Source organism: Mya arenaria, chromosome 9, assembly GCF_026914265.1.
Source record: "Mya arenaria isolate MELC-2E11 chromosome 9, ASM2691426v1".
Lineage (NCBI taxonomy): Eukaryota > Metazoa > Mollusca > Bivalvia > Myida > Myidae > Mya > Mya arenaria.
Genome location: NC_069130.1, coordinates 4,434,672 through 4,506,760, shown reverse-complemented (window position 1 = coordinate 4,506,760; position 72,089 = coordinate 4,434,672). Strand labels below are relative to the sequence as shown.

General features: G+C 38.4%; 3 protein-coding genes and 1 long non-coding RNA gene across 7 annotated transcripts; 3 read left to right on the top strand and 1 right to left on the bottom strand.

The window, feature by feature from the left end:
• Positions 1-7,988: 7,988 nt before the first annotated feature.
• Positions 7,989-14,779, bottom strand: LOC128202917 (interferon-induced protein 44-like). 4 transcript variants are annotated; one of them, XM_052904092.1, is made up of 8 exons: positions 14,743-14,779; positions 12,813-13,381; positions 11,596-11,672; positions 10,745-10,942; positions 10,296-10,439; positions 9,644-9,815; positions 9,131-9,256; positions 7,989-8,604 (listed from the first exon to the last, which is right to left on the bottom strand). In XM_052904092.1, exons 2-8 carry the CDS (start codon positions 13,339-13,341, stop codon positions 8,366-8,368), a joined length of 1,485 nt encoding a protein of 494 aa, XP_052760052.1. In that variant the 5' UTR covers positions 13,342-13,381; positions 14,743-14,779; the 3' UTR covers positions 7,989-8,365. The 4 variants fall into 4 exon arrangements, with proteins under 4 accessions (XP_052760052.1, XP_052760054.1, XP_052760053.1 ...); XM_052904094.1 differs by lacking the exon at positions 14,743-14,779 and adding an exon at positions 14,508-14,522 and having other exon boundaries at positions 12,813-13,361; XM_052904093.1 differs by lacking the exon at positions 14,743-14,779 and adding an exon at positions 14,376-14,487 and having other exon boundaries at positions 12,813-13,361.
• A 14,152-nt stretch (positions 14,780-28,931) lies between these two features.
• Positions 28,932-30,937, top strand: LOC128202844 (medium-chain fatty-acid--CoA ligase-like). Its single transcript, XM_052903999.1, has 3 exons — positions 28,932-29,077; positions 30,185-30,392; positions 30,612-30,937. The coding sequence occupies exons 1-3, from the start codon at positions 28,932-28,934 to the stop codon at positions 30,795-30,797; spliced, it is 540 nt and encodes a 179-aa protein (XP_052759959.1). The 3' UTR covers positions 30,798-30,937.
• A 10,089-nt stretch (positions 30,938-41,026) lies between these two features.
• LOC128202838 (coadhesin-like) lies at positions 41,027-66,565 on the top strand (the record flags this gene model as incomplete). Its single annotated transcript, XM_052903993.1, has 12 exons — positions 41,027-41,199; positions 42,034-42,099; positions 50,597-50,812; positions 51,155-51,248; positions 51,630-51,769; positions 53,743-53,898; positions 54,917-55,069; positions 64,424-64,594; positions 65,189-65,359; positions 65,489-65,659; positions 66,024-66,211; positions 66,503-66,565. Coding segments are annotated over exons 2-12 (1,581 nt in total), but the record flags the coding sequence as incomplete, so codon positions are not given.
• Position 66,566: 1 nt separating this feature from the next.
• On the top strand, positions 66,567-68,313 carry LOC128202916 (uncharacterized). The gene is made up of 2 exons (XR_008255820.1): positions 66,567-66,616; positions 68,160-68,313. It is a non-coding gene; the product is annotated as an uncharacterized LOC128202916 (long non-coding RNA).
• Positions 68,314-72,089: the final 3,776 nt, after the last annotated feature.

Genomic DNA, 72,089 nt, shown 5'->3' with positions numbered 1-72,089 from the left:
GCATAAAAATAAGGTTACATGGAAATAAGGTTACACTGAAATAAGGTTGCATGGAAAAAAGGTTACATTGAAATAGGGTTACACGGAAATAAGGTTGCATGGAAATAAGGTTGCACGAAAATAAGGTTACGTGGAAATAAGGTAACATGGAAATAAGGTTACATCTAAATTAGGTTGCATAAAAATAAGGTTACGTGGAAATAATGTAACATGGAAATAAGGTTACATCGAAATAAGGTAACATGGTAATAAGGTTGCATGACAATAAGGCGTTGAAGTGTTGACGATAGCCGAAAACCGACGAACAACGACCGATCGATCACCGAATCGAACGAGGAACACTTCAACAGCGCTTTATGATAAGCCAAGTCATGACAGTAATTTTATTTTTACTGCAGATCCTTATCAAATATCAATTTACATTGATTTTTAACTGTGAGCTACTAAAGGTTAAAACCACTTACCCTATACACATTTACGCTCAGAGAAGTTGTAATTTATCCCGGCCTTATAGTAAGTAGTCTATTCCCGGCTTCTCTGTCACGAATACGTAGTCTGCTCCGCCTAAGCTGCAACTATCTCCGTAAACCTGGATACAGGCATCTAAAAGGAAAGAATACAAAACCTCAAGTAATATACATACACATTAACTATAAAGGCTAATGAATACTGTATAGTCAATATGTTCTTGGTTGATCATGTTCAACTGTCGTGGGTTCGATTTTCGGATGGCCGACTTTGCACACAAGTCAATGGTGATCAAATATGGCTCAAAATGTAGAGGCATGCTCGAAACCGCATTCAACTTGTTTAGGAAAATTCAAGCATACAGTAACACGTTTAGTCTCCAGTACAGATGTTTACTGCTCAGATTTGTTCTTGAGAAATGTTTCCGCTTCCATAAAGTATTGTAACGGTATCTTACACATGCATTAGATGATATTACTAGTTTTGATAATTATGTTAGATATTTGCTGTAATAAGATGTCAATAATCACGCTTTTAAAATGACAAGGCGGGGGACGAGAAACAGTTGGAAACTAATGCAGTATTAGCCAAAGTTTTAACAACTACTTCATCGTTTAAGCCTTGTGTAATGAGCATATAAACGCTTCTTTTTATTGACATATACATTTTATTTTCTGCCAGAACGAAACTCTTAAAATGCAGCAATAGTCGTATTTACCAAAGTTGGATTAACTGATTTTTCGACTTATCCTTATAACCTCTACCACGCCAGCATAGTGATCTAGATCTGATAAGCGCTTGCGGAGGCAGCCCCGCTCATGAAAGTCACTCTAAGCCACCTAGGTCCCTGTCGCTACCTGCACATAGAGTTCTGGAGAATATTCGGCTCAGATTTCTAAAAGGCGTCGAGCGCGTGTACACCAAGGTTGAGCATCAGAGGTAATCCACTTACGAGAAAACCCGAACAAGCGCTACCAAATCTAGACAACCGTACCATCGTAATAGTTAACAATAAAATGACGCAATATATCACGTTATAGTGTTAAAAACGTTGCAATAACGTAAGTCTATCAATATCTCGTTAAGCTTCGAATTCGCGTGTTATCATTATGGTTTTAATCACAAGAGCCAGCAAATGCTTTGTGAAATGTTTTCAATAGAAATTCACAACTTTGGCAACTTTATTTCACTTATAAGCATATGGCTCCGAAAAGGGCATCATAAGTACTAGCACTTACAGAAAAACACAACAGTGTTGTAACAATGCATATTAGAAAGTATACAACTTAGCTGATTTCCACCATTTCTGCTTCAGCCAAGTAATATTCCAAAACTGCTGGTTCTGAACTTTTTATAAGTATGTGTAATGTAAATGAATAAATGGTAAAGGTCGACTAATCTTTAACTAACGGCTTAATACCCTCAGGTTATATTATACGCGTATACGAAACACCTACACTAATTTATTTCTAATATGAAAGGAAAATTGATTGATTCGCACCTTGGTCAATATCGCTCACTATTAGGTTATTGTGGTGATAATTGCTCAACAGTGTGTTACATTTGTCCTAACAGTAGGATTACACCTTTACGTTATCATCGGCAATTTTCATAACGTATTCCTTTACTTTCAATCAAAACTATAGCCTGGGTTACCTGCCCTTACCATTTCATTATCGGACTCTTGTTGTGCAGAGTACGCTGGGAACCAGATTATCAAAACCACTTCTCCTTTGTAGACCGTGGTAACAGAACAGAACAGAACATTTATTGTTAACTTGAACATTAACAGTTCATAACATAACGCATGGCATGGCAATAGTTGATAAATGCGAGACTGCATTAAATGAGAGAGGTTACAAACAGTATCATATCTGAGTTCAGACTCAAGTGGCCGAACTGCGGAACCTCATTTGACTGCAACGTTCTTTCTAGGTGAATATTGATGATAGTAGTTGCGATTTTTGTAACCGTTTCACATGATGCTATTGTATATATTACATTTGCCATGTTAAGCCTCAAACTGTAAAAAAAATGTTTCTTTTTTAAGTATTTTGAAGCCCGAAACGTCAATAAAGAGATTGATAAGGTATTTGACATTGTACAAGTTTAAACGTATATGTTTAACAGTGTCTCTTGCATAAAGATAAAATATTGCTCAAGATATAGACGAACGAAAATACGTAAGTTGAACCGTAATTTTCACACATACATATAACGAGTGCCACACAAATGTGAACATAAAATTATGTACCTCTCGCCCCCCCCCCCCCCCCCCCCGAAACCTCAAAGCAGAAACGTATTTTTCACATGTCAAAACAAGATATAAAATGTTAAAATAGTGGTCATACGAATACGTCTCTCGTTCCCGCAACAGTCTAGGCCACTGAGATAGATCTGGGTTGGTATTCAATATTGGTCTTTACTGGTTCTAAGAACGATGTAGCTAATCGGATTACTTGTTATTAATAACTGACCAATAGAGTGAATGCCGTCAATGAGGTATGACCATAAGATTTACTTTAGTTATATATTGAATACCACCCAGGGGTCATATTGTTTTTACTATGTCCAATATAGCTGTAATTATTTGAAGGATGCTAGAACAGGGGGTTAAACAGTCAAATTATGTAGTTCTCAAAAGTTTGATAAGCTTTCGACACTAATGCTTCATTTGTATAGTAGTAATACCATATTTCTATTAGAGGTCTCTTGGTCATAGGTCCAGGTCACGTGGGGTCATATAGCATTAAACATCTTGAAATCTTTTTGACGCATATCATCCCGATGATCTATGTATATACAATTATTTTTGGTTTAGTGACTATAGGATTGCTCGATTCCGTCCGTCTGTCCGTCGCAGTTAATATATGTCCGGTCATTTTCTTTATGATGCATGGACCGATTAAAACAACTTACTCATAGTTTCTAAGACGAAAAACGGATTTCGGTTACCTACTGGGTAAATGTTCATCTCATCCGGTTACACGCATATCACATTTTCGGCCTCGCCGACTGAAGATGAAGGTCACCGTTCAATGTAACATGATTTTGTATCTACACCAAACATGTCCTGGAACTACATTTTGCTGATGTTGAAAATAGTAGCCTGTTTACTTGTACCACACGTTTTATCTTTTTGATAAACTAGAACTACATGTAGCTGGTGCTGTAAGTTGTGGCATGTTTACTTGTACCACACGTTTATCTCTTTGATTAGTTGGACCTACTTGTAGCTGTTGATAGGAGTTGTTGCATGTTTACTTGTACCACTTGTACCACACGTTTATCTCTTTGATTAGTTGGACCTACTTGTAGCTGGTGCTGTAAGTTGTGGCATGTTTACTTGTACCACACGTTTATCGCTTTGATTAGTTGGACCTACTTGTAGCTGGTGCTAGGAGTTGTTGCATGTTTACTTGTACCACACGTTTATCGCTTTGATTAGTTGGACCTACTTGTAGCTGGTGCTGTAAGTTGTGGCATGTTTACTTGTACCACACGTTTATCGCTTTGATTAGTTGGACCTACTTGTAGCTGGTGCTGTAAGTTGTGGCATGTTTACTTGTACCACACGTTTATCTCTTGGATTAGTTGGACCTACTTGTAGCTGTTGCTAGGAGTTGTTGCATGTTTACTTGTACCACACGTTTATCTCTTTGATTAGTTGGACCTACTTGTAGCTGGTGCTAGGAGTTGTTGCATGTTTACTTGTACCACACGTTTATCTCTTTGATTAGTTGGACCTACTTGTAGCTGTTGCTAGGAGTTGTTGCATGTTTACTTGTACCACACGTTTATCTCTTTGATTAGTTGGACCTACTTGTAGCTGTTGCTAGGAGTTGTTGCATGTTTACTTGTACCACTCGTGTAACTCTTCGATTAGTTGGACCTACTTGTAGCTGTTGCTAGGAGTTGTTGCATGTTTACTTGTACCACACGTTTATCTCTTTGATTAGTTGGACCTACTTGTAACTGTTGCTAGGAGTTGTTGCATGTTTACTTGTACCACACGTTTATATCTTTGATTAGTTGGACCTACTTGTAGCTGTTGCTAGGAGTTGTTGCATGTTTACTTGTACCACACGTTTATCTCTTTGATTAGTTGGAACTACTTGTAGCTGTTGCTAGGAGTTGTTGCATGTTTACTTGTATCACTCGTGTAACTCTTCGATTAGTTGGACCTACTTGTAGCTGTTGCTAGGAGTTGTTGCATGTTTACTTGTACCACTCGTGTAACTCTTTGATTAGTTGGACCTACTTGTAGCTGTTGCTAGGAGTTGTTGCATGTTTACTTGTACCACACGTTTATCTCTTTGATTAGTTGGACCTACTTGTAGCTGTTGCTAGGAGTTGTTGCATGTTTACTTGTACCACTCGTGTAACTCTTCGATTAGTTGGACCTACTTGTAGCTGTTGCTAGGAGTTGTTGCATGTTTACTTGTACCACTCGTGTAACTCTTTGATTAGTTGGACCTACTTGTAGCTGTTGCTAGGAGTTGTTGCATGTTTACTTGTACCACTTGTACCACACGTTTATATCTTTGATTAGTTGGACCTACTTGTAGCTGGTGCTAGGAGTTGTTGCATGTTTACTTGTACCACACGTTTATCTCTTTGATAAGTTGGACCTACTTGTAGCTGGTGCTAGGAGTTGTTGCATGTTTACTTCTACCACACGTTTATTTCTTTGATTAGTTGGACCTACTTGTAGCTGGTGCTAGGAGTTGTTGCATGTTTACTTGTACCACTCGTGTAACTCTTTGATAAAGTGGAACTTTATGTACCTGATGCTAAAAGTTCGTGTCAGTGATTTGAAGCGCATAATAGATAAATCCGAAAATCATAAATAATTTCATATTGTTACCGCCCGGTTACCCTTCAACTTTAATTCAGCAATAATAGCGTTCGAGCTCTCCTCAAGTATATCACGGGAGACATTACATATCAGATTGTCTGAGATTGCAGACTTTATAACTGGCATTATTCATACAGGATGTATATGGACGGTGTACGATGTCAGAAATCTTTACATTTAACTTCGCAGGAGGTAGATCGAGCAGTAATTCATAATGCTAAAAACATCATACTACGCATATGAAATCTTTAATTATGAATATACATGTAATTTGTATTTCTACCAGATGCATTCAATATTTTGTTTTAATAACATCCAGAGCGTGACAACAATTGATTAGCAAACGATGAAGTGAAACATGCTTTAAAACGTATATTACCGTTCACAATAATGGAGAAGATTATAAATAATTGATATTGTGACGCCTCGTTACCCTTCGTCTGTTAACAATTAAAGAAGTCTTTTTATATCAGGGGTATGCTATATATGTCTGTGACGGATTTACATATCGGATTCGCTGATAAATAAGTCATAATGCAATAAATACCATCAAGCGAACACGAGACCATTAAATAAGAATTCAGTTTATTACTGCTACATTCATACCTCTAGATAGTGAAATGCATACGGGGTTTTGTTTGAACAATATCAAGTGCGTCGGGAACATTGATACGACAAATGATAGAATGAAATGTTATCATCTATTTATATTTAACGTTTGGAATTCGAATGTGAAAATCGGTACTCTGATATAATTCGATGTTTTTGGTTGAATAAATACAGTAATAATAAAAACTCCGTTATTTACTTACGTCATTAAAATCGCCTATCTGATTTCGCTTTGTTTACAAAAATAAATGCAGTGGGATTGAAATTATTCGATTTTGTGTTTTGTTTGTAAAAAGTATACTGCCTAAGGTTTGGATGGTACTGCCTAAGGTTGGGATGGTACTGCCTAAGGTTGGGATGTAACTGCCTAAGTTTGGGATGGTACTGCCTAAGGCTGGGATGGTACTGCCTAAGTTTGGGATGGTACTGCCTAAGGTTGGGATGGTACTGCCTAAGGTTTGGATGGTACTGCCTAAGGTTGGGATGGTACTGCCTAAGGTTGGGATGGTACTGCCTAAGGTTGGGATGGTACTGCCTAAGGTTGGGATGGTACTGCCTAAGGTTGGGATGGTACTGCCTAAGGTTGGGATGGTACTGCCTAAGGTTGGGATGGTACTGCCTAAGGTTGGGATGGTACTGCCTAAGGTTGGGATGGTACTGCCTAAGGTTGGGATGGTACTGCCTAAGGTTGGGATGGTACTGCCTAAGGTTGTGATGTAACTGCCTAAGGTTGGGATGGTACTGCCTAAGGTTGGGATGGTACTGCCTAAGGTTGGGATGGTACTGCCTAAGGTTGGGACGGGGAACTCACGATGCAGAATCAGGATCCGTCTCGTGTACCGGCTACGATAAATAAATAAAGGCCCGGGCTATAGATATAACGAATAATAGTAGTTCACTACAACTTCTTAAAGATTCATTTTGGTAATCGAATACTTAAATATTCGATCGAAAGAAGTACCGAATGTTTGAAAACTGATTTTGCCATTCGTTGGCACGCATACTATACAATCACACTGTTTTAACAATAATGTAACGACATTAAACGTGGTCATGTGATTCACGATCAAGTACGGGATGGACTCGTGGATGGATCATTGACGTGCCGCCTGCATTTAATGAATTTATAACTATTCTGCTCCGCGTGATTGTTCTAAAATAATTAAAATAGGTTTCACTCTTTTTCAAATGAATCTTCTGAATGTTTTTGACCACCTGTTGCTTACTGGCACCGGATTTTCGAACTAAATGTGTTTTTTTAAACTAAAAGGTAAAATGTGAAAAAAATATTGTATTTTATTTTTTGATAAATGTGCAATTTGTTTTGTAATTAAGTACTTAAGTATACAGTACAAAGTTTATATTTATAAAAACACATTTCACATGTTTGGTATTATAATTTTATGAAAATCCAGTGGCAGTGGCAGTGCTGTTGCTCTAGTTATTGTGTGTTTTACCATTTGCCTATTAACATCAATTTCTATAACCTGAAAAATCAGCAGATTTTACGTATCACGCAACTGTCGTTTTCCAATTTCCAACTCCGTATCAGCATAGTGCCTTGTATTGGGGGCTACCTTTTTCACACTAGTTTATGAAAGTAATAAACCAAATGTGTTGTTTACAGAAACAGGTGTATTTCATTTCACCAGTGGTTATAATGTTATTATAAATTGAGCTCATTCACTGAAATCAACACATTTTCTGTTTCATTTTTGAGGAAATTTGGAGATTGTAAGTATCTTCCATGGCCGAGAGTGTTAGATAAGTTTATCCCAAACCGAGCGTAGGGTGTTTTGCGGAAACGAGGTTTACCGAATTTCGGCATAAAAGCCTGAGCGTTGAGACGCTGCTTGACGGATGCATGTGTGTACACAGAACTCGACGTTATACAACACGTGATGCACATTGCATGATACAAGACGTGAAGAACGTGGCGCAATACTCGTGGTGTGAAACATAACGTAATGCACTTGGTGTGAAACAGGACGTAAAGCACTTTGTGTGATAAAGGACGTGTTGCACTTGGTGTAATACAGGACGTGATGTAGAAGCTGTTTAACATGTATGAGATAGTATTAGACATAAAACAGCTGGATATAATGGCTTAAAACATATAACAGCAGTATATATAATACACAGTAAGTAAATGTTGATAGCAAAACAGTATCAGAAAAAAATACATTTTATGTACATGTTCAAACAAAAAAAGAAGATTTCAGAGCCTATAAATGAACACCTCATACCAACCAATGTTTTAATAATAATAATATTAATAATAATAATGCGAACATATGTACGTATGTTTGGCGTTCTATATTTCCTCATGTTATATGCTATACCCTCCTCTCTAGTTGCGAGTCTCTCCCAACCCTTATACCCCTCCACAACTTCTTCACCGGTACTTCTCCCTGATCCCCATCCACCACCTTAAGCACTATCACTCCCTATCTCCACCCTCTCTCCCTTGCTTTCCCCACTACCCCCGCTTGTACCCCTTCCCCGAGCGGCCTTGGCGGAGGCCCTCTTTTCAACCACGTCCTCCAGAAAGTCCTCTGTGAAGTAGAGAGCCTGTCGAAGCGCCAACAGGGCCAGGGCGCTTGTGGCAGCCTCCAGCTGAACCTCGTTCTCGTAGTTCTTTACCGGAAGTACGTTGTTGCGTGGCAACCCTAGAATAAAGTGGGACATGACAAAATGGTATTTGGAGGCATTGCAGGTAATGCTATGAAATGAATAGATACTTGAGGTATATAAGTTGAAGGAATAATGACGAATTTCGATTTACAGTGTATTGAACATGTGAAAACATGTTAATAGCTCATTAAAACATATTTTGGAGAATTTTCTACCCAACGGAAATACATATAAGTAATGGTGACGTAAAACTTTAAAGGTTACAGGTTAGGGGAACTTAAGAATTGGTACAATAATTACTTGGTTTCGGCAATTCATCGGACAAAATGGTGCTTGGTCACTTGGAAGTGAGGCGATGACTTTAATTATATAAAAATGACAGCACTGAAGAAATAGGGCATTACGGACTGGTTGAATAATATGTGGTGTGACAAAATGACAGCACTGAAGAAATAGGACACGTTACGGACTGGTTGAATCATATGTGGTGTGACAAAATGACAGCACTGAAGAAATAGGGCATTACGGACTGGTTGAATCATATGTGATGTGACAACATACCTAGAAGCTTGGCAACTGTGTCCACGGCTTTTTCCATGTTTGTGTTCCGGAAGACACTGGACACGTTTTCCGCGACCTCTGTACACGCTACATCCACCTTTGTCAGCAAGACAGCCTGTGGGATACCTGTGGTTTTAACATAATGGAGTTTATTCCAATCAATGTGACGTATTGCGTATGCAGATACAGTATATAGATTGGCGCCAAAAATAGTGTTGTTTTTTTCTTGAAATACATTATCGCGATTAACTGATTTGACTTTAAATTGATCAAAACAAATATATATATACTTATATAAATTAAGTGCAGATATAAATTTTAGCGATATTGTTGTTCTTTCTTAACTCTGGAATTTATGGCCACGTAGCTATTAATTAAACTACAACATTCATAATAGCTGATATGTTATTATTTGTACCTAAATCATGTTGTTCTTTGTTCCTGGTTTCACTTTCTTTATTGTGTTTGGTTGTCGTGACAATACCTACTTTGTATTTGACAAAACCCCCATACCTTTCTGGTTCATCAGTTTCTGGAAGCTGTTCATCTTTTCCACGAGTTTCGTTGGCAAGTTGGCAACCGTGTTTGCCTCAAGGACAAATAACACACAGTGGACTTTGTCAGCAAGGCCGGGCTTCTGTATAAACCCCGGGCTCTCAGGGGTGATAGGGGTTGCCGGGTTAAACTAGAAAAAAATACATTACATTATACATCATTACTCAGGGTTAACTTTGTGGGTAGAGCGTATCGGAGTTCCAGGGGTACTGCGAGGGATTGAATTGAAATAACGGTCATTTGCATTCAATACATTCGTAAGAGTATTATTATTGATGATATATATCATCACACAGAGTGAGCCCTTTCGGTAAAACGTTGACAGCGGAGTATCAGCGGTAATAGGACTGGAGAGGTTGAACTGGAATAACGATCAGGTACATTTAATGCGTCCTTAATTAAGAAAATTATTAATGACAATAGTATTACAGTTGAGAAAAATATTTGTTTACACGTTGATGTTTGTAATAACGCATGTGTTGTATATTTAAATCTTTCTTCACCATGAGAATACTTTTTTTATTCGTATGATAGGATTTTTTTAATTGTCATATAGCAAACCTACGATAATCCATTAATAAATCAATTAAGAAAGGCAACAGCCATATACCTCGTAGTGGTCGGGCACGTGACCGTCCAACAGGAAGTTGCACTCCAGCATGTCAAGCCCCTGGCTGACCTCAAGGCCGCGCGTGTCACACAACCGGAATTTGAGTCGAGAGCCATCCTGTTTGCTCACCGTGTACGGCTTGTACTGAAATTGAGTAAAAATTGGTTTAGCGGTGCAAACGAAAGTCATAGGAGAAATTCTCTTTAAGATATATATTTTAGGGCTTAACTGAACTGTAATACAGCTTAATGCTTTAAGAATTTAAACAATGTAATGTATTATAAGAATCATTGTGCACACATAAATCGTAGAATAAATGCAGTTTTTTACTGGAAAGCTTTTCATGACAATCTAGAAATGCCAACTTCTATAACACTGAGCTATCCAAATATACTGCAGAGGTGCTCTGTTTAATTTGTAGTATTTGTCAATAGATAATGCAAGCTGACTGCTGTGGTGATGCTGTGAGCGGAAGTGCCACACCGCGCCCTCTGTGAAATGCGTCCCCGGAACACAGAGTTTACTGTGTTGTAGAAGCTTGACTTGCCGGACCCCACGGGACCAAGAAGGAGGACTCGGATGTCGGTCAGGTCTAGGTCACTCGGAGGCTTGATTTGGGCGATTTCCTCTTTCAGTTGGTCGAGGAGCTAAATATGAAAAAAAATATAGAAAGGAGAGAATTGAATTTGTAGGGCATTTACCTCGCAAGGTAATGATTTTTATCTTAACCAAAAAGAATCACAAATGGAAAACATTGTGTGTATGTAAAGCTAAAAGAAATCATTTAGTGCTGTTAATGCTTCAAGGGTTTCTACAGTAATAAATATGTTCATCTTTCATTGTTTAATCGTTTCAAAAAACAAACTTGCATTAGGTTGAAGGTTGTATACTTTAGTGCCACAATTCGAAATCAGGTTTCGTCAGATCTATTTTTTGCTTTGTTTACCATTCGTACGTTGAGACCTACTTAACACTACTTAAGTCTTTTCGAGTCGTGCTTAAGAGTTGACCAATTAGCTGACGGTAAAGAAATAAAGTGATGCTGCTGAGCAATTGCTGACCATATAGATAAAAAAGGAGCTTCTAACTTGTGAAATGAAAGTAGTATAAAGATTTAGTTTATGTTTAATTATGTACTATTCGTGTCCTTTTTTGAGGACGGGGGGGGGATATCTGTATTGAAAAATAACACGTGTTAAGCCACATATTGCATTGCATTGCATTGCAGAACATTCAAACCATTCGGACAGTAGTCATCCCGCTTGTTTACCACGGTGTTTTAAAGATAATTTTTGTTTACCTTGTCGTTGAGTTCTGGAGCATTTCGCCACGGTTTGACCTCCTTTGGTGTCTCTTTTTTCACTATCCGCATTCCATCTGAACGGTACAAAACAGAGACAGATAGTAATATTCTACTTGCTGCAAGACTTGTTGGATAGTTCGTCTTGTTGATGAGTGGGCAACACGGGGGCAGGTTCCACTGTAGGATTTGAGTCGAATTTAGAATACAACCTATATTTACAGCCTAGGAAATTGTCAATAGGCAAGTACTAGGCTAAATCATTAAGAATATAACCTTCGCATGTGTCTAAAAGTCAACCAACTGCCACTCATCTGATACACAATCCCTATTTCAGGCTTTGAGTTGACAGTGTGTCAGCCAAAGAGATTCTATTTTAAGTCAGTAAGATGGCCTGAATTAAAATCTGAATGATTAAGAAGGGCTACGCTCCCTCCGGCCATTCTTTATCATGAAGATAATAATTCATGCCATCTATCAATAACATAAACTTCCATAATCTGCATAAAAGTCATAACTTTGTGTTAACTTGTACATAATGAAGCTGAATAACTAAAATGATTCATGAAAGTAACATATTTCTAAATTACGCCGGCGAAGGTCTTTATTGAAGTATGCCAATAAAGCCTGTCTCAAAGAAGATCTTAACCGTAAAAAGGATTTATCTTAACGTTATATTAATGTGGATATTTATCTATAAAATTTTAACTTCATCCAGTTATACAGTTGGAAAAAAAGTTGTGGAAATGTAAAGAATTATCCGGTTCGTAATTATTAAGTTTCCGAAAATATTTTTTAGTAAATGGGGACCTGTCTTTTTAAGATAAAACGTTCCTATGGGCAATGGATATTTAAATAACAACATATAGGAGTTTTATCTCAGTTTCTTTATCGAATTGATAACAAAAACATGTTTTGCTCCAAGGTTTTCAAATGTCAAAGTTGCCCAACCGTTATTCAAGCACGTGCTACGCCTCTGGAACACAACACAGTCTTAACGTCGCTTGGAACCGTTTCGCCTACATCCCTTACATTGTGGCCATCTTAATCGTATTGTACGGTCAATATTTCATATGCTGTATTCTTGGTTGCAATGAGGAATATTTTAAGAAAATATTTCTTCTGATTGGATTTTTGTTTTAAAGTATTTTTTTTTTATTTATTTTTTTTGACACTTCCTTTTTATTCAAATAAAGATCGTGATGTTACGACCTTACCTGTCACTTTGTAGACCTCCAACTCTGTGACGTTCATATGCCCGTTGCTGATCTGGTCAGTGGTAAGCCCCTTGCTGTCGTATGAACTAAATGCCATACTTCCGTTCAGTGCAAAGGTTCCGCTATTGTTTGATATCTTTTCAGTGAATGTGAACAGATCATTGCCGGCTCCAAACAGTGGTCCGTGAGATGGACCATCATAATAAGTATTAACTGCGTTACTACCTTTTACAGGAAATTTATTTACTTGTTGATTACCAGAAAACCGAAGCTGGTACAAAAACGCGGTGTTGTCATTTATCCATGCATTCTGGCTATGCCAGCTCTGCCCCGCGTACCCCCCAAACACAGAGCCACTGGTGTTATACAGCACAGTGACAGTCGGACCCTGGTTGTCGCACTTTTGGTGGAAGATGGCGGAATCACACCCATCTCTGGTTATCTTGTACAGTAGGGTGAAGGTTTTTGGCCCTGTTCCTATCCACGTCTCTAGCTGATCCATATCAGCGTCCGTCAGCTGGCCAATCATCCTTCAGTTAAAAGGTAAGCCTGAAAGTTGAGGTATTCAGCTGAAATAACAATAAACATTGTATAACGCATATATGTCTTATAAAAGGTACGCAGGGCCAATGAAGTTGAAAGTTAGAATAAAAGTTGTGAAAATAGCAAGTGTTCCATTGTTAGTACAAATCGCCGTAGACTTATTAAGAATAACATTAATAATGAATTCTTGTCAGAAAAATCGTAAGTCTGTTGGTTGTGATATCAAATAAACAATTACAATTAGCAATGTATGTATATGTGGTAGGTATTGCCAATGCAGGCGTCGCAATGAGCATTTATTTAAAGTCAATGTGAAATCCGTGATAACAACATGTTTTCCATATTACTAGGTTAAGTCGACATAGATTTGTAAATAACGGTATCAATAATAAAGCGTTTTGAATTATCTCAATGTGCCTTCGCATGCGAGTAAAATACAGTCTTATCAAAAGCACGTTTTGCTAAAAAATGAAAAAAAATGTTTTGACGAAAAAAGCCTTTGAAAACACTTCTTATCGTAGATAAAAAACAATAAAATATTGCAAAATAAAATAAATGTTTTGGTTTTAGAAGGGAGCGAACCCATGCCGGTAAAGACTTATAAAGTAAGTAACGGTTTACGCCTTAAAACATTAATTTTCGAACGAAAATATGAATATCTACGGTCTGATTTTTGTCAACAATCTTATATCATTGGTTTGCAGATATTTACGCAAAAATTTGCTGTTTCCAAGACAAAGAAATAAAATAGTTGTAAAAATGATATATCTGTGAGAGTGCAGCTTTAACACTCCCAATGATTTGCCACAGCTTTTTCGTAATATTTTTTTGTATTTGTAAAACGTGCATTAACAAACAATGAATGAGTGCCTTTAACACAAATTAACCAGGGGTCGCAGGTAAGAATCCCAGCCGTACCAATAATAACTACTAACCGTCTACCGAGAGTGGGGGATATCGTTGGTCCGTGTTTTACAAAGGAGCACGCGTGTTAAATAACAGAGTAGCAGAGACACTAACATCCTACTTGTGCAGTATGCTCCACAACCTAGAAGACTGATACACTAGTAGCGACTTCAAATGGAACAAATTGATTACGGAAAGTCAATAAAATAAACCGTTTAACGTTTACCCGCCCCTCTCGTCACGTACGCTAGAATGATTTCCGGTTTCTGTTTCCTATGCATTAACAGTATGCGTACATGTATGAATTTTCTGAAAATGGGGGAGTTAAGTCTTATTATTTATGATGTATACATATTTCCGAGTGGATCGTCCGCGTATTTTTTCGAACTATGAGAAATATACACCGCAAATGTAAATAAAGAGAAAAATAAAAAAATAAAACAGACTATAAACAAAATTTTAATCAATAAAACGTGTTTACCTGTTTGATGTTCCACAAATAAAATGTTACTTTCGATTTCGATTTCCATATAGGTCATGTAGTTATATTATGGTGGTATATTACTGCCGTAAGATAACCTGATAGCGTTCGCGAATCGTTTCGAGTTAACCATTTACAGTGTGTGTATATCACGTGATTAATTGCGTCATAAATGCTACGTCGGAAGGCAACAATTTGCTTCAAATGAAGTCTTGAAACAAAGATAACTTTACTATTTCTTCACCATTTTAAATAAAACATAGCGCAGTCTACGCCGCTTACAGAGCCCCGCCATCGGTCTTTTTCCAGAGTTTGATTAAGAGTTTAGTTTCTTAAAACACTTCGACAAACCATTTCTCAATACGGCCGTCTGACGGAGCACTGTCAAAACATTATTTTGGAAACAGGTTTGTCAAAGTGTTTGATGAAACTAATCACCTTATTAAACTTCGGTAATAAAACGAAGGCGGGGTTCTTTAAGTGGCATAGACTGCCCTTTATTTCATTTAAAAAGGTGAAGTAAAAGAAAAGTTATCTTTGTTTTAAGTCTTCATTTTAAGCAAAATATTGCCGTCCGACGTAGCATATATGACGTAATATGTCACGTGGTATACACACACTGATTTAGCTAGCTATCTAGTTAATATTCGCGATCATTTTTGGTAAGATAAATATCATAATACTAAACACAGGCTGGAAGTGCCTGGATGCTACTGTTAAGCTTCTGAACTTCAACAGGAAAGCTACCATCAGCTATGGTTTTGTTCCAAAAGCCAGAGAAATCATGGTGACCAACACTGAGACCAAGATTCACCCAAAGATGGACATAAACTACATCTGGGATTACAACAACCAGTTCCAGGATGCTAATACCACTTTCCCAACTGGTGAGCTGGTGAAACTCTACAAGAAAAAAAACAGTACCTTGTCAGAGCATGAAACCATCTTTCGTGTATCGGTACAAATGCAAACCTCATCAGGACAATACCTGGATTGATGTTCATGGAACAGATGCTACAAAGAACAATATCTATGATCTTTTACAGCATTACCTCTCAGCCAACAATATGGATTTGGAGGTTGCCATCAGAAAGATCATCGCTCATCCTAGAAGGCAGTTATGGTCTTCCGATAACTGGTCCAATGATGCTGATTATGGAAGATCGCATCTAGTGATTGGAGCTGAGACTCACTACACAGCAGAAGAGTACCTCAACACCCAGGAGATTCAAGGCACCGGCATAAAGGAGGTCAAGACACACTTCGAGTGGGAAGAAACCGTGGAGCTAAAGATCCATGCAAAGATGCCAACAGCTGGAATACTGAACTAAACCGATTGTGATTGGGACGATTTGACTCAGTAAAATTTCCGTGAATTTCTCTGTTTATGGCGTGAGACCACAGTTATTTTTACTATATGTTTCATATAGACACTAACCTGGCTTTTGACTTTATACACACCCCAATTGAAAAACAAGGACATGGCATCTCCAGAACAATTCAAGACACAAAATATAATCACAAGAAAACACCATGTTGACCATTGACCCGACTGTCAAAATTGAGTTCAAATACATAACCCTTCCGCCAGGGAGTCAATCGGCTACAAACAACTAATTTTCAGACTTCCACAAGCTATGATTTTTCCAATATTTACATTGAAAACTATCAATTTCTGCAATAGAGTGTCAAATTCAGTCAAGTTCTCTGCAAAAAGAACATTTTTTGCTTCTTTTTCATTCAATTTTAATAAAATATTGATACTTGAACACAAGCACTCTTTGTTTCTGTATTCACATCCGGATCTTGGTCAACGGGGGCAGATAACTGTGGTCTTGAGCCTTATATTGTTTGAAATGACGTTGTAACTATGGCTGAATAAAATTTCTAAAAATAGATTCGAAAGAAATTCGAACAAAATGTCACATGACCTCTCACTAGCAACAAGCCTTCTGATTGGTTGGAAGATTGACGGACTTGCTGGCTGAAACGGGGTGAGAGGACACCCTATTGGTGGAATTCGAACCTTTTACCCTTTTTAGTTATTCAACACTGACAGGTTAACTAGTTATGGTTTGCGAATTCCAAGTAATAAGTAACAGTATAATTGGTTAACTTGATAAGATTCCTATTTAGCGTTTGTTTGTAAATCTTCAAGCATGATTTGTCTGCAACAGTAAACAACACATTTGAAATCTCGTAAAATAACTTATAAACGAAAAAGAGCCAAAAAGGGTAAACCAGCATTGTAAACAAACGTTTCATTCATAAGGCTATGCTAATTTGTTTAAAAAAATCTTTCTACGATGGTTAGTGTCTAATATTCACCAAGAAGGTGTCTGGAGTTGATTCTGTAAATGCTCTACTTCTTTTTAAATCAGAGCGAAACAACAACAAGTAAACCTATGTTTACCTCAAATTCCCGTACTTTTCAGCGTATAACAAACCTAAAGACCGGCTGTGCTATCTTATGTCTGAAGTACATCCTGAGATGATCCTGTTTAAAATAGTAATAGTTGATAACCCTGACGAAATATCACAAGGTGAACAAGGTCATTCAAGTTGTTATCAGTAGAGAGCAATGCCCACAGCTTCTGTATCACTATGCATTGACACAGAAAGGCTTGCATACATGTAGAGAAATATTTTTATTCGGGTGAAAAGCATATTTTAGAAGCGAATACGATTAGTTTCGCAGAGAACTGATTAAAAAGCTTTTAACAGTGGAGTAACTGATAACAAGGAACAGCAGATGTACATATGTTTGCTAAAGTAGTTATTTTATCACTCCTTTATACCAACAAGTGAAATGGCGGAATATAGGGCGCCGTATGGGGAAAGTTACATCCACTTGGGGCGTACTGTACCTGACGACGGAATTAAGACTGTAGGGGCGTGTCTGGCGAAAAACGCGGCGGACCTCGGGAAAGGGGAGGCGCTCGTTTTTGTTACACCAGGTATGTGTGAGGATATAAGAAGCAATAACAATTATTTAAGAAAGGCTTCATGACGTTGTATTTACTTTTTCGTGTACGTGTGTTCTGTGAGTTGTACACCATACAGGTAGCGTAGTGTGTACGTGTGCAAGGTGTGTACGTGTAAGTCTTGACTGTGAGTTGTACACCAAACAGGTAGCGTAGTGTGTACGTGTGCAAGGTGTGTACGTGTACGTATTGACTGTGAGTTGTACACCATACAGGTAGCGTAGAGTGTACGTGTGCATAGTGTGTACGTCTTGACTGTGAGTTGTACACCATACAGGTAGCGTAGTGTGTACGTGTGCATAGTCTGTACGTGTACGTCTTGATTGTGAGTTGTACACCATACAGGTAGCATAGTGTGTACGTGTGCAAGGTGTGTACGTGTACGTCTTGACTGTGAGTTGTACACTATACAGGAAGCGTAGTGTGTACGTGTGCAAGGTGTGTACGTGTACGTCTTGATTGTGAGTTGTACACCATACAGGTAGCGTAGTGTGTACGTGTGCAAGGTGTGTACGTGTACGTCTTGACTGTGAGTTGTACACCATACAGGTAGCGAAGTGTGTACGTGTGCATGGATTGTAGTGTACGTCTTGACTGTGAGTTGTACACCATACAGGTAGCGAAGTGTGTACGTGTGCATCGTTGATAGTGTACGTCTTGACTGAGTTGTTCACCATACAGGTAGCGAAGTGTGTACCTGGCATGGTTTGTATGTGTATGTCATGACTGAGTTGTTCACCATACAGGTAGCGTAGTGTGTACGTGTGCATGGTTTGTAATGTACGTCTTGACTGAGTTGTATACCATACAGGTAGCGTAGTGTGTACGTGTGCATGGTTTGTAGTGTACGTCTTGACTGAGTTGTTCACCATACAGGTAGCGTAGTGTGTACGTGTGCATCGTTTGTAGTGTACTTCTTGACTGAGTTGTTCACCATACAGGTAGCGTAGTGTGTACGTGTGCATGGTTTGTAGTGTACCTCTTGACTGAGTTATACACCATACAGGTAGCGTAGTGTGTACGTGTACATCGTTTGAAGTGTACGTCTTGACTGAGTTGCTAGCTATACAGGTAGCGAAGTGTGTACGTGTGCATGGTTTGTACGTGTACGTCTTGACTGAGTTGTTCTCCATACAGGTAGCGTAGTGTGTACGTGTGCATGGTTTGTATGTGTACGTTATGACCGAGTTGTTCACCATACAGGTAGCCAAGTGTATACGTTTGCATGGTTTGTACGTGTACGTCTTGACTGTGAGTTGTTCGCCATACAGGTAGCGAAGTGTGTACGTGTTCATGGTTTGTACGTGTACGTCTTGACTGAGTTGTTCACCATACAAGTAGCGAAGTGTGTACGTGTGCATGGTTTGTATGTGTACGTTATGACCGAGTTGTTCACCATACAGGTAGCCAAGTGTATACGTTTGCATGGTTTGTAGTGTACGTCTTGACTGTGAGTTGTTCGCCATACAGGTAGATAAGTGTGTACGTGTGCAAGGTGTGTACGTGTACGTCTTGACTGAGTTATTCGCCATACAGGTAGATAAGTGTGTACGTGTGCAAGGTGTGTACGTGTACGTCTTGATTGTGAGTTGTACACCATACAGGTAGCGAAGTGTGTACGTGTGCATGGTTTGTATGTGTACGTCATGACTGAGTTGTTCACCATACAGGTAGCGAAGTGTGTACGTGTGCATGGTTTGTAGTGTACCTCTTGACTGTGAGTTATACAACATACAGGTAGCGTAGTGTATACGTGTGCATGGTTTGTAGTGTACGTCTTGACTGTGAGCTGTACACCATACAGGTAGCGTAGTGTGTACGTGTGCATGGTTTGTACGTATACGTCTTGATTGTGAGTTGTACACCATACAAGTAGCGTAGTGTGTACGTGTGCATAGTTTGTACGTGTACGTCTTGACTGTGAGTTGTACACCATACAGGTAGCGTAGTGTGTACGTGTGCATTGTTTGTAGTGTACGTCTTGACTGTGAGTTGTACACAATACAGGTAGCGTAGTGTGTACATGTGCATGGTTTGTACGTGTACGTCTTGACTGTGAGTTGTACACCATACAGGTAGCGTAGTGTGTACGTGTGCATAGTTTGTACGTGTACGTCTTGACTGTGAGTTGTACACCATACAGGAAGCGTAGTGTGTACGTGTGCATTGTTTGTAGTGTACGTCTTGACTGTGAGTTGTACACCATACAGGTAGCGTAGTGTGTACATGTGCATGGTTTGTAGTGTACGTCTTGACTGTGAGTTGTACACCATACAGGTAGCGTAGTGTGTACATGTGCATGGTTTGTACGTATACGTCTTGATTGTGAGTTGTACACCATACAGGTAGCGTAGTGTGTACGTGTGCATAGTTTGTACGTGTACGTCTTGACTGTGAGTTGTACACCATACAGGAAGCGTAGTGTGTACGTGTGCATTGTTTGTAGTGTACGTCTTGACTGTGAGTTGTACACCATACAGGTAGCGTAGTGTGTACATGTGCATGGTTTGTAGTGTACGTCTTGACTGTGAGTTGTACACCATACAGGTAGCGTAGTATGTACGTGTGCATAGTTTGTACGTGTACGTCTTGACTGTGAGTTGTACACCATACAGGAAGCGTAGTGTGTACGTGTGCATTGTTTGTAGTGTACGTCTTGACTGTGAGTTGTACACCATACAGGTAGCGAAGTGTGTACGTGTGCATGGTTTGTACGTGTACGTCTTCATTGTGAGTTGTACACCATACAGGTAGCGTAGTGTATACGTGTGCATGGTTTGTACGTGTACGTCTTGAATGTGAGTTGTTCACCATACAAGTAGCATAGTGTATACATGTGCATGGTTTGTACGTGTACGTCTTGATTGTGAGTTGTACACCATACAGGTAGCGTAGTGTATACATGTGCATGGTTTGTACGTGTACGTCTTGATTGTGAGTTGTACACCATACAAGTAGCATAGTGTATACGTGTGCATGGTTTGTACGTGTACGTCTTGACTGTGAGTTGTTCACCATACAAGTAGCATAGTGTATACGTGTGCATGGTTCGTACGTGTACGTCTTGATTGTGAGTAGTACACCATAAAGGTAGCGTAGTGTATACATGTGCATGGTTTGTACGTGTACGTCTTGATTGTGAGTTGTACACCATACAAGTGGCATAGTGTGTACGTGTGCATGGTTTGTACGTGTACGTCTTGATTGTGAGTTGTACACCATACAGGTAGCGTAATGTGTACGTGTGCATAGTTTGTACGTGTACGTCTTGATTGTGAGTTGTACATCATACAGGTAGCGTAGTGTGTACGTGTGCATGATTTGTACGTGTACGTCTTGACTGTGAGTTGTTCACCATACAGGTAGCGTAATGTGTACGTGTGCATAGTTTATACGTGTACGTCTTGATTGTGAGTTGTACACCATACAGGTAGCGTAGTGTGTACGTGTGCATGATTTGTACGTGTACGTCTTGACTGTGAGTTGTTCACCATACAGGTAGCGTAATGTGTACGTGTGCATGGTTTGTAGTGTAAGTCTTGACTGTGAGTTGTACACCATACAGGTAGCGAAGTGTGTACGTGTGCATGGTTTGTACGTGCACGTCTTGACTGAGTTGTACACCATACAGGTAGCGAAGTGTGTATGTGTGCATGGTTTGTAAGTGTACGTCTTGATTGTGAGTTGTACACCATACAGGTAGCGTAGTGTGTACGTGTGCATGGTTTGTACGTGCACGTCTTGACTTTGAGTTGTACACCATACAGGTAGCGAAGTGTGTACGTGTGCATGGTTTGTACGTGTACGTCTTGATTGTGAGTTGTACACCATACAAGTAGCGAAGTGTGTACATGTGCATAGTTTGTACGTGCACGTCTTGACTGTGAGTTGTACACCATACAGGTAGCGTAGTGTATACGTGTGCATGGTTTGTAGTGTACGTCTTGACTGTGAGTTGTACACCATACAGGTAGCCTAGTGTGTACGTGTGCATGGTTTGTACTTGTACGTGTGTTCTGCGAGTCGTACACAATACAGGTAGCGAAGTGTGTACGTGTGCATAGTTTGTACGTGTACGTGTGTTCTGTTAGTTGTACTCCATACAGGTAGCGTAGTGTGTAAGTGTGCATGGTTTGTACTTGTACGTGTGTTCTGCGAGTCGTACACAATACAGGTAGCGTAGTGTGTACGTGTGCATGGTTTGTACGTGTACGTGTGTTCTGTTAGTTGTACACCATACAGGTAGCGTAGTGTGTAAGTGTGCATGGTTTGTACGTGTACGTGTGTTCTGTTAGTTGTATACCATACAGATAGCGTAGTATGTACATGTGCATGGTTTGTAATTGTACGTCTTGACTGTGAGTTGTACACCATACAGGTAGCGTAGTGTGTAATTGTGCATGGTTTGTACGTGTACGTGTGTTCTGTTAGTTGTACACCATACAGATAGCGTAGTATGTACATGTGCATGGTTTGTACGTGTACGTCTTGACTGTTAGTTGTACACCATACAGGTAGCGTAGTGTGTACATGTGCATGGTTTGTAATTGTAAGTCTTGACTGTGAGTTGTACACCATACAGGTAGCGAAGTGTGTACGTGTGCATGGTTTGTACGTGCACGTCTTGACTGAGTTGTACACCATACAGGTAGCGTAGTGTGTACGTGTGCATGATTTGTACGTGTACGTCTTGACTGTGAGTTGTTCACCATACAGGTAGCGTAATGTGTACGTGTGCATGGTTTGTAGTGTAAGTCTTGACTGTGAGTTGTACACCATACAGGTAGCGAAGTGTGTACGTGTGCATGGTTTGTACGTGTACGTCTTGATTGTGAGTTGTACACCATACAAGTAGCGAAGTGTGTACATGTGCATAGTTTGTACGTGCACGTCTTGACTGTGAGTTGTACACCATACAGGTAGCGTAGTGTATACATGTGCATGGTTTGTACGTGTACGTCTTCATTGTGAGTTGTACACCATACAAGTGGCATAGTGTGTACGTGTGCATGGTTTGTACGTGTACGTCTTGATTGTGAGTTGTTCACCATACAGGTAGCGTAATGTGTACGTGTGCATAGTTTATACGTGTACGTCTTGATTGTGAGTTGTACATCATACAGGTAGCGTAGTGTGTACGTGTGCATGATTTGTACGTGTACGTCTTGACTGTGAGTTGTTCACCATACAGGTAGCGTAATGTGTACGTGTGCATAGTTTATACGTGTACGTCTTGATTGTGAGTTGTACACCATACAGGTAGCGTAGTGTGTACGTGTGCATGATTTGTACGTGTACGTCTTGACTGTGAGTTGTTCACCATACAGGTAGCGTAATGTGTACGTGTGCATGGTTTGTAGTGTAAGTCTTGACTGTGAGTTGTACACCATACAGGTAGCGAAGTGTGTACGTGTGCATGGTTTGTACGTGCACGTCTTGACTGAGGTGTACATCATACAGGTAGCGTAGTGTGTACGTGTGCATGGTTTGTACGTGTACGTCTTGATTGTGAGTTGTACACCATACAGGTAGCGTAGTGTGTAGGTGTGTATGGTTTGTACGTGTAAGTCTTGATTGTGAGTTGTACACCATACAGGTAGCGAAGTGTGTATGTGTGCATGGTTTGTAAGTATACGTCTTGATTGTGAGTTGTACATCATACAGGTAGCGTAGTGTGTACGTGTGCATGATTTGTACGTGTACGTCTTGACTGTGAGTTGTTCACCATACAGGTAGCGTAATGTGTACGTGTGCATGGTTTGTAGTGTAAGTCTTGACTGTGAGTTGTACACCATACAGGTAGCGAAGTGTGTACGTGTGCATGGTTTGTACGTGCACGTCTTGACTGAGTTGTACACCATACAGGTAGCGTAGTGTGTACGTGTGCATGGTTTGTACGTGTACGTCTTGATTGTGAGTTGTACACCATACAGGTAGCGTAGTGTGTACGTGTGTATGGTTTGTACGTGTAAGTCTTGATTGTGATTTGTACACCATACAGGTAGCGAAGTGTGTATGTGTGCATGGTTTGTAAGTGTACGTCTTGATTGTGAGTTGTACACCATACAGGTAGCGTAGTGTGTACGTGTGCATGGTTTGTACGTGCACGTCTTGACTTTGAGTTGTACACCATACAGGTAGCGAAGTGTGTACGTGTGCATGGTTTGTACGTGTACGTCTTGATTGTGAGTTGTACACCATACAAGTAGCGAAGTGTGTACATGTGCATAGTTTGTACGTGCACGTCTTGACTGTGAGTTGTACACCATACAGGTAGCGTAGTGTATACGTGTGCATGGTTTGTAGTGTACGTCTTGACTGTGAGTTGTACACCATACAGGTAGCCTAGTGTGTACGTGTGCATGGTTTGTACTTGTACGTGTGTTCTGCGAGTCGTACACAATACAGGTAGCGAAGTGTGTACGTGTGCATAGTTTGTACGTGTACGTGTGTTCTGTTAGTTGTACTCCATACAGGTAGCGTAGTGTGTAAGTGTGCATGGTTTGTACTTGTACGTGTGTTCTGCGAGTCGTACACAATACAGGTAGCGTAGTGTGTACGTGTGCATGGTTTGTACGTGTACGTGTGTTCTGTTAGTTGTACACCATACAGGTAGCGTAGTGTGTAAGTGTGCATGGTTTGTACGTGTACGTGTGTTCTGTTAGTTGTATACCATACAGATAGCGTAGTATGTACATGTGCATGGTTTGTAATTGTACGTCTTGACTGTGAGTTGTACACCATACAGGTAGCGTAGTGTGTACATGTGCATGGTTTGTACGTGTACGTGTGTTCTGTTAGTTGTACACCATACAGATAGCGTAGTATGTACATGTGCATGGTTTGTACGTGTACGTCTTGACTGTTAGTTGTACACCATACAGGTAGCGTAGTGTGTACATGTGCATGGTTTGTAATTGTAAGTCTTGACTGTGAGTTGTACACCATACAGGTAGCGAAGTGTGTACGTGTGCATGGTTTGTACGTGCACGTCTTGACTGAGTTGTACACCATACAGGTAGCGTAGTGTGTACGTGTGCATGATTTGTACGTGTACGTCTTGACTGTGAGTTGTTCACCATACAGGTAGCGTAATGTGTACGTGTGCATGGTTTGTAGTGTAAGTCTTGACTGTGAGTTGTACATCATACAGGTAGCGAAGTGTGTACGTGTGCATGGTTTGTACGTGCACGTCTTGACTGAGTTGTACACCATACAGGTAGCGTAGTGTGTACGTGTGCATGGTTTGTACGTGTACGTCTTGATTGTGAGTTGTACACCATACAGGTAGCGTAGTGTGTACGTGTGTATGGTTTGTACGTGTACGTCTTGATTGTGAGTTGTACACCATACAGGTAGCGAAGTGTGTATGTGTGCATGGTTTGTAAGTGTACGTCTTGATTGTGCGTTGTACACCATACAGGTAGCGTAGTGTGTACGTGTGCATGGTTTGTACGTGCACGACTTGACTGTGAGTTGTACACCATACAGGTAGCGAAGTGTGTACGTGTGCATGGTTTGTACGTGTACGTCTTGATTGTGAGTTGTACACCATACAAGTAGCGAAGTGTGTACATGTGCATAGTTTGTACGTGCACGTCTTGACTGTGAGTTGTACACCATACAGGTAGCGTAGTGTATACATGTGCATGGTTTGTACGTGTACGTCTTGATTGTGAGTTGTACACCATACAAGTGGCATAGTGTGTACGTGTGCATGGTTTGTACGTGTACGTCTTGATTGTGAGTTGTTCACCATACAAGTGGCATAGTGTGTACGTGTGCATAGTTTATACGTGTACGTCTTGATTGTGAGTTGTACATCATACAGGTAGCGTAGTGTGTACGTGTGCATGATTTGTACGTGTACGTCTTGACTGTGAGTTGTTCACCATACAGGTAGCGTAATGTGTACGTGTGCATAGTTTATACGTGTACGTCTTGATTGTGAGTTGTACACCATACAGGTAGCGTAGTGTGTACGTGTGCATGATTTGTACGTGTACGTCTTGACTGTGAGTTGTTCACCATACAGGTAGCGTAATGTGTACGTGTGCATGGTTTGTAGTGTAAGTCTTGACTGTGAGTTGTACACCATACAGGTAGCGAAGTGTGTACGTGTGCATGGTTTGTACGTGCACGTCTTGACTGAGGTGTACATCATACAGGTAGCGTAGTGTGTACGTGTGCATGGTTTGTACGTGTACGTCTTGATTGTGAGTTGTACACCATACAGGTAGCGTAGTGTGTACGTGTGTATGGTTTGTACGTGTAAGTCTTGATTGTGAGTTGTACACCATACAGGTAGCGAAGTGTGTATGTGTGCATGGTTTGTAAGTATACGTCTTGATTGTGAGTTGTACATCATACAGGTAGCGTAGTGTGTACGTGTGCATGATTTGTACGTGTACGTCTTGACTGTGAGTTGTTCACCATACAGGTAGCGTAATGTGTACGTGTGCATGGTTTGTAGTGTAAGTCTTGATTGTGAGTTGTACACCATACAGGTAGCGAAGTGTGTACGTGTGCATGGTTTGTACGTGCACGTCTTGACTGAGTTGTACACCATACAGGTAGCGTAGTGTGTACGTGTGCATGGTTTGTACGTGTACGTCTTGATTGTGAGTTGTACACCATACAGGTAGCGTAGTGTGTACGTGTGTATGGTTTGTACGTGTAAGTCTTGATTGTGAGTTGTACACCATACAGGTAGCGAAGTGTGTATGTGTGCATGGTTTGTAAGTGTACGTCTTGATTGTGAGTTGTACACCATACAGGTAGCGTAGTGTGTACGTGTGCATGGTTTGTACGTGCACGTCTTGACTGTGAGTTGTACACCATACAGGTAGCGAAGTGTGTACGTGTGCATGGTTTGTACGTGTACGTCTTGATTGTGAGTTGTACACCATACAAGTAGCGAAGTGTGTACATGTGCATAGTTTGTACGTGCACGTCTTGACTGTGAGTTGTACACCATACAGGTAGCGTAGTGTATACGTGTGCATGGTTTGTAGTGTACGTCTTGACTGTGAGTTGTACACCATACAGGTAGCCTAGTGTGTACGTGTGCATGGTTTGTACTTGTACGTGTGTTCTGCGAGTCGTACACAATATAGGTAGCGAAGTGTGTACGTGTGCATAGTTTGTATGTGTACGTGTGTTCTGTTAGTTGTACTCCATACAGGTAGCGTAGTGTGTAAGTGTGCATGGTTTGTACTTGTACGTGTGTTCTGCGAGTCGTACACAATACAGGTAGCGTAGTGTGTACGTGTGCATGGTTTGTACGTGTACGTGTGTTCTGTTAGTTGTACACCATACAGGTAGCGTAGTGTGTAAGTGTGCATGGTTTGTACGTGTACGTGTGTTCTGTTAGTTGTATACCATACAGATAGCGTAGTATGTACATGTGCATGGTTTGTAATTGTACGTCTTGACTGTGAGTTGTACACCATACAGGTAGCGTAGTGTGTACATGTGCATGGTTTGTACGTGTACGTGTGTTCTGTTAGTTGTACACCATACAGATAGCGTAGTATGTACATGTGCATGGTTTGTACGTGTACGTCTTGACTGTTAGTTGTACACCATACAGGTAGCGTAGTGTGTACATGTGCATGGTTTGTAATTGTACGTCTTGACTGTGAGTTGTACACCATACAGGTAGCGTAGGGTGTACGTGTGCATAGTTTGTATGTGTACGTTTTGACGTTGTACACCATACAAGAACTTTCAAGAAGCGTAGGATGTGCGTGGTTTGTATGTGTACGTGTTGGCTGTGAGTTATGCATTAAAACGAGAAGCGTAGAGTGAACATGATCTGTATGTTGACACTTAACTGTAGGATGTGAGTTGGACACCATACCAGAGTGGTATAGTGAACATAGTTTGTTCGTGTACGCGTGGCCTGTAACGTGTACACCAAACAAGAAGCGTAGTTTGTACATAGTTTGTACGTGAACATCTTTACTGTGAGTTTGACATTGTACGAAAATCGTAGTGAGTATAAAAAATTATGTTCCGTGCGTGTTCCTATAAATTGTGACTTGTACACCATACAAGAAGCGTGTTATGTGCATGGGTTTTACGTTAACCCTTGCACTGTGAACTGTACCTGTGAGTAGCGTATGGTGTACCTGGTGTGTACGTGTACACATAGATCGTGAGTTTACAGCATACAAGAAGCGCAGGGTGTTCATGGTGTGTTGTCTACTTGAGATTGAGAAAGACTCGTTTATCGGGAATTTTAATGTTACAAAGAGTATACATGGACGCAACAGGAATGGCCATTGTTTTATAAAATCACGAGAAGTGTCAGCGAACATGATTCATCACAAGTATTTCGCAAACTAAATGTAAACTATATTGAAACATTAAGTGGTGCATGGCTACACGTACAAGTTACAAGTTGTGTTTGGCAACCTATCTAATATTTTGCACAAAGCACACGTGTACAATGTTTTTGAACATAGTTATGTGTGTCATGTATAAAGGTATGAATTAGGTAAAGCATTTGCAAGGAAATTACCTGTTTAAATCCTTAAGTCCCTTAAATAAATAAGAAATGGACAGTTCTTTGTTTCCTTTCGCGCACTTAAACTTTAAGTTTCATCACATATTTCTGTCTAATTGACTATCATGTACGTATACGGCAGGTGCGCGATATGAGCGTAATGTGGTCACGTGGAGGCAGCTGCACGAGAACTCCTTCAACGTCGCCCGGGCGCTTCTCAAACTTGGTAAGAATATCCAAAATAAAACATGTGGGTTTTTTCTGATTGATTCAGCTTGCATATATAAACGTTAAATGTATATAATATGTTCTTAAATTGTTGGTTTCTCTACAGCTTTTTTGGATTATACGTGTAATAAAAACCTTTTACGCATTTGACACATTTTGAAGTGTTATAATCCTTTCTTTAACAATACCTACGCCCCGCTTGTCTTTCTTTCACATACACAGACGGAAGTTACGTCGTAGCAACTATGGAACGTCTCCAGACATGCGCATTGCTTGTGGTGGATCCGGGGGAGAACGGTGAGAAATGTGGCGTCTTAGAACCGCTGTTGGACAGTCATAGCAACGATGCATCAACTAAAAGTTCACATATGCCCTATCTCAGATATTAACTCGGCCACGAGGTCAGTACAAACATCTTAAGTAACGTTAAGAAGTTAACTGATTTACTTAACACCGATGCGAGCGACATGACGTTACCGAAAGTAAGCGAGGACGACATAGCGCTGTTACTGCAGACATCCGGAAGTACAGGCGTCCCAAAACTAGCAGCTCACACACACCGCTCAATTCTCACACCGCGTTACCTCCATCCGGAAGCAGTAATGTTCGACAAGTGGGTGGCTTAAATGAGAGTAGAAATATGTTTAGAAAATGTTTCGCTGCGTGAGTAGGCCAAGCCAGCTGTTTGTCTAATACAGTCAAAAAAGGATCGTTTGTCATTTAAAATAATTAAAACATTATTATTTGTACAATGCAGCTGGTTTCAACAACAGTTTAGTCTTATTCGCGTGGTCTTTGCTCGCATAAAACCATAATTAACTTTGCTTTGCGATTTTCACAACGGTTAAAATAATTGCGAGATTAAACAATGTCTTTAAATGTTGATATGTTTGTGCATTATTCGCTTTGTGCAATAAAACGAACCAAAAGCTTTACAATATAGTAATATGAAAGGTTTAGTATAACACGCCACTTATGGGCCACATACCATGTGTCGAAGGTGAGTGGACCACGGCATATACACATTCGCGGGCTGGCTGACCAGTCCTTATAATGTAATTTTACCTTCACTGGTTTGTAATACTTGAGAAAGAAGTGCAAACTTTCAAAAATGATTTGAGGTGTTATTAAAATAAACACGTTCACTAGATGGTCTGCACTATAGATGAACTGTCACGGGTACCGTACTTTATATGATCCCAACATCTCTGAAGGGAAGATGAAATCTGCTAAATTTTAATCAATCTAACATTCAAATTAGATTACAATCGAACCCCGTTGGCTCGAACTCCCAGGGTCTGGCGAAAAAACCTCGAGCCTCGCAATATTCAAGCCATGCGGGAATGTTTTTACCTTCAGTATAAATAAATCGGTCTTAACACCAAGTTCGAGCAAACGAGGAATTCGAACCAAGCGAGCTCGAAGCAACGGGGTTCGACTTTATTTCTGTATTTCTTAAATGTTTTGGGATACACTTACCGCACCCGACCATCAGACCAGTTTTTAGTTGACGAAGCTTATACCTGAGGCCCTAAGCCAATACCAATTAGGACAAATATTAAACAAAATGGTCAAAAGTAACGGTCTCAAATAACAGAACTTATTTTTCTTCTTTTACTGCATGCTTTTGAATTTCAAGTCTAGTAGAGACTGTTATGCAATATGAGCATTCTTAACCTGTGAATTAGTTTTAAATCCAAGAAGTGTATGCCTTTTGCAGGTCGCTGAGAGTCTACCGTGACCGGCCGTTCACCTCGGTCGGGGGTTTCCCCTTCCAGGTACTCACCGGACAAACCCGCGTCACCACTTCCGGTTTCGCCTCTTCAGGCGCGGACCTAATGGACGCCACCGTCCAGATCATCCAGCGTGAGCGGTGCACCCTCATGTACGTGCTCCCGCCGTTCCTGCACGAGATGATTCGCCGGAAGGTTAGTATGATTTACAATTATTTCTTTCAAATGCGAAGCGCTGGCAATTATGTTAATATACATAGTATACTTAATAACTGATATAAATATCTTTAAATGCCTTTATTAGTTAACATTATCAGTCTCTTTATATTATGTAGTTAGGGTAGTGAAATTTGGCTCTTACCTTCCTCACACCTATAAGTTTTAAAAGTTGCTTTTTACCAATGAATATTGCAGGACAAAATTCCCTCCGACTGGCCCCTGAGGTACATTCTCACTGGAGGTCAACCGATCACACGTGGTGCTGTGCAGTGTATCGGCCCGCTGTGTACCAGTGTCGTCTGCGCATACGGTGGGACGGAAATCATAATTTGCGGCCTTGGGGTGGTCACAGATATAGAAAACTTTGTGGAGTTCTCTTGAGGTAAGGTCATCACTGGACCTGGGTTTGAATTTAAAATCATCGATAAGGGTGGAAAAGTAGTTCCAATGAACGAGAGGGGAGAAATATTCATCCGCAGTCGGGTAATATTTAAGGAGTATTACAACGATCCTGAGAAAACGAAGCAAGTGTTCACAGATGACGGCTGGTACAAAACAGACGACTTAGGGCGGATGACGTCAGACGGCAACAACTTTGTAGAAGGCCGGAAGTCCAACATGACTATCAGCGGTGGGATGAACGTTGCCCCGGAGATTTTGGAGCGCGTTCTGAGGAACTGCCGGGGGTCGGGGCAGCCGCGCTGGTTCCAGTCCTCGACCTGGTTTTCTAAAAGGTTGTGTGCGCATGCGTCATTAAACAAGATGGAAGTGACTTAACAGAGGAGACCCTTAGAAGGTTTTGTGAGGACTACCACAATGACAGAACTGGTGTGTTCACTGTTTTACCGACGTTTTACATGTTTCTGGACGAGTTTCCTCTCTTGTCGTCCGGAAAGCTTTCACTGAAAGATATTAATAAGTTAGCCCCGGAACGCTTTATGCCCGCGTTAAAATAGACGAGCTACGCGTGCCATTGTATCACAGGGATGTTTTAGAGAAAGGAAGGGTTTAGTGAAGGAAAAGTTTTAAGTAAAACAAAACAATTTGTTATTTCATTTTATTCTTGAAAAGTAATGAACTTGATTTTTTTTTAAAAATGGGCGATGTCATACAATGTTCAAATTTACTTCTGATTATTTGAATGTAATTCCATGTTTTTGAAGATTAGCGGTGCTTGTTTTACTCTTTTTATTGTAACCTTCAGTAAAGTAAATGTATTAACTTCATGTTTGTATTTCTTGCCTGAGCAACATGAGTTAAACAAGCACAATTACTGTAATAATTTCTCTTATCTGAATCGTGTAAATAGAAGTCATTGTAGGACCTCAATCTAGCTTCAATATCGCGCTAATCAGAACTGATTATTTGCACTGCCTTGCCATCTTTTGAATTGTTGTATGTTGAGACCAAGAGAATCAGGTAAAAATCAATCAAAGCTATAATGTGACAAATGGACATTTTAGGGATCCGACGTACAAACAGACTGCGGCCAAATATAATTATGGATATTTCTTGTTAGACATGCGCGTAGCTAGGGCCAATTTGGGATTACGAAGATCGTTGACGGACAACGTATTGACCCCTTCACGCTCTTTCCTATAATACAAGGTCTAAAGATATATTCCAGACATCATATTTAAATACACAAATGAATACTTTAATATATTATACATTGTACCTGGTAAATCCAAATTAAATACAGCACAGTAAATAAATGAAACATACCAGCGGTGTAAAAGTATTGTTTTACAACAATGCAAAAGATTAGTAGATATGAGTAAGAGTTTCCCAGATGTGACTCCAACGACTGTCAGGACAGCATTGCCCGAGAGATAGAACGGCGGGAATGTTACGGGTGATTACGTGCATAAATGTATTCTTATATTAACCAATTGAAAGTTGTTTGACTACTATAATACGCACACACTGTCCACTCTCACACATACTCCATAATAATGTACGCGCAATCTAAACGCAAGCAGGCAATGATAAATGAACATGAACGGATGAATATTATACACTGTTACGTACAGTCAACTACGCGATTGTAAGAGTAGGGTTTGCCTTTGCCATGCATAGAATGTGACAGAACATAAACGTTGCAAGTTAGTGCAGTATTTTGCTTATCAGTTCAACTGTCATCGTAAGTGCAATGACCGATTTAAAATATTACAAGGCTATTATAAGGCCTTCAAATTCTAGTATATTGTTGTATCACTATATCGTTAAATAACATATTCTTTACCTTGCAAAGTATTATTAGTTACACTTTTAGTAGCTGGGGGGTATGTGGTCTCGCATGGTTTTAAACCACTGGGGGTGTATATCACATACCCCCCCCCCCCAACTACTTACAGTGTAAAAATATATCTCACCGAGTACCTTTATTAATAAGATTAGATAAATATATAATGTATTTGTTATAAAAATATTCAGTGACGCTAAATATTGCCCAGTCTCAAAATTATATTTTAAGAAATACAAAAAGTTTATGTAATCAAGTTTATTTGGAATAAATACAATAACAATGTAAATATAGCAAAAACATTGTTTGACAGCATATTTTTTCTCTGTAAGGTTACATTAAATTATAACTGTACAAGAAAGGTGTATCACAGTCAATAATGTAATTATAAGAAAAACAACAACAGTTAACTGTTTTTAACACTTATGTTTTAACAATTTCTTGAAGGTAACTCCTCAGCACATTAACAGATTTCTTGTTGCATCGGAGCGTCTCTTCTGAACTTAAGTTTAAACTTTTTTGAGAGATTCGTCACTTGTGCTTCCCGTACGAAATAAAGGGGCTGATTCCGGGCGGAATTGAGGCGGAATTGGCACGGAATCGGTGAATTCCGCCTGGAGTATGGACGGAATCATTATTCCGCCCGATATCTTTACAAGTTTCTAGTGGATTCTGGGCGTAAAAATATTGGAAGTTCCAGGCGTAAACAAATTACGGGCGAATTCATATACTTTAACATTTGTGGAATTTCGTACTTTGTTTTTTCTACGAAACCTTTGGGACGGAATATCCTACTTAAACATTTTATTGGAGCGTAATTTCGAACTTAGCCTAATATTTTCATCTTTTGTTTAGATTTCACATAGCGAGCTAAAAGCTAAACATCTTCCATGCTTTCATCTGAACTCCATGTAATATAAAATATGCAACAAAAATAAAAAATAAAACTACAAAGGGGAGTCAAACATATAAAGGAATAAACATGACCCCATGATATAAATTAATACTCAGCTTTTATGAACTTTAAAGTCCACTTAAAATGTTACTTATGTCACTAATTGGGACTTTCTAACATCAACCACTAATAGCAATTAAAACTTAGCCCAGTTGGCTATAAATAATTGACTTCCACTCGATTCGAGGTCATCATGTACAATACTGTGCTTCAATATTTGACTCACCGATAAGCCTCATGGGCTATCAATGGGGTACAAGATCCAGCTGTTTATCGCCTTATCTTGCACAAATCTGGTCGGATTTCCCTTTGAGAACCTTAACCTTTATTTATTCCGGTCATGTGTTTCACACTAAAACCATTACTGATAGACATACATGTTGTCACGTAACGCCAACGCTCACTTAGCTTTCGTGATAGTTCGTTCAGTAACCAACCAACAACTGTTCAAGTGTTCTAAGTCTTTATTGTTCCACGTTCTTTCTAAGTATAATAATCAGTATATAATAAAGTATCATACGGGCCATATGTCTAGTCCACGCCCAAAATCTAATCTAACTAACATGAGTAACATGCGTTCATATATACTGCTGATCTCGTCCAGTTTGTGACAGGTATGCATATCTAATATCTTATTACAGACGAAGGGATGTATTCTATAGTCATGAACTGTCACGCTAATTGGTCTAATAGCCAGCGGCTATCACGAACTGTCAGCATCTAAGTGTATCTACATTTGATCCCATGATGGAGTATTTGCTTTTTGATACAAATATGGAGTATTTACTTTTTGATACAAATAAATTTTGAATTCTATTATTGATTTTTGGTAATTACTTTAAAGTGTTTCATACGTAACTTTTATGTTACGTAACACTTTAAAGTTGATACGTAACGACGGTTACGTGACATTCGTCCATTTTTTATCAAGATTTTTTAGGAAAATCTTTGTGTCAACCCCAAACAATGGTTATAATTGAATAGATAAATAAAATCGTAAGAAAATATGTTTCTCAACCCCAAACAGGTAAATTAAAAAAAAAGTAATTCCGACAAAAAAAGATACGCGAAAGAAAATCTGTGCCTAAATCTCAAACAATGATGATCAAGTTGTATTTCCGACAAAAAATACGCAAAAGAAAATCTGTGCCTAAATCCCAAACAATGATATCAAATTGTATAGATACCGTCCCTTTTTAATGCAAGATTTTCTTTTCGTAAGCAATAGAAAGTAAACTGACACGTTATTTGTCAAAATGTCGGACATAATATAGACTAATTGGTAATTAGCCCTCAGGTAATTAATAAACATAGTTAACAATTAGAAAATAACACTGCAGATTGAGTACAAGTAATTAACACTGACAGTACTGTTGTCAAATTTGGTAATTAGTCAATGTTTTATGTAGCGCTGTTTTTCATGTTATCATTCTGAAGACAGGGAATCATCGTTGTTGTTGTTGCTGCTGCCGTGTTGTTGTAGATGTAGAGTTTATAGCCAAGGGGTTGTTTGATTGTAGAATGTCCCCACCGACTCGAAATGTTCTGCCATTATACACTGCTAATTCCGGAAGTGTACTTAGATAGATGTGTGCAAGTGTTCATGTTATTGAAGATACTAACGATCTCAAGTTGGTGTTGTCCATCACACAGGAATCATCACGGTCCTAAAGACTTGATCATGTGACGTCAAGCCGAGCACAGGTCATACGAGAATGTGTGCTTAGCTCCTCTGGATATTCCGAAGTGTAACCAATTGGTTAGCACATCACATACGCAATACCAGAATATAGTTCGATCCTTTATTAAACACCGATGACCACTTAACACAATATCGCCACTAGGTATATTATCTCGATATCCGCTGAAGAATAATGTTGATATTGACTGTTCGTATCACGTGACATATTACCTGTACTTTTACCTTTCATTGACATAGGTGTTGCTATTACCATGAAATTTTGTGTTGATATTTTCAAGCAGGCTTATATTTTGAAAGTGGCCCCATTTATAATTAATTACTGTATCTGTGCGTAAGTATTCGTATGTTTGATTTAATGAATGTTTGACCTAAGTTTTTTTTTTTTTGTGAAACGTTTTGTTTTTATGAACAGCATTTTATTTTATTAAGAACCTTTTTATGCAATATTTTACAAAGCTTATATGTTAGCTCATAAGTAGTCCATTATTTTAAGAAAACTAATACATAAGTGATTCAATTAATTTATTAAATAACTCACACCCTAATGTGACTTCACAGGAGTCCAACAATTTTGTTGAAATTCAATATCTTGAACGTATCATCTCCAATCACTTTTAAGAAACCTGGTCTTTCTTGACCACTATCTTTGTTTATCTTTGTACAACTTTGTACATCTTCACAGTTATAAGAAAGCTAAACTCTAGCTTAACATGTTACCATCATGCTTATCATCGGATAACTTACAACTTTATAATTGATTCATTAGTTTTACCAAACTAATCTGTGAGTTACTTAAATAATTTAATTAGATTACTTATTACCTAACAAACAATTTAATTAGTGATTTCGAAATTGAAAATTACTTGCCGTATTCAGGCGATACCATTTATTTAATGACATCTAAAAAAATACTTTTTATTTTGCATGCTTTCTCTCTCAGACCTTACTATGATCCAAACAATGATTTATTTATATGATTTTTACGACTTTAAAACCATCACCAATTTACTCAAAATTATATAAAATGATATATTGACAAAATACTACAATTATTTACAAGACTATAAACTTACTTAATTTTAATGATTTCATATCATTAATGTCAAGTTAATTACAGGTAACATTGCATTCATTTACCTATCTGATGTGTTTGACAATTATTTACAGTTACATGACAACTAAAGTAATGAAACCTGCCATTTGTCTCCTTCTTCGACATAAAAAATATTTCATTTTGTATTATCGTCAGTGTTTGCACTAAACCCTGAGTATAAGTCATTATTTTTTTTTGTATTTATGCAACTTTCATTAATGTTAGACCTGCTAAATAAGTTTACTCAAATTCTTTTAATTACATTTCTTTCCATGTTAATTATTCAATTAATGTCCTTAAATGACTTAGTTTTCTTTTTCATCTAGTTATTCAATAATGTACTTAAATGATTCTTCGTTTGCATTTAACAACGTTTTTTTCACACCTGTTTTACTTTTTTTATCGAATTTCTCAATATTTTTATCTTTGTTACCTTAAATACTCATTCTTTAGTTTATTCTTATTTAAATCAAATGGTTTTATTGTACTTAATAATGTGGAACGTTGTTAAGTCAGAAATTAGATTACTTAGGGGTTCTTTCAAAAAAACAGCTTTGCTCTGATTGCATTTATTATCCAAAACTTTAAAATTTTGCCCTGTTAAATATCCCAAAATTATAGCAACACATGTCATATCTAGGCAAGAAATACAAAGTAATAAAACGTCACTAACTTTTGTCCCGTGGCCTGGTCGCGCTGCAATGTCCATAGTCACTCGAATAGTTGTCATCATGTACCTTTTTCTTTTACGTTTCAAATGTGATCCAATAGTTTTCAGTACTTCGCCGTTGTGTTCCACGTCAACCCTGTTCTTGAATATCTTCGGTCAGCAGGCGCCAAACTTTTACGTGTCACGTAACGCCAACGCTCACTTAGCTTTCGTGATAGTTCGTTCAGTAACCAACCAACAACTGTTCAAGTGTTCTAAGTCTTTATTGTTCCACGTTCTTTCTAAGTATAATAATCAGTATATAATAAAGTATCATACGGGCCATATGTCTAGTCCACGCCCAAAATCTAATCTAACTAACATGAGTAACATGCGTTCATATATACTGCTGATCTCGTCCAGTTTGTGACAGGTATGCATATCTAATATCTTATTACAGACGAAGGGATGTATTCTATAGTCATGAACTGTCACGCTAATTGGTCTAATAGCCAGCGGCTATCACGAACTGTCAGCATCTAAGTGTATCTACATTTGATCCCATGATGGAGTATTTGCTTTTTGATACAAATATGGAGTATTTACTTTTTGATACAAATAAATTTTGAATTCTATTATTGATTTTTGGTAATTACTTTAAAGTGTTTCATACGTAACTTTTATGTTACGTAACACTTTAAAGTTGATACGTAACGACGGTTACGTGACAATGTACCGCGCTTTCGAATAATGGATAACTAGACTTTTACCTAGAAAACATTTGAACTTGTGTGAGAAACGTTATAGTTAAAACGTATGGTTGTGTGTATTGACGAACAGATGGAACATTAGCCGTGATTGATAAGAAAAACGCGGACTTGAGGTGTCTAACAAATTTTGAATCGCGAAATAAAATGCATATGCTGTGTGAGACTGGCGGATAATCAAAAGCAACAATTCAAAGGGGTACGTGGCCGTGAAAGATGGAGGTAACTTTTCTATTTCTCGTTTTACCAGTACTGGTTTTGAAATTGTGTTTGTCTGTTCTCACTTTTATAACTATTTTGTTTGATTTACATCGAGTAAGTTCGATGCGATTAAGAATGCTTTGTTTATGCTTTACAAAATATTTGGTTGGGTATCAATACTGTATTTATTACAACCATATTACCTTATATTTGCCTTGTTATATAATTTTCACCCAAAAAGCATTCTCGCAATCATTAAACTTCACAAAGAAGTTCATATGTGTAACGAAAAAAAGATATCAGCATTAACCTTTGGCTTTCCGCGAAAGTTACCGAGTAATTACAATTGCTGTCGGTGTTATCAAAATGAAGATGGTCGGAATCTACCGAGTTCAAATGTTAATTAGTTCTGCATTATGCTGGAATTACGGTTTTAGTCTTGACTTTAAAAACAAGCTTTAAATTAATAAATTTATTAAACAGAAATAAACGCATTATACGTGTGTTCTTCTTGATATTTCAGCAGCCACTTTCACACGCAGAATTCGACTGCATCTCCATCAACAAATTTCACAGCAAAGGTAATGGCTTTCTCGAGTAACCCTCTAAAGTGCTTATTTAAATAATGTACTATATATATTTTATAAAAATGTAATTCATGATAAAATAAGGGTATAAATGAGAGCAGTTATATTAAACTAATATGGATTGTGTAAACAGCTAAAATTAGTCATCATTTAATTGTTATAAGGTGATTATTGCAATTAATCAAACAACTTTTACAGTTATCGGAGCAACTTTGAAGGTCAACTTCGCAAGAAAACTCATGTCAACCATCTCCACTCCTGTAACCCCAGGCAACTATGTTGTGGTAAGAATACATTTCAATATTGCTCAGTCATCACGTCTTCTGGCCTCCCGAAACATAATCATGTTCTCTACTTCTTTTGTTTATACAAATATCAGAATGTTAATCAAACGGTTATTTCAGGAGTCGTTGCTACCTTAATGAGCGTGCTGCAAGAAACACCACAAATTTAGTTATACCCGTTTGTTTAATCATAATGTTATGATACTATAATTGCAAATAAAACCTTATGCTCAGAAGTTTGTGACTTTGTAAAAGATAAATAACATTTTCTAAACTAAACTAACTATTTATTTGAAATACAATTCAACCAGCCTTGTACTATGGCATGCAACGTAAATGGCATGTTACGTATGACTTTATTTCTGTAATTGTTGACATGTGTTACAGGGTTATCCAGCAAATAAACCTGAAATACACAATTTCAATAGAAGGAAATCATTAAAACTTTATTTACAAGATACAGTATACGAAAACTTTCCCAAGTTTTAACTTATTAACAGGTGAGGCTACTACCTCACAGTGAGGTTTATAGAACGAAGCATGTACCAATGCTATCCGAAAGGTGGCAAACGGAGACAACTTGATGTATGAACTCATTGACAAGGTGTTCACCATTACCAAACTGGCGAACTCCATGGGGAACTGGTATTGGGAAACCTCGCCCTGGAGAGGCAAGAAAGCATATGCTTAGCCACTGGCAATACTCGAAGGTAGATACTGTATTACAAGTAGACTGCCTAAAACATAAACATAAGGCAGAAGTAAAGCCTCATAGTTACCCTTTTACAAATCATTGTGCAAAATTATATACCGAACACTTAGGTATCCATACACAGAGTTAAGCAATATAGCACTCGTCTAATATCACTTTTATGAGTGTGTTGTTGTTGTTTTGAGGGAAAAACAGCTTTCGGTTCTCTTATGATAAGAAAGCTTATACTTTCGGTTTAATAAAAAAATATTATGTCTTATTTTCAGAGTACGTGATATGAAGGAAAATGCTGCCATGACGTTCCCTGAAGAAGATTTAAATCTGGCCACCACAAGAGGAACACGTATGCGAGATAACAGTTGACAAATACTAGATAACTGAACAATAAGGAAGTTCTCATTCTACTGTGAAGTGTACTAGTGACTTGAATTATATTTTATAGCCAATATGATAATTTAACTTTTATTATTCTGTGTATTTATATTTGAAATGCAGAATAAATTCAGTAAGCTTTAGTGTGGTTATTCACATTGTTTTTAGTCCGTTAATTAATCATAGTTTTCGCATGTAAATTATTGCGCACATAAGATTAAAATTAATTAAACTCCATGTGACATATGTATGAATATCCGCGCGTAATCTAAAAATCCACCAAGAACCGAAATTCCGTTTCATTCTGAATTTCCGCCCGTAATCTGAAATTCCGCCCGAAACAAAAAATCAAACTAAATCTGAAAATCCGCCAGTAACCTGAAATTCCGCCCGGAATTCGAATTCCGTCCCACCTCATTTACATATTTCGCCCCAAAAACCCGGCCGGGACCCGGCCGGGATCCGGCCTCTAACACTAAACATTGTATTATTAAAACTACGCCTGGAAAATATCTCCGCCCGGAACTTATAGATAAATTACGTGTCAATTCCGGGCGAAAACTTTCGTACGGGTATGTAAACCGTTTTTACTCGCCATTTTGTAACCATTACTCATGTAAACAGTCGGTTACACACAACAGATTGCTTGAATAAAATGGATATTCAATAACGTGCATGGGTTAGCTCCCCTTTAGTGAAAAGATAAGCCGAGAGAGAAGTTACGAATTTTCCGGCCGCCATTTTGTTATGTCTTTTGAGGAGTATGGAAGTTACAGGGGTTGTATGAAACATACTGGAAATTACGGGAGGGGGGGGGGGTATGGATTATACACGTCGTGCATGACCGCTCTTGGCCAATCGGATAGCGTCATTCATGTAGGAGCCGAGATATACTACAATAATATGTGGATTCCAGACATCAACGATTCCTATTAGTGTACATCGTATACCTTATCTGGTGACGTACACACGTATATACATGCAATAATCTGGACAAGAAGGCAGACGAACACTAGCACATAATTTAGAGGCTAACTTTACCATTGTACTAGATAAGCCCCGTGTACATAGTGGCCATGTTCAGCCCCTAGATAAACCTTGATAAAGGAATCACGAAATCTGCCGTATATAGAACAGTTTTAGAACGAGTGTTTGGACTTAATACCGGTTTTCATAATGCCTGTAATTATTTAAGTGCATTTTAAGACTAACGAACGTAAGTTTTGTTTACCTTTTTCCAATAGAGTGCAAGTAATAAATAGCCTAATGTTTAATTTGTTAATTATGATAACATTTTGATATTTTTTAGAATGAACGACAATACAATTCGTGTTATGTAAGCCGGAAACATGGTCAAGTCACTGTTAATACTGGCTGCAGGGGGGGGGGGGTATTTTGTTTAAGCAACAATGACTTCATTTGTCAAAAGATAGTTATATTCACGAACACAGGAAAATAGTTGTACTGTTTATGATAAACTTTTGATTTATTTCAATATGTATGATACATATCATTCGTGTAACGTAAGCTGGAAATGATAGTCATATCCACAGCTTATACCGGCTTGTAGGAAGTTTATTTTGTTTAAGCAGCATTGTCTTTGCTTGTCAAAAACATTTTCAAAAACCCAGAAATAAGGTATACCAATGTGTATTTGGTCATGGCAAAATATCATAAGCCCAGTGCCGAAAAGTTAAAAACTCGATATAAATTAGTATGTTGTTATACACCCCGTATACATCCAACATTAAAGATTACACACATGGGTGTAAAAAAACGGCACTCGCCCCGAAGGACTGGTTTTTAGGACTATAAAGGACTTTAACATTAGCTAGGCTGATATAACCCTGAATACACAAATACGATAGAAACTCCAGCAACCTTCCTTCTTTTTAATATATTAACGAAAAATAAAGATGTCCCAAAGGAACTCAAGCTGTGTACCTGACATATATAAAAATATAGTATCTTTTCTCTTTTTTTGAAACAAGATATATAGATGTTATGTAAACACTCGATCTGTTTGTTGCGACGTTCAACCTTTCCACAGGTTCGCTAATGGCGTTTGAAGGAACAGCACGGGTTCTCTTTATTTTTGCCGTACTACACGTGACAGGTGAGTCTCGATTATTTATTTCCAGCTTGTTTATCATACCATCTAATACATAGCGCTGGTGACCTGGCATGTCTCGAAGAGGGAAATCACCAACTTGTTAAACGGCTTAACTATATAGCCGACATATGTACCAACCAGTCTTTAAAATGACGTCCATTCCTTTTTAAGCTTTCATAATCCCCGCTACTTCGACTAAATCGATAAAATATAAACATGTATTAGATGAAAGTTACAGCAGCCATGAATGTGAATTTACTACAACAAAGCTAAATATAGGCTAAGAAACAACTAGCGGAATTCAACTCCACTACCAATGTTTACCGTGTAGCAACCACCAGCAGACCCTCGCAAACCAATATATACTGTGTAGCAATCACTAGCTGACCCCCACTCCCTGGCCATTGTATACTGTGAGCTACCCCCAACGGGCCCACAACTCCCCGCCCAATGCATACTGTGTTGTATAATGTGAGCAATACTAGCAATGTTTAGAATGTAGCAGAAACCATCGGATCCCCTTATTGCCCTCTCCCTGATCAGTGCTTACAGTATCGGATCCCCGTCTCGCTGACCATGCTATTCAGTTACGCAACCACCTTCGAATCCAACTCTGCCCGACCAATTTATTCCGTGAAGCAACCACTATCGGATGCCCCTCAAACCATCCATGGTATTCAGTAAAGCAGCCACTTTCGAGCCTCTCTCCCCTTTATACTTTAGCGGACCCTCTCTCAAGCTACAGTATACTATGTAGCAACCACTATCAGACCAATCAGATTCCCGTCTCCCCGACCATGATATTTAATAAAGCAACCCCTATTGAATCCCTCTATTTCCGACCGTTGTATACAGTTAACCAACCACTAGCTTATTTCTCTCCCCCAAACAATGTTTACAGTGTAGGAACTATTATCGATTCCCCCTTGTCCAATGAATACAGTGAGACAACCACTATCCGAACCCCCTCAAGACCATCCATGGTATAAAGTTAAGCAACAACTATCGAATCCCCCTATGCCTGACAAATGTATACTGTTTAACACCGTATAGAGTGTAGCAACCACTTGAGGATCCTCCTCTCCTCGACCATTGTTTACCGTGTAAAAACACACTTGAGGACCCCCCAATTTGTTCAACCGATATATGCTGTGTACGAACCAAAACTGGATCACCCTCTTCCAAACCAATCTATACAGTGTAGCAATCACTGCCGAAACAACGTCTTCTCAACTAGTATATACTATGAAGCAACCATAATCAGACTCTCCCACGTTCTGAAACGAAAACAAAACAGTGTAGCAACCACTTGCAGAGCATCCTCGCATCATGAACTGAAAACAGCGTATAAACTCGCATATCATACTTCTCTCCAGCCATTGTATACATAGTAGCAATCACTAGCGGATCCCCCTCCACACAACATATGTTTACAGTGTAGCAACTACTAACATTTCCTACTTCTCTCAAGCAATTGTATACATAGTAGCAATCACTAGCGGATCCCCCTCCACACAACATATGTTTACAGTGTAGCAACTACTAACATTTCCTACTTCTCTCAAGCAATTGTATACATAGTAGCAATCACTAGCTGATCCCCCTCCACACAACATATGTTTACAGTGTAGCAACTACTAACATTTCCTACTTCTCTCAAGCAATTGTATACTTAGTAGCAATCGCTAGCGGATCCCTCTCCACCCAACCATTGTTAACAGTGTAGTAACTACAAGCATTTCCTACTTCTCTTCCAGCCATTGTATACATAGCAGCAATCACTAGTGGATCCCTCTCCATCCAACCAAATTTTACAGCGTACCAACCACTCACATTTTCTAGTTCTCTTCCAGCCATTGTATACATAGCTGCAATCACTAGTGGATCCCTCTCCACCCAACCAATGTTTACAGCGTAGCAACTACCAGCTTATTTACCTCTCCGCGACATATGTGTAAAGCGTAGTAACCAATTGAGTCCCCCTTGCCCTGACCAATCTATACAATGTAGTACAAGAAAGACCATTGATGCAAAGCATCAAAGGGCGCCGTTTAATAGTTTATGCACTTGTTATATGTTGAAAAACAAGGAATGTCAAGGCCAACAAGCATATTATGGTGCATTGAACCGCATCTATGAAATTCTCAAAATGTTTGTAGTTTTCTGCATGACAACATAGGCAAAAGCATTGAAATTGAAGATTTTCAAGTTGAACATTTCATTAGGGGTGGGGTACATTAATGAACAAGACAGAATTAGGGTGTTTGTGCACTGTACTTTTTGTCATTGCCACATACCCATATATCAAGTTTTATTTCAATACCATAAGTAGTTTTAAAGTAATGCTCTGGTCAAGAAAAAGCGGCAAAGGGCAATAATTATGTAATTAAAAACAGCTATAGTCATTGTGCACTGCACTTCCTCTCGTTGTGCTAAATACCTTTGAATGATGTTTAATGAAATTCCAAAAAGTAGTTTTCTAGTTATGCTCCGGACAGGAAAAGATACAAAGGGAATAACTCTTGCAATACGCTGAAATAGAGTTATTGTACATGTACACTGCAGTTCTAATCATATAGGGGGAGGGGGCAACGTCACCATGCTGGAATGACAACTTGTAGGGAAGAATAAGCTACCTCATTCATCATGAAGAAGTGATATGAAATAACAATTTAACAATTTGTGTAGTACTTTAATAAATATTATCATTTCGTCCGAAAGTTGCAAACATAAATAGAACATAATTATTGAACTGTAAAGTTGCAAACATAAATAGAACATAATTATTGAACTGTTATATAAAAAGTGAACATTGTTTACTAGATGAAATGCATTTATAACATAACATGCCTTGTTTTTAGCTGTTTAATAATACTAATGTTAACTTCTTCATTTACATAGTAAAGAAGAGTAGAAAATGGATGTTTTAGTTGATATTAACACAAAAACAGCATGTGTCTTATTGGACAATGGCATTTTTTTCAAATATGATAAAAATAACGCATTCAAACTGAATATGTATCAGACTATGTATGAAGTAAAATAATACTGTTTCTATTTTTCACAAAGGTTTTGAAATACAACAATGCACATATAAGCATAAATAGGCCAAATATGCAAAAACATAATAGTAAACAATGTGTGAAAGTGATACTGAACACTTAAAATAATTTCTTTGTGCATTAAATGAATATATACTAGAAAAGCAATACTAAATCAAGTCCAAAATGTATAATAACATGAAGAACACCCCTTTATGAATATCTTCATAACAAATCAGAGTACATGTAAACAATAATCATTTATATCATTAGTATCGAATGTGTCCAGTTTAAAGTGTGTTTTCATTTGCATTAAATTACATTGTAATATATACCAGAAAAGCAATTATAAAAATCCTTAAATGTATAAGAAACTGAAGACAATAAAGAATAACACCCATTTATGAATATCTCCAAAACAAATCAGAGGTCACCTATATATAAAACAATAATCATTCGTATAATTAGTATCAAATGTGTCTAGTTTTTGTGTGTCTGTTCATTATCTTTAAATGAGCATCTTTAAAGTGAAACTCTTATTTGAAATCAATACATATAATTGTATATATAACACACATCAAATTGAATGAAAAAACAATAACTACTTACTAAATAATGCATTTACTGAAATATCATTTACTGATAACAAGCTTGTCATCCTGTTTATAATAGCAGAATGCATGACAAATATTAAATGATCAATTGGTGATTGCTAAAAGATTTACTGTGGTCTACTATAGTATCAAAAGGCAGAAATACCATGTTTTAAGTTCATTCTTATTAGCAAATTGAACTCAAGATCCTTCATTAGAAACATTGTTGTTGACATCTATCAACCCATTTTGAAAAATGAAAACAATAATATTAATTATCATAAGTCTTATTGGGGAGTAAGAGTGCATCTTTAAAAATAGTGTGTGTGTTTTTTCACTTAAATATGTAACAATTCAATTTGACAAATGAGACAAAAGTTAGGAAATAGAAGTAGTAATTGTACATAAAACAAAACATCAACACAAATTGACAAAGCTCAATATAACAGGAAATCTATATTATGAAAACACAAATCCTTAAAGGCCATAATTATTTGAACTGAATTAAGGTATAAGTAATATAAAGCTGTTACGGACAACATAGTTATTATCATGGTACGTTATGGGACTTTTATCCAAATTTTGAAGATTTTTTACTGTTAATTAAAAATATTTTGTCTTTATTTGATTTTTTTTTCACATTATCAGAGATTATGAAATAAACACAGTTTCTGGTAAAATAAACTTCAGTTAACAGAAAAATTACGTTCAACCGAACATATTATTGATACACATGGAAAAAAATCATTTTGATGTTTGAAAATATATAGCAGTTTTATAAATTCATAAAAAATAGTTAATAATAAGACAACCTGCTGAAATCATTTAAATATTTTCTATGATGTCTAATGAACAATTCAAAAGACAATTTATGATAGTTTACCGTTCAGTTTTGAAGAAAATATACATAATGTCATGTAACTATACATTTTTATAACTAATAAAATGCTTAAAAATCAACCCTTTTCTTGTAAAAAGCTCAATTGGACTTATTCATAAAATGTAATCATCCAAATAAATGAATTTTACTTATGATACTAACTCAGAATTCAGATTTAAAAACAATGAATGTACTTTTAAATTAAAATATGTAAAGAAACAAGAACACTAAGTAGGCGGTAATGCCCCTCCAAAAATGTCAGAGTGAAAGTTCTCAACTAATGTCTTTTGAATATTATAACATGTAAACAGTCTCTGTTGGTAATCGATGTCTATTTGTTTTATTTAGTCAATGGTATTCTAACATTTAGAACTTTTCACAATAATTCTTCACTCTTCAACATTTGAAGTTTGGTTTGTTCCCATGCGTTTGTACTTGTAGTGTCTGCACAGATGAAAATTACTCAATGCTGAGTCAATGCTGATTTAACAGGTCTTTACCCATCTAGAATGTTTAGTGCTGTAAAAGAAAAAAGTACTTTCTAACTAATTTGTATAGATAATAATACTGCCATACATATACAAAATAAAATATAAACAGTTTAATATTTCTCAACAACAACAATAAGCTGATACATACATGTATATAATATAAAGAAAATTACTAAATTTATCAATAAAATTCATCATCACCACCACCACAACCACTGGATTATTGAAAACAGTGAGTTTATAAAACAACAAACACCAACTCAAATATGTTTTATATGAAATACTCACATCATCACTATCAGATGTGGATAGACATGGATGTCAAATCTGTCTTAATGATCCAACAAAGTATTTAATGCAGGCTGGAATTCTTCATATAATAGTAATATTCAGTCCTTTTCCTGCCTGAAAGAAATTAGACTTCTGATTATCAACCAACAGAAACTACAACCGTAAAATACAAATGCACATGTATTAATTATACATTCTGCACTAATATCCGTTTTAGCCAAGAGTAAGGGTTGGTAGGCACAAATGTGTAGATGTTGTGCATTGGTTGATAATGATTCACAACAATATGGCGTTCAACGAGACCTACAATAAGCAAATGAATGTCGCTTGTGTCCAAGCTGTTGTGGCTTCCAGCCCGAAACCATGTACATCTTTTAATACAGGTTTATTTTGAAAATATGCAGTTTGTAAACAAATAATGGGTATTTTTAAGTCTAATATTTTTCTTTGTAAACAAATAATGGGTATTTTTAAGTCTAATATTTTTCTAAGATAAAACAATCAAATAAAAGATTACATATTCATATCATATACATAAATGATGTACATAAGTACATTTAAAAATATGTAACATGTACATAATGCACCAGTCAATTGTAACCACGGCCCTCCAGGTCTGGGGATATGCCGGGGATATGCCGGGGAAATGGGCTGTGTTTTTAACTTTCAGGTGGCCTCGCAGTGCCGGGTGAATACGGTGGTTTTGTCTTTGAGCCAGATATAGCACGGAATATGCCTTACCTAGGCTCCCTGGGGTACGGGGCATATGGCGAGGATTTGACCATCAGTTCGTCCCCGCAGGACGAGGATTTTACCCGGGGTTAGCTGGACAGAAAGTCAAAGTCCCAGCTATTCCTCGGACCTGGTGGGGCTTTGGTTACAATTGACTGGTCCATTATAAGTAGATGTAAAGTATGTAACATGTATATTTATAGTACATGTAGAAATATTAAAACGCTGTCTTAACGTTTAGCAAATAAAAATGATTTAAGAATTCCAAAGAAATTAAAAAACAAACATTTTTGAACACATAAACTTACACAACTACTCAAGGATACTTACATGAATAGCCCTTTGATACGAATATCCCAATTCCATGCTGATTGTTGCAATTAGTTTTTTCGACAGGAAATCTTCTCTTACGCGTATAATTCACTTATAATCCATGTTTTACTGTAATGACTCAAATTGTTAGATGTATCGTAATCAACTGTCAGTGTGCACTTTAGTGTTTACTTATTTTAAACGTATATTCATGACAAAACCGAGTTTCCAACTATTAATCGACGATGTAGAAATTCCATTATTGACCTATGAATAGCGGGGAAATACCTTCTGGTTCTAAAAATAGCTACATCCGGATATGTGTAGTGTTCTAAAAATAAAACAACTCGGGGGCAATCGTAATACAATTTTACTAATGTCACCTTCAACACTTTAAAAAATAAAGTTAGGTGATGATTTAATCCAATATCGATTAAATTAAAGAAAACAGCTTAACTCATTGTTTATTAGTGCAGTAAACATAACAAAACAACATAAAACATAATTATTCCCATTCACATAATTACCGGTCCACACATTTTACATTTCATTCGGAACTCCTCCGAATATTTACATTTCCGGCACATGATATTACAGTTAACCAATCGGAAAACGTAAACGAAACGGGAACAGTTATTAAACTTATTTGTCGTTCTTCAAATATAATGTTTTGAAGATAAATTGAAGACAATCTATTCAACCACAAATAGCATTTTTAACACCCATGCAATCGCCATCCATTTGCATTTTTTTAATCATAATAAAATAACAGTAAAACCCAACTGTCAATCAACTTAAAAACCGCTCCTACCACTAACTCAAATAAATTCCCATTCCATAATAGGCGCGCTCTTCAGAGCGGCGCCAATAAACTAGCGGATTCTCTCCTCGACCAATGACTACAATGTCGCAACCACTTTCGTATTCCCTTATCCCCAACCAATGTTTAGAGTGTAGAAACCACTATCTTATTTTCCTCTCCCTGACTAATGTATAATGCGTAGCAAGCACTATCGAACTGTCTCTGCCAGACTAAGATGCAGCAAAAAATCTCGGGGAACCTCTATCCTCGACCAATGAATACAGTGTTCCAACCACTATCGGATCCACTTTTCTCCGAAGAGTATTTTGTGTGATAACAACTTTCAAACCCCGTATTGCCAACCAATGTTTACTAGGTAGCAATTCTAAGTGTATCCCTCCTGTCGCAGACTAGCGTATACAGTTAAGCAACCACTATTGGATCCCCCAGTACTTTTTCAATGTATACTTTGTAGCAACCACTTGCGAGTAATCCGTTTCCCAACCAATGGACGAGTGTTATAGATACTAGCGAACCCCACTCTTATTTACCAAGATATAATCTGTAGCAACAACTAGCGGTCCCCCATTCCAAACCAATGTATGTAGTTTACTTGGGCAGCCATAAGTGGACCCCCTCTTTAAATAAATACTGTGTAGCGCCACTAGCGGACCGCTTTTCACTAACCAATGTATACAGTACAGTGTTGCATTCGCAAATAGATCCTTTTCTCCCCGATCATTGTATACAGTTAAGCAAAATGTTTCGAAACCACCTCTGCCCGGCCAATGTTCACTATGTAGCAACCACATTTTGATCCTCTTCTCCCCGACAAAAGTTTACTGTTTAACAACCACTAGCGAACCCCTTCCCCGATCCAATGTACTGTTTAGCAAGTCGCGTATCGCCCTCTCCCCGACTAATGTATACGGTTAGGCAACCACTATTGGATCCTCTGCCCGATTAATAAATACTGACTGTGTAGCTTAACCTGCGCATCTCCGTTTCTCCAATATTTTTCCCCTAGCAACCTCAAGTGGACCTAGGAGGGCCACATCCGGCTTTATCCGCTTTTCCAGTCATTCGATAAACACAATAGGGTCATACAATTATTAATTTTATATTTAAATCATTTATTCGATTAAGTTGTTTGTTTAAAAGGAATATTTACACAAAAACAAAATTTTCAATTCAATATGTTTCCAGAATTTATGAGATCATTGTCAAAAGATAGTACATCTACGTTTTAAGGTTTTTATAACCCTACACTGTATTCCAATGTGTGGTTACTTTCTTGTCTTCGTGTTTCTTTATTTTTTGTAATTTTTCCAGTTTTATTGATACCCTTCGTTTGTTAGGTGCCGTCACAACCTACACATGGGGTTCCTGGGGTGACTGGGGATCTTGTATCAGTAACTGTCCAGACAGCAACACCGGCACGAAAACCCGCACTAAAGCATGCATCGCCCATATCACAACGGCAAACCACACCACCACACATTCAGTTGTATACATCCACTGCGGCACCTCGACCCAGAGTCACCAGAACACAAACTGCAGTGTTACCTGTCCAAGTAGGTAACTCCAAGCTTCAAATCTAATCGGTTTGGAACAATCGTAGTCTTTTTCACCCAACAATCAGTGCAATCAGTATTGAATCGGTATTAATCGGTATAAAAGCAGTAAAAACAGCGCGACAACTGGTCAAGATGACGCAATCACAATACAGTAGCATGATCATGCCCCGGCAGCAATGTCGTATGTTATAGTATTTTTTGCATTACTTTTAGAGAAAAACATTTCTATTGTTTGCGTAACATCAACATTTATTTGAGATTATTTGGCTTGCTTTCAAATAAGCGATGCAATTTAATGAAAGCTCAAAACGCCTTAATATTTACAATAACAACCTTCAGCTTACATGTGGATGCCATGGTCTGACTACAACAGTTGCAATTCTACGTGTCACCCAGGAGATACCAGGGTTAGCGGCTACCATACTCGCTTCAGGTTACCACTTAATACCATTTAAAATGCAACTGTTCCTTACATTTATTTTACATGTGACAATGGAAAAATGCGATTCAAAAATGAAAATATGTTGGTGTTTTTTTTATTGTAGTCAAACAGGACAACATATGCTAGTTTATACGGATTTATTCTAATTCGATTGTGATGACAACTGTATCCCTCCATACATGTAGTCCGTTTCTTGGCTAGGAGCCAGTATTGATGTCCTAAGTAATATATCTTGAGAAACAACCCCTTATGGGAATCGAACCCAGGTGATAGCTGAATAGGTAAGTATGCATTGATGTTTGCAATATGTCCGGAGGATGTCAGAATCAAGACCGTACTAGTTATGAAAGAGGTTTAATTGTTTTTATCCAGGGAATGCCACCACGTGCACAACAGTGCGAGTGGTCCCACAAGCCATCACGCGGTGGTAATCAGTCACTGCAATGGCACCGACCTTTACGCTAGCCAACAGTCGCAGACACGTTCATGTCATACGAGGTGCCCAGTCCCAGGTAATTCAGCTTGTATTCTTAATCGAATATTCTTTGCCCACGAAAAACGACAAAACAACAGTATATGTCGATAGTATTCATGGATGAATGTAAAGTCATGTTGTGATTAGAACATTTCATATTTTGGCATAAAGGCCAAAACTCGTCAATATACCTTTGAGCGATATGAAATGAAAGCTCCAATCTAAATTAAAAAGATTAACAGCAAAGGTCGACGATAAAAGCAGGCCAACTTGGACCAGGCTTAAATGGTGACTGGGCAGAATTAAGTCGGTAGCAAAGAAACGCGCCCATTATGTTTTAGTTATGTTAACTAATTTGTGTGTATGTATATCCAGATGACTTCTCTTCACCATTTATTCACTTTAAGCGCCACCCTTCCCACCACACCCCACACCCCAAAAATGCATTTATCGCTATTACAAAATGAAACACAACCGAGAGTTACTTTAAGTATGATCTTACTTTAGAACGCACAACAACATTACGAAATTTACATACCACGTGACTTTCTGAATACCTGAAATTCTTTGTTGCTTTATATACTAATGATTTGCATTTTTTAACTAAGACATTTTGTATTTAAAATGTTTCCCCGGTTATGCATCTAAAAACACTTATTTAATCAATGTTTTTTTTACACTACAATATCGATAAAGTCAAGAAAAAATAACTCAAATATATCAACATTTTAATCACTAGACCACCAATACTATCCCAAAGGCTCGACATATTGTTATATGTTAACCACACATTGATCAGATCACGTGATAATGTCAATCAACCAATTACGCAACAACAAAGCTGTTTATGCTTATTTGAAAATTGTAGTCATAAGTAACGATATATGGGCAAATATCAACATTTCCTGCATTTGGTATCTTAGTAACACTTTTTTATGATTTACAGATTAATTCGTCATACATATAAAGTGCATTTTACAAAATCATAGGCGAGTACCAATATGCGATTTTCCCCTTAACAACATTGATAAGTTTTCATCCATAAATACCTGCATCACATTTCTTTTAAAAACAGGAGCTTAATTTCTTATGTGCACTTTCATGATATTCAGACACTTGCTCAGGTATTGTTTGCAAAGCGCTATGCTCCGCCTACTTAGCTACCTCATTAGCATATAGTGAGTAAATGATCTAGTTTGGAATTTCGTTGGTATTTCCCAAACCTTTCTTTTTACTTAAGTATTGTACGGACCTCGGGAATCTATCAGACAATATATGACACTCTATCATAGTTATATACTCACTTTATTTTTCTCTAATTATTTAAGCCTAAGTGGCACTGAGGCTTTAAGCACCTCAATAATTAAAATACCGAAACTATTCAACGTCCCATCCCCAATATGTACAATGTTGCATTATAACCTTTCTGGAATGATAGAATATTTCCAACGTCTAGAACGCGAGACTGTCAGTTTAATTAAGTCACATGATGGGTTCATAAACGGATCTGTAGGAGCGTGATAGTTAGCAACAAACTACAGTATGTGTTCGCTTAATTGTGTGTAGTATTCGGCAACTGATTACTGCTTCAGTTCGCTTAACGATAGATACAAATTCAATGTTGGATAAAGTTTACAAACACACACCAAAATAGCACACATATGGACCCTTGGATAATTTCACTTTATGACAGAGATCTATATTGAAAACGGTCGAGTAGGTCACATGTGTTTCATTAAAGAATCTTCGTTATCTACACAATCATAACTCTATGAATACTCAACAAATGGCAATACATTCAATTTTTCAACTTTTTGTCACCTTAAAATCAGATTTATTTTAAGTAACATAGAATCGATACATAGGAAAATAACAAAAAAAAAACATTAAGAAAGTTACATCATAAGTAAAAGCCGTATTGTACAAGTTAGTGAACCCAGTGTGCCGAATCTATTGTTAATCTCTGTTTGTTTATAAATTGTATTTTATGTGCATATTTCTGTCAACTAGTGAACGGGGGTTGGGGCGACTGGACATCATGGAGCACGTGCTCGGTCACAACGGGGACGGGTAGCACGGAGCGACACCGCAGCTGTAACAACCCGGCGCCCGCACATTTCGGCAAAAACTGCGCGGGGATTAGCCAGCAACATAACCCATGCACCGGTAGATCATACATGCTATATAAACATACAACATAAATGACGGTCGGAACTCCTCGGCCATCTTTATCGAAAACAACCTCGGATGTATATGGACGGTTAACATACTCTGAAATCGGTATGTTAAGTCCGCTGAAAGTAGATCGCAAAGTAATTTAATTTAGAAGTTAAACTTAATGTCTTAACTCTTGGGAATCTTAATTACGTTTGCAATAGTACACTTCACTGGCAATGAATTTAAACTTAGATCAGAAAATACAAGCTTACAAAATGCGAACTACTTCTACTGATGTACCGGCATACATCCGAGGTTTTTTCGATAAAAATGGCCGAGGAGCTTCGAATGCGTAAAGGAGTCAAACATTTACTGTAACTAGTTTCAGCCAGTGGACATAGTAGAATTTGATTCGGGTAAGAATAATATTGAAATATATTTAAGGTTTTTAATTAGTTAATTATTACTAATCATGAAAATCTTTATTACGAAATCAACTATAGAGCTACAACGAAAATATCTATTTTGATAAGTCATTTATCAAATCGCCATACAGTATTGATAGTTAAAATGTCAACTTTATTTTAAGTATTTTGTTTTATCGCTCGATGTTTTGCTACTGATGTACTGACGGCTAATTAATGGTAATACTTTATTGTATATACGTTCACCTTTTAATACTGAATATAATTTTTGTCTACATGGGTCATAGCCTAAATTCTGAATGCAATGCAAATAAAACTTTGAAACTTTGAAACATATTATTCCAAACTCGCAGTGAATAATCATCTGGAAAAATAGCATTGCTTACTGATATATTTTAATATATCAAAACATTGTCTTTTTCTTGACATTTTCTTAAAACGTAGCAATAATCCAGCGTAAATCGTTTAAGAAAACAGCGTAATTAAAATATGCATACACACTCAAATATGATAATCACAGTCTCCTGAAGTCTACTACATCAAACACATCCTTAGAAGCTCTTATCAAAAATATAATAAATAGATACATGCTTACATTCTAGTAAACGTTTGGAGTGACTGGACTGCCTGGAGCCAGTGTACCGTCACGTGCGGCACCGGGGAGAAATTGCGCATGCGCCATTGTGTAAACGGAAGCCGATGTGACGGCGCAACTGTAGACAAGGCTTCCTGTGCACTGTTGCCCTGTTCTGTAGGTAAGGACTTAATGCGCGTTTTATTGAACTCCCCGTTCTATTGGTAAGAGCACGTATAATAAATGAGTGTGGTCTTTTCTTGTACTGTTCTGCATGTGAAAACAAACACTTATAATTAAATAAATGTGTGTGGTCTTATGTTTTCCTGTTATGTAGGTTAGTGTACGTATAAATAATATGTGTGGTCATTTCTTGCACTGTTCTGCAGGTAAAGACACGTATTATTAATGCGCGTGGTTTCTTAAATGCGTGTGGTTCCTTCTTGCCCTGTTCTGTAGGTGATGACACGTATAATAAATGCGTGTGGTTTCTGCTTGCCCTGTTTTGTAGGTGAGGACACGTAAAATGAATGCGTATGGTCTCTTCTTGCCCTGTCCTGTAGGTAAGGGTACGTTTAATTAATCCGTGTGGTCTATTCTTAAGGACACGTAAAATTATTGCGTGTGGTCTCTTCTTCCCCTTTTATGTAGATAAGGACATGTATCCGTGTACCCGTGGACTCCGTGTGGTCTTTTCTTCCCCTGTTCTGTAGGTAAGGGTACGTTTAATGTATCCGTGTGGTCTATTCTTAAGGACCGGTATAACTAATGTGTGTGGTTTCTTCTTGCCTTGTTCTGTAGGCGAGGGCACGTATAACTAATGCGTGTTGATTTTTCTTGCCTTGTTCTGTAGGCGAGGAAAGATATAACAAATGCATATGGTTTCATCTTGCCCTTTTCTATAGGTAAGAACACGTATAATTAATGCGTATGGTTTCTACTTGCCCTGTTCTGTAGGTAAGGACACGTATAATTAAAGCGTATGGTTTCTACTTGCCCTGTTCTGTAGGTAAGGACACGTATAATTAATGCGTATGGTTTCTACTTGCCCTGTTCTGTAGGTAAGGACACGTATAATTAATGCGTATGGTTTCTACTTGCCCTGTTCTGTAGGCGAGGACAAGTATAATTAATCAGTGTGGTCTCTTCTCGCCTTGCCCTGTTCTGTAGGCGAGGACACGTATAATTAAAGCGTATGGTTTCTACTTGCCCTGTTCTGTAGGCGAGGACAAGTATAATTAATGCGTATGGTTTCTACTTGCCCTGTTCTGTAGGCGAGGACACGTATAATTAATGCGTATGGTTTCTACTTGCCCTGTTCTGTAGGCGAGGACAAGTATAATTAATGCGTATGGTTTCTACTTGCCCTGTTCTGTAGGTAAGGACACGTATAATTAATGCGTATGGTTTCTACTTGCCCTGTTCTGTAGGCGAGGACAAGTATAATTAATGCGTATGGTTTCTACTTGCCCTGTTCTGTAGGCGAGGACACGTATAATTAATGCGTATGGTTTCTACTTGCCCTGTTCTGTAGGTAAGGACACGTATAATTAATGCGTATGGTTTCTACTTGCCCTGTTCTGTAGGCGAGGACACGTATAATTCATGCGTGTGGTTTCTACTTGCCCTGTTCTGTAGGTAAGGACACGTATAATTAATGCGTATGGTTTCTACTTGCCCTGTTCTGTAGGCGAGGACACGTATAATTAATGCGTATGGTTTCTACTTGCCCTGTTCTGTAGGCGAGGACACGTATAATTAATGCGTATGGTTTCTACTTGCCCTGTTCTGTAGGTAAGGACACGTATAATTAATGCGTATGGTTTCTATTTGCCCTGTTCTGTAGGCAAGGACACGTATAATTAATGCGTATGGTTTCTACTTGCCCTGTTCTGTAGGCGAGGACACGTATAATTAATGCGTATGGTTTCTACTTGCCCTGTTCTGTAGGCAAGGACACGTATAATTAATGCGTATGGTTTCTACTTGCCCTGTTCTGTAGGCGAGGACACGTATAATTAAAGCGTATGGTTTCTACTTGCCCTGTTCTGTAGGCAAGGACACGTATAATTAATGCGTATGGTTTCTACTTGCCCTGTTCTGTAGTTAAGGACACGTATAATTAATGCGTATGGTTTCTACTTGCCCTGTTCTGTAGGCGAGGACACGTATAATTAATGCGTATGGTTTCTACTTGCCCTGTTCTGTAGGTAAGGACACGTATAATTAATGCGTATGGTTTCTACTTGCCCTGTTCTGTAGGCGAGGACAAGTATAACTAATGCGTGTGGTTTCTTCTTGCCCTGTTCTGTAGGTAAGGACACGTATAATTAATGCGTATGGTTTCTACTTGCCCTGTTCTGTAGGCGAGGACACGTATAACTAATGCGTGTGGTTTCTTCTTGCCCTGTTCTGTAGGTAAGGACACGTATAATTAATGCGTATGGTTTCTACTTGCCCTGTTCTGTAGGCGAGGACACGTATAATTAATGCGTATGGTTTCTACTTGCCCTGTTCTGTAGGTAAGGACACGTATAATTAATGCGTATGGTTTCTACTTGCCCTGTTCTGTAGGCGAGGACAAGTATAATTAATCAGTGTGGTCTCTTCTCGCCTTGCCCTGTTCTGTAGGCGAGGACACGTATAATTATTGCGTATGGTTTCTACTTGCCCTGTTCTGTAGGTAAGGACACGTATAATTAATGCGTATGGTTTCTACTTGCCCTGTTCTGTAGGCGAGGACACGTATAATTAATGCGTATGGTTTCTACTTGCCCTGTTCTGTAGGTAAGGACACGTATAATTAATGCGTATGGTTTCTACTTGCCCTGTTCTGTAGGCGAGGACACGTATAATTAAAGCGTATGGTTTCTACTTGCCCTGTTCTGTAGGCGAGGACAAGTATAACTAATGCGTGTGGTTTCTTCTTGCCCTGTTCTGTAGGTAAGGACACGTATAATTAATGCGTATGGTTTCTACTTGCCCTGTTCTGTAGTTAAGGACACGTATAATTAATGCGTATGGTTTCTTCTTGCCCTGTTCTGTAGGCGAGGACACGTATAATTAATGCGTATGGTTTCTACTTGCCCTGTTCTGTAGTTAAGGACACGTATAATTAATGCGTATGGTTTCTACTTGCCCTGTTCTGTAGGTAAGGACACGTATAATTAATGCGTATGGTTTCTTCTTGCCCTGTTCTGTAGGCGAGGACACGTATAATTAATGCGTGTGGTTTCTTCTTGCCCTGTTCTGTAGGCGAGGACAAGTATAACTAATGCGTGTGGTTTCTTCTTGCCCTGTTCTGTAGGTAAGGACACGTATAATTAATGCGTGTGGTTTCTACTTGCCCTGTTCTGTAGGCGAGGACAAGTATAATTAATCAGTGTGGTCTCTTCTCGCCTTGCCCTGTTCTGTAGGTAAGGACACGTATAATTAATGCGTATGGTTTCTTCTTGCCCTGTTCTGTAGGCGAGGACACGTATAATTAATGCGTGTGGTTTCTTCTTGCCCTGTTCTGTAGGTGAGGACACGTATAATTAATGCGTATGGTTTCTACTTGCCCTGTTCTGTAGGTAAGGACACGTATAATTAATGCGTATGGTTTCTTCTTGCCCTGTTCTGTAGGCGAGGACAAGTATAATTAATCAGTGTGGTTTCTTCTTGCCCTGTTCTGTAGGCGAGGACACGTATAATTAAAGCGTATGGTTTCTACTTGCCCTGTTCTGTAGGTAAGGACACGTATAATTAATGCGTATGGTTTCTACTTGCCCTGTTCTGTAGGCGAGGACACGTATAATTAAAGCGTATGGTTTCTACTTGCCCTGTTCTGTAGGTAAGGACACGTATAATTAATGCGTATGGTTTTTACTTGCCCTGTTCTGTAGGCGAGGACAAGTATAATTAATCAGTGTGGTCTCTTCTCGCCTTGCCCTGTTCTGTAGGCGAGGACACGTATAATTAAAGCGTATGGTTTCTACTTGCCCTGTTCTGTAGGTAAGGACACGTATAATTAATGCGTATGGTTTCTACTTGCCCTGTTCTGTAGGCGAGGACACGTATAATTAAAGCGTATGGTTTCTACTTGCCCTGTTCTGTAGGTAAGGACACGTATAACTAATGCGTGTGGTCTCTTCTTGCCTTGTTCTGTAGGTGAGGACACCTATAACTAATGCATGTGGTTTCTACTTGCCCTGTTCTGTAGGCGAGGACAAGTATAATTAATCAGTGTGGTCTCTTCTCGCCTTGCCCTGTTCTGTAGGTGAGGACACGTATAATTAATCAGTGTGGTCTCTTCTCACCTTGCACTGTTCTGTAGGTGAGGACACGTATGATTAATGCGTGTGGTCTCTTCTCACCTTGCACTGTTCTGTAGGTGAGGACACGTATAATTAATGCGTATGGTCTCTTCTCACCTTGCACTGTTCTGTAGGTGAGGACACGTATGATTAATGCGTGTGGTCTCTTCTTGCACTGTTCTGCAGGTGAGAACACGTATAGTTAACAAGTGTGGTCTCTTCTCGCCTTGCACTGTTCTGTAGGTGAGGACACGTATAATTAATCAGTGTGGTCTCTTCTCGCCTTGCACTGTTCTGTAGGTGAGGACAGTGTGGTCTCTTCTCGCCTTGCACTGTTCTGTAGGTTAGGACACGTATAATTAATCAGTGTGGTCTCTTCTCGCCTTGCACTGTTCTGCTGGCACTGATCTGCAGGTGAGAACACGTAAAATTAATCAGTGTGGTCTCTTCTCGCCTTGCACTGTTCTGTAGGTGAGGACACGTATAATTAATGCGTGTGGTCTCTTCTTGCACTGTTCTGCAGGTGTGAACACGTATAATTATTAATCAGTGTGGTCTCTTCTCGCCTTGCACTGTTCTGTAGGTGAGGACACGTTTAATTAATCAGTGTGGTCTCTTCTCGCTTGCACTGTTCTGTAGGTGAGGACACGTATAATTAATCAGTGTGGTCTCTTCTCGCCTTGCACTGTTCTGTAGGTGAGGACACGTATAATTAATGCGTATGGTTTCTACTTGCCCTGTTCTGTAGGCGAGGACACGTATAATTAATGCGTATGGTTTCTACTTGCACTGTTCTGTAGGTAAGGACACGTATAATTAATGCGTATGGTTTCTACTTGCCCTGTTCTGTAGGCGAGGACACGTATAATTAATGCGTATGGTTTCTACTTGCCCTGTTCTGTAGTTAAGGACACGTATAATTAATGCGTATGGTTTCTACTTGCCCTGTTCTGTAGTTAAGGACACGTATAATTAATGCGTATGGTTTCTACTTGCCCTGATCTGTAGGTGAGGACAGGTATAATACGCGTAAATGCGTATGGTTTCTACTTGCCCTGTTCTGTAGGCGAGGACACGTATAGTTAATGCGTATGGTATTTTCTTGCCTTGTTCTGTAGGTGAGAAAACGTATAACTAATGCGTGTGGTTTCTTCTTGCCCTGTTCTGTAGGTGAGGACACGTATAATTAATGCGTATGGTCTCTTCTCGCCTTGCTCTGTTCTGTAGGTGAGGACACGTATAATTAATGCGTGTGGTCTCTTCTTGCACTGTTCTGCAGGTGAGAACACGTATAATTAATCAGTGTGGTCTCTTCTCGCCTTGCACTGATCTGTAAGTGAGGACACGTATAATTAATCAGTGTGGTCTCTTCTCGCCTTGCACTGTTCTGTAGGTGAGGACACGTATAATTAATCAGTGTGATCTCTTCTCGACTTGCACTGTTCTGCAGGTGAGAACACGTATAATTAATCAGTGTGGTCTCTTCTCGCCTTGCACTGTTCTGTAGGTGAGGACACGTATAATTAATCTGTGTGGTCTCTTTTCGCCTTGCACTGTTCTGTAGGTGAGGAAACGTATAATTAATCAGTGTGGTCTCTTCTCGCCTTGCACTGTACTGTAGGTGAGGACACGTATAATTAATGCGTGTGGTCTCTTCTCGCCTTGCACTGTTCTGTAGGTGAGGAAACGTATAATTAATCAGTGTGGTCTCTTCTCGCCTTGCACTGTACTGTAGGTGAGGACACGTATAATTAATGCGTGTGGTCTCTTCTCGCCTTGCACTGTTCTGTAGGTGAGGACACGTATAATTAATCAGTGTGGTCTCTTCTCGTCTTGCACTGTTCTGCAGGTGAGGATACGTATAATTAATCAGTGTGGTCTCTTCTCGCCTTGCCCTGTTCGGTAGGTGAGGACACGTATAATTAATGCGTGTGGTCTCTTCTTGCACTGTTCTGTAGGTGAGGACACGTATAATTAATCAGTGTGGTCTCTTCTCGCCTTGCACTGTTCTGTAGGTGAGGACACGTACAATTAATGCGTATGGTTTCTACTTGCACTGTTCGGTAGGTTAGGGCACGTATAATTAATGCGTATGGTCTCTTCTTGCCTTGTTCTGTAGGTGAGAAAACGTATAACTAATGCGTGTGGTTTCTTCTTGCCCTGTTCTGTAGGTGAGGACACGTATAATAAAATACGTAAGGTCTCTTCTTGCCTTGTTCTGTAGGTGAGGACACGTATATCTAATGCATGTGGTTTCTTCTTGCCCTGTTCTGTATGTGAGGACACGTATAATAAGATACGTATGGTCTCTTCTTGCGTTTTTCTGTAGGTGAGGACAAGTATAACTAATGCATGTGGTTTCTTCTTGCCTTGTTCTGTAGGTGAGGACACGTACAACGAATGCATGTGGTCTCTTCTTGCCTTGTTCTGTAGATGAGGACACGTATAACTAATGCATGTGGTTTCTTCTTGCCTTGTTCTGTAGGCGACGACACGTATAATTAATGCGTATGGTTTCTACTTGCCCTGTTCTGTAGGTAAGGACAGGTATAATAAATGCGTATGGTCTCTTCTTGCCTTGTTCTGTAGGTGAGAAAACGTATAACTAATGCGTATGGTCTCTTCTTGCACTGTTCTGCAGGTGAGGACACGTATAATTCATCAGTGTGGTCTCTTCTAGCCTTGCACTGTTCTGTAGGTGAGGACACGTATAATTAATGCGTATGGTTAATCAGTGTGGTCTCTTCTTGCACTGTTCTGTAGGTGAGGACACGTATAATTAATCAGTGTGGTCTCCTCTCGCCTTGCACTGTTCGGTAGGTTAGGACACGTATAATTAATGCGTATTGTCTCTTCTTGCCTTGTTCTGTAGGTGAGAAAACGTATAACTAATGCGTGTGGTTTCTTCTTGCCCTGTTCTGTAGGTGAGGACACGTATAATAAAATACGTAAGGTCTCTTCTTGCCTTGTTCTGTAGGTGAGGACACGTATATCTAATGCATGTGGTTTCTTCTTGCCCTGTTCTGTATGTGAGGACACGTATAATAAGATACGTATGGTCTCTTCTTGCGTTTTTCTGTAGGTGAGGACAAGTATAACTAATGCATGTGGTTTCTTCTTGCCTTGTTCTGTAGGTGAGGACACGTACAACGAATGCATGTGGTCTCTTCTTGCCTTGTTCTGTAGATGAGGACACGTATAACTAATGCATGTGGTTTCTTCTTGCCTTGTTCTGTAGGCGACGACACGTATAATTAATGCGTATGGTTTCTACTTGCCCTGTTCTGTAGGTAAGGACAGGTATAATAAATGCGTATGGTCTCTTCTTGCCTTGTTCTGTAGGTGAGAAAACGTATAACTAATGCGTATGGTCTCTTCTTGCACTGTTCTGCAGGTGAGGACACGTATAATTCATCAGTGTGGTCTCTTCTAGCCTTGCACTGTTCTGTAGGTGAGGACACGTATAATTAATGCGTATGGTTAATCAGTGTGGTCTCTTCTTGCACTGTTCTGTAGGTGAGGACACGTATAATTAATCAGTGTGGTCTCCTCTCGCCTTGCACTGTTCGGTAGGTTAGGACACGTATAATTAATGCGTATTGTCTCTTCTTGCCTTGTTCTGTAGGTGAGAAAACGTATAACTAATGCGTGTGGTTTCTTCTTGCCCTGTTCTGTAGGTGAGGACACGTATAATAGAATACGTATGGTCTCTTTTTGCCCTGTTCTGTAGGTGAGGACACGTATAACTAATGCATGTGGTTTCTTCTTGCCTTGTTCTGTAGGCGAGGACATGTATAATTAATGTGTGTGGTTTCTTCTTGCACTGTTCTGTAGGCGAGGCCACGTATAACTAATGCGTGTGGTTTCTTCTTGCCCTGTTCTGTAGGCGAGGACACGTTTAACTAATGCGTGTGGTTTCTTCTTGCCTTGTTCTGTAGGCGAGGACACGTATAACTAATGCATGTGGTTTCTTCTTGCCTTGTTCTGTAGGCGAAGACACGTATAACTAATGCGTGTGGTTTCTTCTTGCCCTGTTATGTAGGCGAGGACACGTATAACTAATGCATGTGGTTTCTTCTTGCCTTGTTCTGTAGGTAAGAACATATAATTAATGTGTGTGGTCTCTTCTTGCCCTGTTCTGTAGGCGAGGACACGTATAACTAATGCATGTGGTTTCTTCTTGCTCTGTTCTGTAGGTAAGAACACATAAATAATGCGTGTGGTCTCTTCTTGCCTTGTTCTGTAGGCGAGGACACGTATAACTAATGCATGTGGTTTCTTCTTGCCTTGTTCTGTAGGCGAGGACACATAAATAATGCGTGTGTTCTCTTCTTGCACTGTTCTGTAGGCGAGGACACGTATAACTAATGCATGTGGTTTCTTCTTGCCTTGTTCTGTATGCGAGGACATGTATAATTAATGTGTGTGGTTTCTTCTTGCACTGTTCTGTAGGCGAGGCCACGTATAACTAATGCGTGTGGTTTCTTCTTGCCCTGTTCTGTAGGCGAGGACACGTATAACTAATGCGTGTGGTTTCTTCGTGCCTTGTTCTGTAGGCGAGGACACGTATAACTAATGCGCGTAGGCGAGGACATGTATAATTAATGTGTGTGGTCTCTTCTTGCCCTGTTCTGTAGGTAAGAACACATAATTAATGCGTGTGGTCTCTTTTTTCCCTGTTCTGTAGGCGAGGAACGTATAACTAATGCTTTAGGTGTCTTCTTGCACTGTTTTGTAGGTAAAAACACGTATAATAAATGCGCGTAGTCTTTTCCTCACCAAAGCAGCACTGTCTGATGTGATATGGTAGTCATGATTTTTTGACCGAGTGCTTACTATGAAATTATATTAGAAATATAATTTATATTATTAACTTAACTCATATCCAATGCAATGTTTGTGTTTTGTTCACCTTTTTGTCGACGATGTAGTGTCAGGACCAAATCATTTAATTCGAAAGGTGCATCACTTTCCAGTGTATATGACCGAAGTGGACAAAGCATGGAACGCGTCAATTACACGCCTTTGTGACTCTTTTTACTATTTGGTAATAAATCTGATAGAAACATGTTTTCTTTTTAAATAATAGTTCTATCATGAAAGGCTATTTTAAACTTATTCTGCATCGTTTACTAGTTCTAAGTTACAACGTTACTATCAAAATAAATTCAATCGCACTCAGATAACAGCTAAACGAACTTAACAACCGAGTTGCGATATCTGACTCTTCGTATCCCTAGATGGCGGGTGGAGCACGTGGAGCGATTGGAGCGGCTGCAGTGTCACGTGCGGGTACGGAGGCCGCTTTCGAAACCGAACATGTGATTCCCCAGCGCCTCTCCATGGTGGACGGCCCTGTGCGGGAGTTGACAGTGATATCGATGTATGTTATGATGTTGCATGCCCAATAGGTAAGCAATTGCGTTCTTTTAGTTTCAATTTGCAAGATTCGGAGGTGATAAGCAGGCCAAAACAGGTGATTTTCAAGGCCGCCCAATGGCGGGCGATTCTGCATGGGTAAAGATATGTAGTGAGATCAATAGTCACAGCGATGAGTGATTATGTGGTGGATGCGGCATGCAAGTAATGGTCATTTGCCGTAAATTACACGTTTCCATTGCCCCAATTATTGTTAAAAATAAAAAGCTGACATGATGCTATTTCCACGCTGAAAGAGCGATGACTGACCATCAGAACCATACATTTAACACTTCCAAAAACGGAATAAAAATAATCTAAGACTTCACTCTACCGAAAGGACGTTCTCGCAATACACATGAAAACCGGCTACTGAGTGAAATTATCGATGTGTAGGAAAGTCCAAAGACAGACACTTGGTTCCCACAATTTCTGCAGTATTTCAGCAATTGATGTACTGCTTGCCAATGGTATGATATCTACTTTTACCATCTTACTATTTTTCTGAGAGAAAAAATGTTTTAATTAAAAATTCAGAATGTAACTTTGAGTAAAAGCATCCAATGTGGAGTACTCTGCCCTTCCAGACGGTGGGTGGAGTAATTTTACCTCGGCTGGCTCATGCAGTGTCACGTGCGGTGTGGGGGTGGCCTACTCAACCCGGAAGTGCGAAAATCCCCCGCCACAATTTGGTGGCAAAGAGTGTGAGGGTTCCCCTGCCTCGTTTGAGAAATGTGAAATGCCCGGATGTTTAAGAGGTAGTAACCCTTTCCGCGTCATTTTGTCAAGGAGTGAATATTTACAAATCAGAAATTCGTGTATCATCGAATTGTGTTGCTACACTATAAATTCAAGAAAGCTTAACAATTTAAAACGTTCTCACCTAGACGGAGGATGGACAGGTTGGTCTAACCTAACTTCCTGTAACTCCATCTGCGGAATGGGGATGCAGCGGACCCTCCGAACGTGCACGGCTCCCGCCCCCGCCAATGGCGGTAGTCAGTGTACAGGCGATTCCATGCTCTCCCGCGAGTGTGACAACGGGCCATGTCCATCAGGTAGGTTCATTTCTGTCGGCTAGGTCCAAGTACCCCTAGCAGTTTGATGTGTTATGGTATGTTGATAATATCGGGAAAGCAAATTTGGCATTGACATTTTCTTATGTCCCTGTATTTTACCAAAGAGCTGTATCTGCCAATCCATGCTCGTCGACTTTGTTTATTCAACCTCATAAATTATTACCTTAACAGAAAATCTTGTGCTCATTTTCATATACAGTACGTTACAATTAGTGAATTGCTTTGTGACATTTATGTATAACATACTTTAGCTTTTTTTTAGCACGATCGAATAAAAGAAATTGAAAAACAATGCCGTTTTACTAACAGATGCATGCATAATTTTAAAATCACCCCCTTTTAGACATAAAAGTTTGTGATGGAACATTGCTTAAAGATGCAATGCGCGGCGCCCAGTCCGCAGACTTCAATTGCTATAACACTTCCGGTACGGATACTTCCGGTTCGGGTAGTTCCGGTATAGACCCTAAAGGCATGATTTCCGAGATGTGTCTGGCGCCCGGCACAGATTCCTGGATAATAGGCGTTCAGGTTATCAATATTTGGTTATTATTTGCTTTCAACGTACGATTTTAACACGGTACTCGTTGAAGTCTCGCTATACCATGTCCGTTATTTACTTTAGAGATTTTTAAAGCAACCATTTCGCCATGTAGCCAGGTCCATTTAAATATTCACGAAATATAATCTCCTGAAGTCTTCGAGTTATCGCATTGCTTAGGGGATACTTGACACTCTGTTTAAATCTTACACGATATCCGGGTCCTTTTGCTTTCAATATTGCTACTTCGGGATCACGTGATTTTTTTTTTACATTTATAGGTCTCTTCTATTTGCTCCCAACTACCAATCTACTCTCCCTTGGCAAGTTTAGAGACCGGATCAGGGAAACATAAATACGCTATACTCCTGGACTGTTTTCAAGAAATCCTAACGGTGAGATGATTCATAATGCAAGGTGGAAATCCAATTAGGTTTAACTAAACATATTTTAATAATTCATATGTTATTGCAGTTTATCACATCCCTGTTTTCCGTGTAATATACCCATAACGAATATTTTTATCTTACACATGTGTAAGATAACGTATCAGACATTTATATTGGCTAGACTAACCACACGCGACCTAGATATCCCTGCGCATTGTTTATAAACAAAATGGTTTAAACGCCAACAAATACCTACCTTAATGAAGCTGTAGAACTTCCGGGAGACAAATGGCTAACGAATCATAGTTCATCTTGTTTAAAAACTTTCTGATAACAATGTTCCGCCAACCAGATAATTCAGATCACTAGTCACAGAAATATGCAGTCAGTCAACAAATACAGCCACATTCGTGACAAACGCTGAAAAACCATTTAAAAAAGCGACAGCGAATAACTTTTAAATCCATGCACACAGTAAAACTTGACAGACCGACGTAGGTCACATAAACCGCGTAAATGCATGTACTCTCAGTGTGACGTCATCAAATTGTGTACTTATTGGGTTTTGTTTGGTTTAAATTGTTCGTTATTCATGTTGTTGGATATTTTACTACACATTTTAATATTTGTGACTTGTTAAGCGCTTTATCAGAATTAAAACCTGGTAACTGTTAGCTATTTTTGTCATTTTGATTTGGAACTATTTATATGGGGCATCGTTGACATTCCACTCTGATTACTTTGGCTGTCAAACAATGGGTACAGAAAGTGAAACTAAATTGGTAATAAAAACACCGTTGTAAGTATGTGATAAAAAAAGATCTGACACTTTGTCATTTTATACAATAGTTTTATTAAACTCGTCCATGAAAGTTGTTAGTAAGCTCGCCAGAGGCTTGCTTACTAACAAATTTCATGAACCCGTTTGATAAAATCTTGTATTAAATGACAACTTGTGTCAGATCCTTTATGTGTTACCTTGTGACGTTTCTTGTCTCTCGCTGAGTGTCGTTCAGGACTTGAACCTACAGTCTCTTGAAACGGTTGCCATTATGAATTATATGTATTGATCATTGTAATAAGAAACCACATACCTCTAGACGGCTACCATTACGTTTGGGCAACTGGCGATGTCTCTGTATTCGGTTCACTGTAATAATAAACCAAGTGCCAATAAACACGGTTACCGTTTAAGTTATGGCTACGGGGGATGTTTCTGTATTGTTCATTGTAATAAAACTATTCTACAAAACCATGCATTTTGCAAAGAATGTTGCTTAAAATTGTTTCAGGTGAAAGCGATGAGTGTTTAAAACACTCACGACCGTTGATTTGTGTGGTATTTTGAAACGCATATGTTTGACTTTTTAATTCAATGTTTTATCTTTCTAATTATCGACTTCCCAATAAAGCAATAAATGAAATGCATCCATTCTTGAATGTTAATGTATTGCTTTTTGAAACCCATTAACTGAAACAGCTTAATCGTCTAAGAAAACTAACTTTCATATTCTACTATTTTATGCATAAAACTATTTTACCCTTACAGATAGCGACAATGGATTGTCAGGGCGCAATACAGAAAGTCACTGTTGATCTAGAACAGACCCCACAAGAGTATCATTTGCTGACCTGGTGATGAATGATTGATCTGTTACTCGTATATGTTGTGTTGACGAGTTTGAATAAATATTTGAAACGCTGTTGTCAGCTATAGCATCAAGCTGTTTGACCATGAGGCTTCTGCCATAATCGTATAACGTCAATTAGCCGGACAAAGGCATACCTGTTTGAAAATCGCTCAGATATTTTAAAACAATCGCTCGCATGTTTCAAAACAATGTTCAATGTTATAAAACGATCGCCAACATGTTTCAAATGATTGCTTACAAGTTTTAAAATGATTTATAAAAAAAGTGTACGTACGACATTTGTTTTAGAACGTGTCACGGATTAAGCTAAAGGAACTGGTCTAGGTGGCATTCCCACTTAACATTTGAAGGATGCTTCTACAAGATATATTGTACAATTTAACTGAAGACATGGAAATTGCACGTGTAAACCCTTGTATATTACCAGTTACCTTGATGTTGGGAATAATAAAGCTATTTTTTTATCTAAATGTTTATAAACATATGCTTACACACTATATACTATATTGTATGGATTTCAATCATGTTGTGAAATACATTGTAGTAATTTCACAGTGTACACTTGATGGATCACATTATAGGTAATAGTGCTAAGGTTTATTTACAGGCATGGTAATGTTAGATTTCAAGAAAGCTTTTGATCCTGTGGAACATGATTTCTGTTTTGGTATAGTGGAATTACGTGATGTCCAGAATATCGATGGTTAAAGTAGTATTTCCTTGGAGGAAACGAACTGTTTGTGTTCGCCATATTTCATCTGATTTTAAACAATGCACAAATGGTGTGCCATAGGGAAGCATTTCAGTTACCCTGTTTTTTTATTTTACACCTATGACATGATAAGTTTTGACCCGGAATAAAAATTGATTTTAAATGCAGTTGACAGTGCATCTATATGCTTATTAAGGCTCTTGTGTGGTATATTTTAAACTTTGAAAAATTTTGAAGTCGTTTTCTCATTGATTAGTTTATAATAAGTTAACATATTAGAAGAAAAACTGAGTTTGTTATATCCCTACCAAGTGGTGTTAGGTGCTATATAGAAAACACCTTGTTCCGTCCTTACGTCTGTCCGACCATCCGCACACACAAATGGGTTGATATGTGAGTATGTCCGAACGTGCGTCTTTCCTGGAACAGTACAACTCTCCTGTTCTCAATTGCTCAAAAATGTTTTTGATGTATTGACTTAAATCACATATTGACTGTGTTGAGGACTATAAACGTATTGAGTAAACTTGAAAAAAATGAGAACTATTTTTAGCACAATTAAACATAGGCACCTATCTAGTGTGCTGATGCGATTGTGCCGATGTCAACAGGGAAATACCAGTTGTCTTCCTTTTAATAAGGTACTTATTAATTTTAAGGTAATTAATCGTGTTTTAATAAACAAAGTGACAGTATAAATAGAACATTAGATTAGCCTTTGCCGCACCCGATAAATGTCTCCGCCTTGTCAGATAAACTTCTTCTTTTCGCGGCACTTACCTAGTATTCACTATTTATATAACGATAATATTAATATAAACCTATTTATAAGATCAAAACATCCTTCAAAAATACCCGAACAATACCACAAACATCCGCCGTTTTGTTCCGCACTAAACATGCTCCTCATTTGAAAATCTGTAAAAATACCTTACTTTGAACCCCGCTATTTGATCTCCTTTCACTATTGAAGTTAATTTGTTCTATGTTGTTAAGTGAAAAAAGCGGGTCCGCTAGTTTTCTACATTGTCCATTAATGTTCCATGAAATAATATCCAAATGCTCTTCCTAACCCCCTTATTAGGGAAATGTTTGGTTGGGGTTTACACTTAATTATTGATGTGAAGTTTGTCCCCAGAAAATCGTACACGATCTTCTTTCTGTTTTTGGCATGAAAGATTGAGTAGAGTTTCTGCCGTGCGTCTCGCCACTCCACGCTTTTTCAGGTCGTCCCTTGCTGTAGCCGCCGCCTTGCGGACATGTTCACGTTCATAATAAAAGTTGAACTTGATAATGTTTGGGCGGGGTTTCTTAGATCGTTCAATGTTTTTCGACCTATGTGCCCGGTCAAATAAAATGTGATAAGCCTTAATGGTCAATACGTCTTTGATAAAGATATTTACAAGCTGGCTGCAATCAAGACTTTCTTTGTGAATAGTTTATGCTGATGGGACCGGCTCCTGTTTGGCTCCACCCTCTTCACACCTTGTTGAGAATGCGCTGTATTCTCTGGAATGCCATGTACTATTAGGCTTTCTTTCATGCGACGAAATTCAGCATCCAATATTTTGTCGTTGGCATGTTCATTGGCCATTTTTCTAAAGAGTTGGTCATATCATGTAGCGGTTGACAAGATGTTTGAAGATGTTTAATATCATATTTTGCTGTCTGAATGGAGTTTGCATGTTCTTCAAACTTGTCCCTGATAAAAGAGAACAGTTTCTACATCTGTGACGTCAATAAAGTATTCTAGCATTAACATCCGCTTCATTTGAACATGTCCGCTTATTTCTTTTAACAGAATGTACCTTAGAATATTTATGCGAAAAGCTACAGAAACAAGACCAGTAACAAAATGTTTAAACATAAACCCGGTTTAATGGCACTAGGTAAACACAAAAACCATAAAACATAAAATCACAAACAAAAAACATGGAAGAACAGTACAAAACTCCACAAGCAGCACAGTGCATACATACTTTATATATATAAAAAACAAGGTATGTTTATCAAGGATCGTTAGGTACCGCACAACCTCACTCTTATCCCAACAATCCCGAAACCGAAACTTATGATGCGTTGTATTTGTAAGTTATATTCGTGTATGTCATTAACTTTAATAAATTTAATTAGTTGTATTAGATAACAGATACCATGTTATTGAAATTTTTTATTCAAACACATCTATCAAATAACAAACATGTGTAAGATATGCATGTATGAGATAATATGAGACAAGAAAACAGCATAGTACAATGGCGAAAAATAGAGCATGTTACATGGAATAGACATATGATATACGGACATCCGTAAGTAAAGGATGCCAACAAAACGGTATCAGAAAAAATACAATCTTTGTTAATGTTAGAAAATACCCCCAAAAAACAAACGACCACATACCAAGCGATATTTCGATAATTATTAGGCGAACATATTTGCGTACACTTCTTGGTTTCCTATATTTCTTAATGATACCCTCCTCTCCTGGTGAGAAACTGGTGATTTGTTTGAAAGTTTTCTTGGTGTTCGTCGAGGGGTATGTTTAAGCCCGTAATTATTTCAACGCCCGTTTGTTTTGTTTTTTCTTTTTACTTACATAATTTAGAAGATGAATTGAAATTTTAAGGGTGCCAAAGGAATAGATGTTGAAACATTTAAATTATTTATATTGATGTATGCAGATGATTTTTGAAGGTATTTGTAAATAAGGATAAGACGAACACTTTGCATTTAGAAAAGGCGGTAGACTACCGTAAAATTTGCAATTTCATGAAAGTGACTCAGAAATAGACGGTGTGTCAAACAAGGTATAATTGTTCACATAAAGTAGGGCTCTTTTATGGATTGTTATAAACACTTTCAAGTCTGGCAAATAAGACTCTTTGTAAACTGAAAAAGAATATTCAGAGCTTAATAAGCATATCAACGAATCATATGTTAAATTTGTTAAATAAATTAGCGCATCTTATTTTATGGTTATGAGGTTTGGGGATTTTCTAGTGCTAGTAATATAGAAATAATGCAAACAATGTTTTATAAGAACTGATTAGGGGTAACAACCTCGACACAAAGTGAGTTTGTATATGGTGAACAAGGAAGAATATATTTGTATTCT

Bases quoted from the DNA above. Each gene is read 5' to 3' on its own strand.
- LOC128202844 (XM_052903999.1), top strand. From the start codon at position 28,932: ATGACGTTACCGAAAGTAAGCGAGGACGACATAGCGCTGTTACTGCAG. The intron at 29,078-30,184 runs GTGGGTGGCTTA...TGCCTTTTGCAG, and splicing joins GAAGCAGTAATGTTCGACAA to GTCGCTGAGAGTCTACCGTG. The intron at 30,393-30,611 runs GTTAGTATGATT...TGAATATTGCAG, and splicing joins ACGAGATGATTCGCCGGAAG to GACAAAATTCCCTCCGACTG.
- LOC128202917 (XM_052904092.1), bottom strand. From the start codon at position 13,341: ATGATTGGCCAGCTGACGGACGCTGATATGGATCAGCTAGAGACGTGG. The intron at 10,440-10,744 runs GTCAGCTTGCAT...ACTCAATTTCAG, and splicing joins CTCACAGCATCACCACAGCA to TACAAGCCGTACACGGTGAG. The intron at 8,605-9,130 runs GTATGTTGTCAC...ACTTTATTCTAG, and splicing joins CACAGTTGCCAAGCTTCTAG to GGTTGCCACGCAACAACGTA.